The sequence below is a fragment of the Dendropsophus ebraccatus genome, chromosome 7 (assembly GCF_027789765.1).
Source record: "Dendropsophus ebraccatus isolate aDenEbr1 chromosome 7, aDenEbr1.pat, whole genome shotgun sequence".
Taxonomy (NCBI): Eukaryota; Metazoa; Chordata; class Amphibia; order Anura; family Hylidae; genus Dendropsophus; species Dendropsophus ebraccatus.
The window spans coordinates 17868814-17932705 of NC_091460.1; the positions used below are offsets into that span (position 1 = coordinate 17868814).

At 49.2% G+C, this 63892-nt stretch overlaps 2 protein-coding genes across 3 annotated transcripts; one reads left to right on the top strand and one right to left on the bottom strand.

Moving 5' to 3' along the window:
- Window positions 1-33437: 33437 nt before the first annotated feature.
- TEX261 (testis expressed 261) lies at window positions 33438-42362 on the top strand. Its single transcript, XM_069977158.1, has 6 exons — window positions 33438-33759; window positions 35218-35297; window positions 36441-36594; window positions 37558-37625; window positions 38777-38879; window positions 41760-42362. Exons 1-6 carry the CDS (start codon window positions 33690-33692, stop codon window positions 41873-41875), a joined length of 591 nt encoding a protein of 196 aa, XP_069833259.1. The 5' UTR covers window positions 33438-33689; the 3' UTR covers window positions 41876-42362.
- A 6461-nt stretch (window positions 42363-48823) lies between these two features.
- ANKRD53 (ankyrin repeat domain 53) lies at window positions 48824-59775 on the bottom strand. Of its 2 annotated transcripts, none has more exons than XM_069976296.1 (6): window positions 59566-59775; window positions 52437-52593; window positions 50794-50993; window positions 49796-49960; window positions 49580-49676; window positions 48824-49508 (listed from the first exon to the last, which is right to left on the bottom strand). In XM_069976296.1, exons 1-6 carry the CDS (start codon window positions 59619-59621, stop codon window positions 48861-48863), a joined length of 1323 nt encoding a protein of 440 aa, XP_069832397.1. In that variant the 5' UTR covers window positions 59622-59775; the 3' UTR covers window positions 48824-48860. The 2 variants fall into 2 exon arrangements, with proteins under 2 accessions (XP_069832397.1, XP_069832396.1); XM_069976295.1 differs by having other exon boundaries at window positions 48824-49511; window positions 59566-59774.
- Between the last annotated feature and the right edge of the window lie 4117 nt (window positions 59776-63892).

A 63892-nucleotide genomic window follows, 5' to 3' on the forward strand; every position in this document is an offset into this window, starting at 1 on the left:
CTTGGATACATCAGCTGTCTCAAAAGAGAGGGGGAGGAGGGGGAGACAGAGAGAAAAGCTCACACACTGATTTTTGTGTCTTCAGCAGAAAGCAGCAGCTGAGAACTGGGGGAAGGAGACTGAATAGATAATAACAAGAATGGAAGGAATCCTTAGTCTCAACATATCAAACGCTACGTTTGATTGGAAGATAAAACAGTTCCACAAAGGAGCTGCCACTCTGCTCAGTGCTATGAGACATCTATTGGAGCAGCCAGCGAACCTGTGCTTCAAGCAGATGAAACCTTAGGTGACGTGAAGCAGGAAGGCAATACTTGACCTGTTGTTAGAATAGGGTACTTGATACATATGAGTAACTACCTAAGGGATTTTCAGTCCAGTAAGACAAGGCCCTACACAGTTTTGGCTTGACTGCAGGATAAGACAAGACCAATCCATATTCACAGGAAATTCTGCCTATGCTGTCAAATGACATCCATGGGGAGTATGCAGCAACACAGTCTCCAATGTGGAAGCCGGTTGTCACTAAAGCCGGAAAAAGAAGACGGTGGAGCAAGGGGGCACTTTGTCAATTTGCAACTTCTCCAACCCCTGACTTGAGAGAAGATGGACCTGGCAACATAGACTGGCAAAACCTCAGCGGTAGTCGCACCTCAGGTGTTTAGCACAGCATGGCTCTTGAACTCAGGAACACAGGACTAGGATGGGCACTGGCCAGGCTCCTAAAGGAATAAAACACAGTGTAAACAGGATACGCATACACAGAACCCATTTAAACCTTACATAAAGTGTTAGAGTTTGCTACCCTACACAACAATACATTGAACAGCATAGAATATAGGGGTCTGGGACACTGCACTTTATTCTATTAGCTGAATCTGAAACTGGCCATGGATTTGGCCATCAGTATTAAAGGGAACCTGTCACCCCCCGTGCCGGGGTGACAGGCTCCCGACCCCCCGTTAGAGCCCCCTATACTTACCTAATCCCGCCGGGTCCCGCTTCTGGAGGTGGTCGGGTGATGAAGATCTCAGCCGCTGCAGCCCGGTGCGCGCGCTGAGAGATGAGTCCAACGCTCATAGAGCGCGCCGGGCTGCAGCGGCTGAGATCTTCATCCCCCGACCACCTCCAGAAGCGGGACCCGGCGGGATTAGGTAAGTATAGGGGGCTCTAACGGGGGGTCGGGAGCCTGTCACCCCGGCACGGGGGGTGACAGGTTCCCTTTAACTGTATAGGGGCTCCCAAGTCTCCACAGTCAAATGATGGATTTTTACTTCCTGATCCCTTTCAACGTCATTAGGAGACAACTTATGGTGTTATAGCCACTATAGTCATTCTTAAAAAACTGTCCCCAAACCCCTTTCAGTATAAAGTACATAGTGGAGACGCCGCCCTGACAACACAGGGAGAAATATATCCCAGGGAACCGGAGGGATGTAAGGGTGGCACTGCCTCGTCTGTATTCTCTACCTTGTACCTGATTGGTGTTCCCCTCCCTTTGTCTGACTGGGCTATTGTTGCTCTCCCAAGTCTGATCCTGGTGTATGTGTGGTGTCCCAGCTCCGCTGGGAGGCGCAACCGGTCACTTTCCAGATGGTGTTGTGTGACTCCACGAGTGTAGTGGGTGGTTGAGATATAGTCCAGCTATGTGTTATGCTGTCGTGAGGCCAGTGCCGGTTGGGCACACAGGTATGATGGCACACCTGCTTTTATTTTAAGTAGGCTGGCTATACCCTTTGCCCTGTAGTCAGTAACCTGCTGAGCTGTTTGGGGGTCCCTTGGGTACTTATCACGGTGGTCCAGAGTAGAGTTGTGACCCACCAGGACTATTGGTACCGCCACCCACAGAAAGGGGAGATGACCCAAGAAAGATGCAATGGCTGTGTAGGTGCTTGGATAAGAATCACAGAGTCCTGTTAAAATAAATAAACTTTTCTTTACTGCCAAAATACTTGATACAGTGATACACAATGAGTTCAGCTTTATAAATTACTTTAGACTATGGAGACAGGATCTGGGTGGAGAGCTGAGAGAGAATACAGTCGTGCTGACTAAGTTGCGTGCTAAGAGGTAGAAGTAGTTCAGAAGAGTAGAGAGGAGTATGTCGAGAAAGTCCCAACCCAAAGTAGTACTGTGCTCTGCTGGAACTTGAGAAGTAGAGTAAATAGAGTAAGTTGAGAGTAGAGAGAGTGCCCGTATTTTGACTCTTTGGTCTTTGCACCACCTATTGCCACCAGTGTCAAGTCACGCAACCTAGAGGGTGACACACACCCCAGACCTCGTTACCTGGGATGAGTAGAGTGGTCAAAATTTTCTGATGACACCCGGGCTGCGAGATAGAGTACGTAGGCTTCTAGCAACTTTGCTATATCCGAATCAGTTCCTTTTCTTCAGGATATTGTCCTGCACTGTCAGACTGGTTCTTGGCGTGGGCTGGGATGATCCCTGACTTGTCCTCTCTAAGTGTTTGTTCAGCACTGTATAGTGTGTAGAAGTGCTGCTTTCAAGGAAAGAGTGCTCTCTGGTCCCATGTGCATGCGTCCACTACCACACCTCAGACTACACTACACTGGACTGACTGTGGGAGTCCCGTAACAGGGAACCTGGCATAGGCCAGGGCCCAGCTTGACCACTGTAGGGAGCATTCTAGTCTGCGTCCTTCCTCTACAGAATCCACGGTAAGACTCCCTAAGGTGTTGCTACACTTCCTCTCCCCATGTGACAACTTCCTACGGCATCTTGTAACGTGTGCTGTGAGTAGGTGAGAAGAGAGTGCAAGGAAAAGAGAAGGCTAGAGATAAAGAGTTCTCATTGGTGCGCAGATCACAAATAACAAATAACCCGCAGCTGTGCAATACTTAGGCATACAGTATACATACTAGCGACATCTAGTGGCAAAACTTAAGCAATACTTCACCACCACTAACACTTTAAAGTACAGGCTTTTGCAAGAGGTGTAAGACAGGTAACACATGTAGAAGGAATGGTCTCGGCACTAGCAGGGAATACACACCTGCAAATTGGCACCTGTGGATCGCTCCCCGTTACTGGACCAATAAACAGCTAGGTGTTGCTCTACTTCACAGAGAACAGTCCAATAATAACCCCTGATGAAGTCTTAAGGACAGAACGCAAGGGGACCCTGTTTCTTCCACCCCCCTTGAGCTGTTTCTCGTTATGTGATTTATTTACATCACTTTTTCTCTTTATCATCATTTTTTTGCAGTGTTTTTGCCGTATATTGTTTGCATATATTGTATTTATGTGTTAGTGGATATACTTATACTACCTATTCAGTGTACATCTGTTCATATTAGTATATTATTTGCATTATCATTCCTGTTCTTATTTTGACATCTATTATTGCATGAGGGTTGTTTATTTTTCAATTACAGGTTTTGGTTACTCCATTTTTTTTTTTAGGGTGGGGGGGGGCAGCATGGTTGCAAATTCAGCTGCACCTGGCTCTGTGCTTGATTTGTATTAGTATTTTTAGTGTTTTTAAATGTTTGTACTGACTGGTTGTGTTTAATAAAATCTATTGATATTTTGAACATTATGGGGGAGATTTATCAAAGGGTGTAAAATTTAGACTGGTGCAAACTGCCCACAGCAACCAATCACAGCTCAGCTTTAGGCAGTGCTGAAAGGAAAGCTGAGCTGTGATTGGTTGCTGTGGGCAGTTTGCACCAGTCTAAATTTTACACCCTTTGATAAATCTCCCCCTATATATTGAGGTGCAGCCTGCTTTTCTATACTCAGTTCCTTGTTTTTTTGTACCAGTCTAATAATGCCCCACTTTTAAACGCATGGAATAAAGCTTGTTTTTTTATCAGCATATGGTGAGTGCCGCTTCGTTTCTACACTGTGCATTATTGTAAGACAGGTAATACCCGTGGTGGGACACCACATATGTGTCTGGAATGTTCCTTTAAGATGTATACAATAGAATGCAAACAGCCCCAAAGCGCAACCCTAAAAGGGACATAACAAAATAGAGCCCCCTGTGACAAGCTACACAATGCCCCAGTAGTAGTTACATATCCATGCAGTCTTCCTCATTGTGACGTGGGGGCTGCAAGTGGGTAGACACCAGAGGGCGCTCTATGATCTATGCAGAGAAGAGAGAATGGGGCAGCTGTCAGAGGAGGGCGCTCTGTTCTGTTCTCTGCACCAGAAGGATCTGGATATCTGGATGACTTCTCACTGCTGTGTCTACTATTGAGTCATAGCCGAGTGTGTGTGTTCACCCTCATGATGGTTGTCGGCTACACATAACATCACCATAGGTCTCAGCACAGGATGTACATCCCTGCTGTATAATATCGGTATACAAAATAAACAAAATTATTTATATATATGTATATATATATATATATATATATATATATGCAGTGTCCCAGAACGCAAGGACTACTACTCCTATCGTGCTCATTTCTATCACTTAGTCCATGCTGGTTCTGGTAACTGTGCACACTGCAACTGCTGCTAGTTTTCCCTCTGATATTCCCTGGTTATGTGTATTCTCATGTATATCTTGGTATATATATATACTCCTGTGTATTATTATTACCTTGTACAGTGGTAAGAAAAGGCCGGACGCAACGGAGTTAAGGGAGGCCAGCATGACAGGGGAGCTGGCACGGGAAGGGTTAACTGGTGATCTGGCTGGGAAGAGCGGGAGTTGCTAAGGGGAGGGGTATGGGAGTCAGGGGAGGGTATATAGGTTACTGCCTCTTCCTGGATCTGGCCAGCACATGCGGAGCAGCAGTGAAGAGTGCAGTGCTGTGTGCTGGCCAGACCGTGTGTGAGGAGAGCTGTTCCGACGAGCTGACCTGATGGCTCTCCCCCTGAATGAGATCCTGCGGCAACTGCAGGAAGCGGTGGCCGGAGCGGACGACAGGGCCTGGCTGGACAGTCAGCTACAGGCCATTATGGCGACCCCTCCTGCGGCTCCCTGGGCGGTGAGTTCCCCTACGCTTGCCGCCCCCGGTCCCCCCTCGGGGGCCTCCGCTGTTGCGGGACCTTCCTCCAGCCCCTGGGATGCTTCCCCGCTATGCCTGACCGGTCCGGCCGAATCTCCGCCCCCTCCGCGGCAACGGAGCTCCCGGCGGACTCGGCCTCCCGCCCGCCTCAGCCCCGATTCTCCCCCCAGGACCCGGTGCCGACGCAGGAGCCCCTCCGGGGACCCTCCAGGTCGGGGGACTCACCTCACCTCCCGGGGTCGGGCCTCCCGGCCTGCGAGGAATCCGAGAGCGCGGCCGGGCCTTGCGGAGCAGGAGAGGTCGCCACCCCCTCCTCTGGGTGCTCTCTCCTCCTCCTGTCTGCAGCTGTCTCCCGGGGATGCGGCGGGCTCTTCTGGTGAGGTGCGGGCCAGGGAGCCTGCCAGAAATGCCACCAGCGGGGGAACTTCCGGTAGCGGAGCGCGCCGGTCGCAGTCGGCGGCCGGGCGCGGTGAGTGTGACGTCATTGCCGGCGGCCGCCCCCAGGCTCCTTTGCGGTCCTTGGTGGTCCTGCCTCCCAGCGGCCTCCCTGCGGGTGGGGGGCCACCTGCCCCTGCCTCAGTCTCCTCCTCGGTGGCCTTCCCTTTCGGTGCGGGAGAGGACTCCTTGCTGCCCAGTCTGGACCGGCGTGATCCTCAGCGGCAGTTGGATCCGGATATCCCGGCTGGCGGGCCCACAGCACCCGGGCAGCCTGGTGAGTGTTCAGTACTGATGTCTGTTGGGGGGGGAGAGTCTGGGGTGGCTGGCAGGCTGGGAGTGGGGCAGGGGGTGGGGGGTACTGTGGTGAATTTGGGGGCAGAGTTCCAGGAGTTGCTGGCGGGCCTGCGGCGGCTGGTCTCCGGGGGCGGTGGGGGGTCAGGGGTTGCGCATGAATTAAGTGTCAGCAGTTGCGCGCAAGCGCCGGCGGGGGGGGCGGTCCCGGTTGCAGCGTGGGTGGGTGCGCCTCAGGCCCCTGCGGTTGCGCCGGCGTGTGTGGGGGGAGTGATGGCTGGCGCTGCGGGTGTGGCTGTATCTGTGCAGACGGACAAGGAGAAGGAGGTGGATTGGGTGCGGTTGGATGACAGAGCGCGTGGGGAGGTCTATGTGTGTTTTGAGGGGCCTCTGGGAGCTCACTTGAAGTTAGAGGTTAGGGAAAAAATCTGGCGGGACGAATACGTGGAGATTTTCTCCCTTCTCCCGTTGGACAAATTTAATTTAGACAAGACGAAGCGTTTTGAATTGAAGAAGGAGGAGGAGGAAAAACGACGGTGGCGTCTGATCCCTCAGACGTTCTCCAATTGGCTCCAGGCATTTGCCATTCTGGCAAGTGTGATTGGAGAAAAGGCGCCCGATAATTGTTCGGGTCTTTTCTGCTACCTGGATTCAATTGGAGAAGCGTATCGGGTGTACGGGGGGCAGGCCTGGCTCCGTTATGACGAGCAGTTTCGTCAGCGAAAAGCGGTGCGGCCAAGTATACGTTGGGACCAGAAGGATATTGGGCTGTGGTTGCGGGTCATGGGGCCGGCCCGTCAGGGGCCGCCCTTTCCTGGGGGGGGGCGGCTTTGCCGCCCAATCTTCGCAGTTTGGGGGGACCGGGAGTTCGCAGGGGCAGTCGGCCCAGTCCGTGGGAGGGAAGGCCGGTTTGTGCTGGCAGTTTAATGATGGCCAGTGCAAATACGGGTCGGCCTGTAAGTTTAGGCATGTCTGTGGCGCGTGTGGCGGATCTTCCCATGGCTCCGCCCGGTGTTACAGAAAAGGTAAAGGGCGGGGTGCTGGCCATGGGGGCGACTCCGGTGAGGGTGGACGTGATGCGCCCCTTCCTCGACAGATTTCCGGACAGGGCCAAGGCGGCTCTGCTCACTGATGGCTTTACTGACGGCTTTGTCATTCCTTCCCCTTCTCACACGGTCCCCGCTTCACGGCGAAACTTGAAGTCGGCCTATCAGTACGCCTCCGTGGTGTCCCAAAAATTGGCTAAGGAGGTGTCCTTAGGGAGGATGGGTGGCCCCTTTGATTCTCCCCCGTGGGAGGATCTGGTAGTGTCTCCCTTGGGTGTAGTCCCCAAGAAGGAGCCGAACAAGTTTCGGCTAATTCACCATCTCTCTCACCCGCGCGGGCGGTCGGTGAACGCTGGGATTGATCCCGATCTGTGTTCGGTGGTCTACACCTCGTTTGACTCGGCGGTGGCGTGGGTGAGGGAGTATGGTCCAGGGGCTTTGATGGCGAAGACCGACATCGAGTCGGCTTTTCGTCTTCTCCCCGTGCATCCGGTAAGCATGCGACTGCTGGGCTGCTTTTGGGAGGGCGCCTTCTTCGTGGATAGGTGTCTTCCCATGGGTTGCTCCCTTTCGTGCGCTTATTTTGAGGCGTTCAGCTCCTTCCTCGAGTGGGTGGTTCGGGATATGGCTGGTGTGCGGTCGGTCATTCATTATTTGGATGACTTCCTGTTCATCGGTCCCCCCGGGTCTCTCATTTGTGGGAATTTGCTGGGCACCATGGAGTGGGTGGCGGGCCGTTTTGGGGTGCCGCTTGCACGGGACAAGACGGAGGGCCCGTCGTCAGTGCTTAAATTCTTGGGAATCACCATTGATTCCGTGCGGATGGAATGCCGGTTGCCCGCCGACAAGCTGGAGGCTCTGAAGGGGGACATACAACGAGCTCTGGCTTGGCGGAAGGTAACTTTGCGGGACTTGCAGTCTCTGCTTGGCAAGTTGAACTTTGCCTGCCGGATAATGCCCATGGGGAGGGTTTTTTGTCGACGGTTGGCGGGGGCGACGGCGGGGGTGCGGTCTCCTCATCATTTCATCAGGGTGACTAGGGAGTTGCGGGAGGACTTGGTGGTTTGGGCGACGTTCTTGGACAAGTATAATGGTCGGTCACTGTTCATAGCTCCGGTGGTGGACAGTTTCGATTGGGAACTGTTTACGGACGCTGCAGGGGGTGTTGGTTTTGGGGCATACTGTCAGGGCCAGTGGTGCGCGGAGAGGTGGCCCAGCGCTTGGTGCGACGGGGGGTTGGTGCGGAACCTTGCCCTCCTGGAACTTTTCCCCATAGTGGTTGCGGTGGAGATTTGGGGAGAGAAGTTCCGGGACAGGAAGGTCCGTTTCCACTGCGACAATATGGCGGTTGTCTCGGCGGTGAACTCAGGGTCGGCGTCTTCCCCCCCGGTGGTGCGCTTGCTGCGTCATCTGGTCCTTTGTTGTTTGTCTCTTAATGCGTGGGTGGTGGCAGTGCACGTACCGGGTGTCAAGAATTCAGTGGCCGACTCTTTGTCTCGTCAGGAGTGGGAGCGGTTCCGGGAGTTGGTGCCGGAGGCGGCAGAAGATGGCATCCCATGCCCCTTGGATCTGTGGCGGCTTGTCTGAGGACGGCGGGGGAACTCGTGAGGAGTTCGCTGGCTGGTAGCACTTGGAGGGCGTATTCAGTGGCATGGGGGGAGTGGGTGGCATGGGAGCATGAATGGGGCGGTGTGCAGTCTGATGAGGATCGGGTGCTGGCGGTGCTTGGGTGGCTGGGTACTGTGGCAGCGGCGGGCTGGTCTGTGGCTAAAGTTAATCGTTTTGTGGCGGCTCTGGCCTTTGGCCTTAAGGTAAGGGGGCTCAGGGACGTCACAAAGAATTTCTTGGTGGGCCAGGCCCTGAGGGGCTTCCGGAGGGGGAGGTCACAGCCTGATAGGCGGAGGCCAGTGTCTTTTGCTCTGTTGGAACGGCTTGGTGAGTGTTTAGTTTCAGTGTGTAGTTCGGAGTCGGAATTGGTTCTGTTTCGTTTGGCTTTCTCTTGGGCGTTTTTTGGGGCATTAAGGGTGGGGGAGCTGGTGTCCCCGTCAGTTAAGAAAGCTGGTGGTTTGATGAGGGAGGATGTTTGGCTGGAACAGGACAGGGTGGTTTTTCGGATACGGCGGTCAAAGACCGATCAGCGGGGCAAGGGGCGCGACGTGGTGTTGCAGGCAGTGGGAGGGTCGAGGATGTGCCCAGTGCAGTGTGTTAAGGAGTTGTTTGCGTTGGGGGGTGGGGGAAGCGGGCCGGTGCTGCGGCATGTGGATGGGTCGTTCTTATCCCGTTACCAGTTTACGGCCGTCTTTAGGAGGTGCTTGGGCGAGTTGGGGTTGGATGGCAGGTTGTTTGCCCCTCATTCCTTCCGAATAGGGGCGGCAACGGAGGCCGTGAGTTGGGGTCTGAGTGCTGAGGTGGTGCGGCGTATAGGGAGATGGGAGTCCGGTCGGTTTAGATCTTATGTTCGGCCCCAGCTGGCGCATTTTTAGTGGCAGGGGTGGGTGTTGATCTGTGGTGGGAGTCGTTTTTCTTTTGGTGTTTTTTGTTTTGTCCGAGTTTTAGGGCGTGTTTATTTCTCTCTGCTTTGTTTTTTGTGTGTTGCAGGTGGCGGCCCGGCTCTGGTCTGGATCATGGGTCATTCGTATGTCGCGAGGGGTGCGCAGCGGGCGGACATTCGCCCGGAGGGGCGGCAGCTCGGTCTGTCCAGGGCGGCGGCGATTGTGCGGTGGCTGGGAGTTGGGGGTATGGTGTGGAACAAAGTACTGCCGGAGTTTCACCGTTTTGCGAGGCTGGACAGGCCCCCGGATATCTTGGTGTTGCATATTGGAGGTAATGATCTGGGGGTCCGCCCATTCCGTGAATTGATTAGGGATGTCCGGTACGATCTCCTGCGCCTCTGGAGGATTTTTCCGGGGGTTCGGGTGGTCTGGTCGGACATTGTGCCCAGGAGGACTTGGAAGGTCGCCAGGTCGGTAGTGAAGCTCAATAAGGCTCGGGTGAAAGTCAACAGAGCAGTAGGCGCGTTTGTGGCGCGTAATGGGGGAGTGTTGGTTCGGCACAGGGATTTGGAGGATTGTTCTTGCAACTACTGGCTGGGGGACGGGTTCATCTGAACGCGGCGGGGACAGATCTGTGGGCGCTTGGCATTCAGGAAGGTGTGGAAAGAGCCCTCTGTTTGTGGGGGAGCTCGCACGTGTGAGGTTTTCCCAGGTGCTCGCGTGGCGGGTTAGGGGGTCCTTGGGGTTGGAAAAATGGAGTATAAGGGGGGGTACACGAGGTGAGGTGCACCCCCATTCCCCCTCATTTTATTAAGGATTATCGGGGGGCCTTGGAGGAGGCTGGGCTCCTGACTGGGTGGTGTCCCGGGGAGTAATGGTTTGTGGACAATCGGCCAGTGCCTTTGGACTTGTGGTAGGGCTCCTGAGCCTGGGGGAACCGGCTGGGGGTCGGATAGGAGGGCTAATAGCCTGATATTTTGTGGCACAGTTATGGGTGGCCGGTTGTAGTTTTAGCCTCAAGGACCTCCTTCCCGTTCTAGGTCATTGTTGCATAATGTTTTTATGTTTTGTACGTTTATTAATAAAATTTGGCTGCTGTGGCCAAAACTTTCCAAAGAACCAGGTCTCTGTCTTCTTTGTGGGAAGGATGGAAGGGGGGTGGTATGTGGGAAGAGGGGGGGGGGATAAGGGTAATGGAGGGATCAGCTTCCCCATGTCAAGAAAAGGCCGGACGCAACGGAGTTAAGGGAGGCCAGCATGACAGGGGAGCTGGCACGGGAAGGGTTAACTGGTGATCTGGCTGGGAAGAGCGGGAGTTGCTAAGGGGAGGGGTATGGGAGTCAGGGGAGGGTATATAGGTTACTGCCTCTTCCTGGATCTGGCCAGCACATGCGGAGCAGCAGTGAAGAGTCCCGCCCTCCCTCCCTTAGTTGGGGATAGCTGGATTGATCGGGTCGTCGTTGGGTAGTTCGGGGTGGGGGTTGGGTTGTCATTTTGTCATAGCAGCGGCTGGCGGGTTAGGGGGTCCTTGGGGTTGGAAAAATGGAGTATAAGGGGGGGTACACGAGGTGAGGTGCACCCCCATTCCCCCTCATTTTATTAAGGATTATCGGGGGGCCTTGGAGGAGGCTGGGCTCCTGACTGGGTGGTGTCCCGGGGAGTAATGGTTTGTGGACAATCGGCCAGTGCCTTTGGACTTGTGGTAGGGCTCCTGAGCCTGGGGGAACCGGCTGGGGGTCGGATAGGAGGGCTAATAGCCTGATATTTTGTGGCACAGTTATGGGTGGCCGGTTGTAGTTTTAGCCTCAAGGACCTCCTTCCCGTTCTAGGTCATTGTTGCATAATGTTTTTATGTTTTGTACGTTTATTAATAAAATTTGGCTGCTGTGGCCAAAACTTTCCAAAGAACCAGGTCTCTGTCTTCTTTGTGGGAAGGATGGAAGGGGGGTGGTATGTGGGAAGAGGGGGGGGGGGATAAGGGTAATGGAGGGATCAGCTTCCCCATGTCATGCAAGGCTGTGGATCACGTGCCAGTGCCCTGTAACCATGGTTCCTCCAATGGCCGACTAGCTCTGGCCAGGAGCAACCATGTGACTTCCCACTTCCTGCTGACAAGGGAGTTCAGCCCCTGCTTTCAAGCAAGGAGGTTGTGTTGCTGTCAGGAATAGCAGGTGAAGACAAGACACTTGACAGTGGGCCCTGAATCTTACCCCACCCACTGTCACCTGCCTACTTGCCTCGGTCGACCCTAGGCGGTCGCGGACAACCACGAAGACAATCCCTATGCTGTATACGTGCAAAACATAAAACGCAGACAGACAGACAAACACAATGCGGGGAGTAAACTAGCCGAGTCAGAAACCAAACGAGCAACGCAGTACAAAATCGGAACCGAACGGAGAGTCAGGGGTCAGGCAAAAGGTCAAAATCCAGGCAAGACAATAGAGGAAGGATAGGGCAGAATACAAGGAACTGGGGAGCTGGGTTCAGAAACAACTAATAGCCAGCGATTAGAGGCTGGTACTGACAACACTTTATACTGGACCAGGAGTCCGGACCAAAGGCTGATTGGTCCGGCCTCCTGAATCCAGACACATAGCAGCTGGTGCACTGCAGGCTGAGTGGCAGAGAGATCCGTCACTCAGCCTGAGTCCAACAGCACTCAGCTGCTCGGCCGGGCGGCGCTCACTGATGCGAGACCCGCGGCTCCCCTGGTTACTAGGGACGCCGTCGGGTCTCCGTGACGTCACCCGGCCCTGCCGAGGAGGGCGGCGCTGCGCTCCAGCCGGACCAGACGACGCTGGAGCGCGGTCAGGTAAGTTACTGACATTACCCCCCCTTCAGGAGGGGCCTCCGGACCTCTACCTAAGGGACCAGGCTTAGATGGATTATGCAGATGAAATTGTCTAACTAGACGTGACGCATGCATATCCCTACTAGCTACCCAAGTGCGCTCCTCTGGCCCAAATCCTTTCCAATGAACTAAATACTGCAAAGAATTCTGAACCCGACGAGAATCCAGAATTCTCTCTACCTCATATTCTAGTTCACCCTGAATAACCAACGGAGCGGGAGGAGCAGACGGTAACACAGGATTAACATATTTTTTCAACAGAGACTTATGAAAGACATCGTGAATTCTTAGACTCCTAGGCAACAGCAACTTAAATGAAACTGGATTTATGATCTCTACTATAGGATAAGGACCAATGTATTTAGGAGACAGTTTACCAGATGGTGTCTTTAATTTCAAATTTCTAGTAGAGAGCCACACCTTGTCACCTACCCTGTACTCAGGGCCAGATATGCGTCTTTTATTAGATTGTTTTTTACAATTTTCTTGGGCTTTAACCAGGTTCTGCAGAGCCTGGGTCCAAACTGTGCACAGTTTTCTGTAGATTCTTTCGGCGGATGGATTAATGGATTCGGACGCATGTACAGAAGAACAACGAGGATTAAACCCAAAATTACAAAAGAACGGCGACATTTTAAGAGACTGACTTTCATGATTGTTTAGGGCAAATTCAGCCAATGGTAAGTATTCTCTCCATTTCTCCTGTGAACCTGCAACAAAACATCTTAAGAATTGCTCCAGTGACTGATTCACCCTCTCCGTTTGTCCATTGGATTGTGGATGAAAGGCTGAAGAAAATGACAAAGATATACCTAGGCGACCACAAAACTCTCTCCAGAATCTAGATATAAACTGTACTCCCCTGTCAGAAACAATATTCTCTGGTACCCCATGCAAACGTAAGACATGACTGACAAAAAGAGAGGCCAAGGTACGAGCATTGGGAAGCTTGCTGAGAGGAATTAAATGACACATCTTCGAGAACCTGTCAACAACCACCCAAATCACCGTTTTACCCTTAGAGGGTGGTAAATCAGTTATGAAATCCATGGAGATGTGGGTCCAAGGTCTAGCAGGCAGAGGCAGGGGTTGAAGAAGTCCCTCCGGTAACCTGCGAGGAACCTTGGACCTGGCGCAAATCTCACAAGCTTCTACAAACAGCTTAGTATCTGTAGCCCAGGATGGCCACCAATAATGGCGAGACAGTAGATATTTGGTGCCAGCAATACCTGGATGACCTGCCAGTACTGAACAATGTGTTTCTTCCAACACTTTTAACCGAAGATTTGGGGGAACAAATAGTTTGTTTTCCGGGGTGTTTCTAGGCGCCATAGACTGAGACTGAACCACCTGAGCAGCCAGATCGGGCTGCAGTATAGCCACCACCACCCCAGGGGATAAGATAGTTTCGGATTCCTTTACGGGGCCTTCGTTAATATTGAAACTACGAGACAAAGCATCAGCTTTTATATTTTTTGAACCTGGCCTGAAGGTGATTTCAAAATTAAACCGTGTAAAAAATAAAGCCCATCTGGCTTGCCGTGGAGTAAGGCGCTTGGCTTTATCTAAATAAACGAGGTTTTTATGATCGGTTAAAACCTTAATTTTGTGTTTAGCCCCCTCTAAGAAATGTCTCCACTCATCAAATGCCCACTTAATGGCAAGGAGTTCTCTATTGCCTATATCGTAGTTGCATTCGGTTTTGGAGAATTTTCTAGAGAAGTAGGCTATGGGTTTGAGATTAGTGAGTGTTTCTGGACCTTGTGACAGGACAGCCCCTACACCCACCTCTGATGCATCTACCTCGACAATAAAAGGCAGTTCAAAGTCAGGTTGAATCAACACCGGGGCTGTAGAAAAACATGTTTTGAGTTTGTCGAAGGCCAGAATGGCTTCAGGAGTCCAGTTCTCCATATCAGCTCCCCTTCTGGTAAGATCAGTTAAGGGTTTAGCAATCACTGAGAACCCTTTAATAAATTTTCTGTAGTAATTGGCGAAACCCAGGAATCTCTGAAGAGCTTTCAGATTCCTGGGGCGTTCCCACTTTTCAATGGCTGCCACTTTAAGGGGATCCATACCAAAAGAACTAGGGGTGATCTTATATCCCAGAAAAGAGACCTCCTGAACACCAAACTGGCACTTCGACAACTTGGCAAATAACTGATTTTGCCTTAGAAGTTCCATAACCCTGCGGACATGGTTGACATGTGAGGACCAATCTGGGGAGAAAATCAAAATATCGTCCAAGTACACCACTACAAAACGACCCAGGTACTCACGAAACACATCATTGACAAAGCGTTGGAAAACTGCGGGTGCATTACACAACCCGAAGGGCATGACCAGGTATTCAAAGTGTCCCTCGGGGGTATTGAATGCAGTCTTCCACTCGTCACCCTCCTTTATACGAATCAAATTATAGGCCCCCCGGAGGTCGATCTTAGAAAACCACCGGGCTCCTACAATCTGATCAAACAAATTAGGAATCAAAGGAAGCGGGTGTTGATTTTTAATGGTGATTTTATTCAACTCCCGGTAATCAATACAGGGGCGTAATCCACCATCTTTTTTACCTACGAAGAAAAATCCGGCCCCAAGAGGAGAACAGGAGGGACGGATGTGGCCCTTATGCAAGCTTTCCTTAACATAATCCCGCATAGCTTCCCTCTCTGGTCTAGACAAATTAACCCTTTAAGGACATGGCCCATTTTCGTTTTTACGTTTTCGGTTTTTCCTCCTTGTGTTTAAAAGGTCATAGCACTTGCATTTTTCCACCTAGAAACCCACATGACCCCTTATTTTTTGCGTCACTAATTGTACTTTGCAATTACAGGCTGAATTTTTGCATAAAGTACACTGCGAAACCAGAAAAAAATTCAAAGTGTGGTGAAATTGAAAAAAAAAACGCATTTCTTTTATTTGGGGGACTTCTAGTATATACACTTGGATCTCTCATTGAGATCTCTGCAGCATAGATATGCTGCAGAGATCCATGAGATCGGCACTCGTTTGCTTTCGGCTGCTGCAGCCGGAAGTAAACGAGTGCCGAGCCGAGGACGGCGCCATCTTGGACGCGTCCCCGGCCGGCATCAGTAACGGAGATCGCTCCTCCGGGACAAGGTCCCGGAGGAGCGATCTCCCCCACTAGACACCAGGGAAAGGTTGCCTCCGGTAATCGGAGGCAGCTGTCAACTTTGACAGCTGCCTCCGATTAGCTAATTAGCGGGCACGGCGATCAGACCGTGCCCGCTAATAGCGGCGGTCCCGGGCTACACGCGGCACCCGGGATCGCGGCACTTCAAAGCGGGGCCGCCGCGCGGCCCCGCTTTGAAGTGCAAGTGAGGACATAGGACGTACCGGTACGTCCTATGTCCTTAAGAGGTTAAAGATTCGCCCTTTTGGGTATTTAGATTCAGGAACTAAATCAATAGCACAATCGTATGGACGATGAGGGGGTAGCTCGTCCACCGATTTTTCATCAAAAACATCAAGAAAATCAGACAGAAACTCGGGGATCTCCCCTTCTAATGCAGAACAACCTGTTAAATTTAAAGAAAGACAGTGAGCAGCACACTCTGGCCCCCATTGAACGAGTTCTCTGCTTGCCCAATCAAAAACAGGATTATGCTGGGTCAACCAGGGCAAACCTAAAATAACATTAGAAGACAAATTGTCCATAACCAAAAAATCAAGACACTCCGAATGAATCGACCCCACTTTCACTTCCAGAGGAGGAGTGATATATTTCACTCTACCTTGAGCCAATGGGGTAAAGTCCGCCCCAGTAATACTCAGCGGGCACTTAAGCTGAAGTGGGCATACCCCCAGACTGGACCAAAACCCGGAATTAATAAAATTAGCTGATGCCCCTGAATCAACATGGGCAAACCCCGAAATACATTTCTCACCCAAACATAGTGAGATAGGGACCATTAACTTATTCTTATCGAGTGGTACCTGTGCGCCTGAGTGACCCCCTCGATAGTCACTCAGGCGCTGGAGTTTTCCGGCGATGATCCAGGCTTGGAGGTACACTCCCGAACACGGTGTCCAGCTTTGCCACAGTACAGACAGAGGTTATGTTGAATGCGATGGGCTCGTCTAGTTTTCACATCGGTAGCACCGATCTGCATGGGTTCCTCCGGTGGTGGTAACAGGGAAGGAGGAGGTTTAGAAGGAGACAGAAAAGAGGTAGGGGTTTTACAGAGTTCAGCGGTACCTTTCTCCCTACGTCTGTCCCGCATACGACGATCCACCCTGATGGCTAACGTCATGGTCTCCTCTAACGTTTCAGGGGGTGGATAAGCTACCAACAGGTCCTTTAGCTGCTCAGATAGGCCCACCCGAAACTGATAGCGCAGAGCAGAGTCGTTCCAACCGGATGGGATACACCACTGGCGGAACTCTGCGCAGTAGTCCTCAACTGGCCTTTTACCTTGCTTTAAGGACGTCAATTGTCGCTCGGCTACCGCAGTCCTGTCAGGGTAGTCATACAATAATCCTAAAGCTGAAAAGAAATAATCAACAGAGGTTAACTCTATGGCATTGGGAGGGAGAGAAAATGCCCACTCCTGTGGTGGTCCCTGCAATAGTGACATGATAATCCCCACTCTTTGAGACTCGTCCCCTGAGGAGCGGGGACGTAGTCGAAAAAACAATCGGCACCCCTCTCTGAAGGTCCGAAAATTCCTTCTATCCCCCTTAAATTTTTCTGGGAGTTGTACAGGTGGTTCAGGGGGAGAAGGGGTGGTCATGGTAACTTGTCGGGGAGCAGCCTCCTGCTCCTGGACCCGTTCAGCAAGACTCTGCACCACTGTGTTTAGGTTCTGCATTTGTTCCACTAATGCTTTCATCGGATCCATAATAGAGATCCTGGTGCACGTCACGAAACTGTATCGGCTGGCTATTCTGTCAGGAATAGCAGGTGAAGACAAGACACTTGACAGTGGGCCCTGAATCTTACCCCACCCACTGTCACCTGCCTACTTGCCTCGGTCGACCCTAGGCGGTCGCGGACAACCACGAAGACAATCCCTATGCTGTATACGTGCAAAACATAAAACGCAGACAGCCAGACAAACACAATGCGGGGAGTAAACTAGCCGAGTCAGAAACCAAACGAGCAACGCAGTACAAAATCGGAACCGAACGGAGAGTCAGGGGTCAGGCAAAAGGTCAAAATCCAGGCAAGACAATAGAGGAAGGATAGGGCAGAATACAAGGAACTGGGGAGCTGGGTTCAGAAACAACTAATAGCCAGCGATTAGAGGCTGGTACTGACAACACTTTATACTGGACCAGGAGTCCGGACCAAAGGCTGATTGGTCCGGCCTCCTGAATCCAGACACATAGCAGCTGGTGCACTGCAGGCTGAGTGGCAGAGAGATCCGTCACTCAGCCTGAGTCCAACAGCACTCAGCTGCTCGGCCGGGCAGCGCTCACTGATGCGAGACCCGCGGCTCCCCTGGTTACTAGGGACGCCGTCGGGTCTCCGTGACGTCACCCGGCCCTGCCGAGGAGGGCGGCGCTGCGCTCCAGCCGGACCAGACGACGCTGGAGCGCGGTCAGGTAAGTTACTGACAGTTGCTCTGTCCTCTCCCTCAGAAGGGGACAGAAGCGTCTCTGCAGCCTTTTCACCATAAGAACAGTGACTGATTCTGCTGCTGCATTCCAGTAAACGGCTGCCTGCCTATACAAGTGTCCGGAGTCATCTTCTCTCTCATCTGGGTGTCGTGCGGATATCTCTCTCATCTCTACAAGTACCCACAGCAAGTATTACTCCCAAGTTTGTCCACCCAGCAACGCTAGTTTGTTCTCATACTACTACTCCCAACATCCGACACGTATCTCCGCAGCCTATGCAGCATCACTCCTGCACTAACTGTCTAAGGCCCCGTTCCCACTGAGCAAAGCTAGCGGAATTCCGCAACGGAATTGTCCACCGCGGAATGCCGTTAGCCTCCCGCTCATAATGGGAGTCTATGGGAGGTGCGCGCTCCTGCCCTGTCCGCGCTGAAGAATGAACATGTTCATTCCGCTAGCTTTGCTCAGTGGGAACGGGGCCTAAGCCTGCTATATACCCGGTTGCAACCGGAGGAACTCGTTACTACAAGTTACTTCAACTTTAATAAAACCGCTGTTACTGAACCCTGGCATTGGTGTCTACTAACTGGTGCCCTGACTAGGTGCAGCGAAGAATCGCATGCCCATCATCACCCGCAGATTCCACAGACCGGCCCTACAGCTATGCCGCCCTCAGGCCTATACCGTGACAAGTATAATCCCTGCAGCTGACCCGGTCATTGCCCGATCATAACATCAGCACTGCGGAAGTGGCCCCCAGGGGCCAGGGCATCGCATTTTGGCATCACGAACAGGATCTTACACCCGCGGTGTTCATATTTACTACCCCTCATCATCCTCAGAGACTCTGCTATTGCTGCGGCCTGCTAAGGGGTCAAGTCAGCTGGGGAGGCACTGTCTTCGCGCGCGCTCCGCTCAAGCTCCGCCCCGGCCCTGCAGTGCCCAAGCCTCTATTGCAGGAGGGGAAAAGATTGTGCCCGGAACGCCGGAAGTGTTGGTGCTGACTTCCGACCTATCCCTCTCCGGTCCCGGACACCCTGCCTATCGGTGCCTGCTGTTCCCGCGAGCTCTCCTCACCTCTGCTCCCTTCCAGGCGCCTTACACCGGAACCCCTCATCATGTCCACCGGCCATCACAGTAACTGTGACGGGTCCGGCAGTCCGCCCATGGCCCGGGCGTCACCCGCGGCTCCCGTTGCTATGGCTACCGCAGCGGTTCTGTTCTTCATTGGGCCCAACAATCTCCCCAGCTATAAAGGGGAACCCCACACGTTGGCTGCTTTCAAGGAAAAAATTTCCTGCACCCTTGAACTTGTCTCACTCTCTCCCACTCAGCAGGTGCAGTTGCTGCTAGGACAACTTGAGGGTCCCGCTGCAGAGGAGGTGAGATCCTGGCCAGCTACGGAGAAAGCTAATGTACAACAGATCCTGGCCCGGCTGAGTAAAGAATTTTAGGTACAGTCACCCACGGAGGTCCGCCTTAAGTTTTATGACCGACGACAAAGGCCAGGTGAGACCCTCAGACACTATGCACTAGCACTCCAATCTGCCTAGTAAAGACTTTACATTTTACTTGGAGCTGTGGACTTCCACTTTTTACCTACTCCAATCTGCCTACCGGGCCCTGAGACAGGTTGATACCATAGACCCCTCAGCTGTGGAGAGTATGATCACTGACCGCTTCATAGAGGGGGTGGACTCTAGACTCATCCACAGCCAAATGCGTATGCTAGCTGCCCAAAACCCTACAATGCCTTTCCTGGACTTCAAGACTCTGGCTCTAAGGGTGGTTGGCATTGAAAATCCCTGTGCCGGCTGTACTCCGGGTTCAGATTCCCCGAACCCGGTGGGACCTATACCCTCACCTCCAGTGCCCACTATGGTTCCGCCGGTTTCCGCTATGCAAGCTGCCCAACAGTCTATCCCGGCTAGCTCACCAGCGATCCCTGCTCTCCTTACGCAAGTGGTTGACTCCCTCTGCCAAGCCCTAAGGGGGCTACAAGGGGCCTATCCAACACCTCCACCACCACAGGACCCCTGCCCTAAGTATTCAGTTCCTGATCGGTCTCCTCCACAGAGACTTAGATCCCCTGAGCGCCCCTATTGCCGCCACTGTAGGCGACATGGACACTACCGCTCTCAGTGCTATCAGTTAAATGGGCTACCCCTGGGTCCGAGGGCCAACACCCAGGAGTTCGAGATCCAGGCCCGCAGGAAGCACAGTGGTTCTCAAGGTTCCTCTCACAATGCCCGCATGTGACTCTCTGGGTGGACGGAGTCCCCCTGGAGGCTCTGGTAGATACAGGTTCCCAGGTTACCACTATCCCGAGGCATGTGTTTGAAGAACATTGGGATCTGAGAACCCTAGGTCCAGTTGGGAAATACCGTCTGAAACTTATTGCTAGTAATGGTCGCCCTATTGTGCAACTAGGTTATTGGGAGCCCACTGTCTGCATAGGGAAGCGAGAGCTAGCACGTCAGGGTATCATTGTTACTGAGGCTCAGGGAGATAGTGGGACCGTGGTATTAGGCATGAATATTATCCATCATGTATTCACTGAAGTGTTGGATGCCTTAAATGCCTCTATGTCTTGTGCTTCTCCTTAGTACAGGCAAGCCGTCCAGAAGACCATTTAAGTGCTCACCGCTCAGCAGAAGTTTGCCAATCCTCGAGGAGAAATCTGCCGTGTCCGCACTAGAGACGCTCGCCCGATCACCATCCCAGCTAACAGTGAGTTCCTTATCTGGTGCAGGGTTCGTCCGGGGCTCAACAATGCTGACTATGTGGCCCTTCTGGATGCTATCGAGATTGAGGGACAACCTCTTGTCAGAGCCGCTAGAAGTCTGGTGACCATCTCCAATAGTCAGGTCCCTGTCCGTCTAGTGAATCTTGGAGACTCTCCTGCTGATCTACCCAAGTTCACCACCGTGGCCATGCTATATCAACTCGATCCTGAGGACATTGTCTGTGAGGAAACTATTGCCTATCAGAGGTCCATCCGTGGCACTCAAAGAGATTCAAACAGGGCCCCTGCCCCTTGGTGGGATGAACTCCATATTGGTGATGCCAATACTCCACTTGAATATCTCCACGGCATCCTCAAGGTGACTAAAAGGTATCATGAAGCCTTCAGCAAACACTCCCTCGATTTTGGGAAGACCCAGCTGGTCCAGCATCAGATCAACACTGGGGACTACCTGCCTATTAAAGAAAAACATCAGCCTATTCCTCCTGCCAGCAATCAGCAGGTTAAAAAACTGCTCCGGGAGATGAAAGATTCCAACGTTATACAGGAAAGCCAGAGTCCGTGGGCCGCCCCTATTGTCCTCGTGAGAAAAAAAGACGGCAACATCCGGTTCTGCGTGGACTATAGAAAACTGAACGCAATCATGCACAAGGATGCCTATCCCTTGCCCCGGATCGAGGAGTCTATTGCCGCTTTGGGGTCGGCTGCCTACTTCTCCACCTTGGATCTCACAAGTGGGTACTGGCAAGTTCCCATGGCGCCCGAAGATCGGAAGAAAACGGCCTTTACTACCCCCATGGGACTGTTTGAATTCACCAGCATGCCCTTTGGCCTATGTAACGCTCCTGCTACCTTCCAGCGACTAATGGAACGATGTCTCGGCCATCTCAACTTCCAGAGCGTCCTGCTGTATCTAGATGATGTGATTGTCTACTCTCGCACCTATGAGGATCATGTCCGACACCTGGCTGAGGTGTTTCAGGTCCTCATTGATCAAGGCCTAAAGATCAAACCCTCCAAGTGAACTATCTGGGGCATGTTGTTAGCGCCGAGGGGATACAGCCAGATCCAGAAAAGATCGCGGCTGTGGAACAGTGGGATACCCCTAGGACCGTGAAGGAGGTGAGAAGTTTCCTCGGATTTGCTGGCTATTACCGCCGCTTCATTCCCCACTTTGCACAAGTGGCCGAGCCCCTCACTGAACTGCTCCGGGGGTGCCCTCGGGAAAGTTACAATAGGCGACTCCCCGTTGAGTGGACCGATCGACAAGAGACTGACTTCCAAACCTTAAAACATCTGTTGACCACGCCTCCTATCCTAGCCTACCCAGACTATAACCTTCCCTTCCGGCTCTACACCGATGCCAGTTTCCAGGGCCTAGGTGCCGTTTTGTCTCAAGTTCAAGATGGTCAAGAGAGAGTTGTGGCCTATGCCAGCCGGAGTCTGCGGGGTGCTGAGAAGAATGACAATAACTACAGCTCCTTCAAGTTGGAGTTACTCGCCCTAGTGTGGGCTGTCACTGAGAAGTTCAAGGACTACCTTGCTGCCACTCCTGTTACCATCTACACGGACAACAACCCGCTAGCACATCTCAATACTGCTCGGCTAGGTGCCCTGGAACAACGGTGGGCCTCTCGGCTGGCCAATTTCAAGTTTGAGATCAAATACCGCAGTGGAAAGGCTAACGTCAATGCGGACCTCCTCTCCCGGCTACCTAGAGGTGAAGAGCCCCCGGAGGACAGCGATTGGGAAGACGTTGAAATGCCTCCCTTCTATCAAAGGTTCGCCACCCAAGGAGCCATAGAAGCAGCTAGGCCTGAAATGTCCTCTTCTCCACCGAAGGCTCCGCAGGACTTGGCCAGGTGGCAGACTGTTCAAGAGGAGTCCAGAGTCCTGGGAGAAATCTATGATTACCGGTCGGGTTCCCATGCGGATCAAGAGACCCTACCCGGATGTCGAGCTGAGGCGACTCTGGAGGCAGAGAAAGAGGCTCTTCCTACAAAAGGGACTAATCTTGCGAAACTCCCTCGACCCTGTCTCTGAGGAGAGGTGCCACCAGATCCTGATTCCCCGGCGGGATGTTAAGATGGTGCTAGACGCCTACCATGACCAGTCCGGTCATTTCGGGGTCCACAAAACGGAGGCCACCATTCGACGGCGATTCTATTGGATCGGAATGAGAGCCGATATCGAAAACTGGTGTGCTGAGTGCCCTGCTTGTAATATCTCCAAGGCTGGAGGAAGGGAACCCAGAGCCCCCTTACATCCCATCAGCGCCCACAGGCCGAATCAGCTTGTCGCCCTAGACCACGTGAAGTTAGCCCCCACCAGATGTGGATACACTTATCCCCTAACGATGGTCGACCACTATTCCAAGTGGGTAGTCGTGGTGCCTGTCAGAGATCTAACCGCTAAAACTACAGCCCTCACTTTCTACCGGGAGTACGTGAAACATTACGGCTGTCCGGAGTCTCTGCTGACGGACCGGGGTCCGGCCTTCAAATCACAACTGTTCCAGGAGCTGTGTGCCTACCACGAGTGTAAGAAACTCCGCACTACGGCCTATTACCCCCAAGGGAATGGCCTGTGCGAAAAGATTAATCAAGTGTTTATCAACATGTTAAGGACAGCTTCAGTGGCCAAACGAGTGGAATGGCCTCATCTCTTGGACGAGCTGGTGGAAATCTACAATAATACCACCCACTGCTCCACGGGCTACTCTCCGTTCTACTTGATGTTTGGGCGCCCAGGCCAACTTCCTCAGGACCGCACACTCGGGATCCAAGCTCCTGACACTCTCAATCCCCTGCCCGAGACTGACTGGGTCCAAGAGCATCAATGGAGAATTCAGGATGCTCGGGAGATTGTGGACCAAAGGATGGGAGAAGCTCATCAGCGTCAGGAAGAGGCCTATAACCGGAGAGCGACTGCTACATCCCTACGAGTGGGAGACCGAGTCTGGCTGAAAAAGTATCACCGCTCTCACAAACTCGACAGCCTATGGGAGCTTGAGCCTTATGTTATCTCTGCGATTCCCTATCCAGAGACCGATGTCTACGAGATAAAAAAAAACGGGACTAGCTCCACAGACTGTGCATAGGAACCGGATAAAACTGTGTGCCATGGAAGATTTACAAGGCCTTGCAGCACCATGCCCGGCACCTGCACCAACACCCCTTGCCACTCCGGCACCTCCAGCCAAACCTCTCTCTCTGGAAGAGATGTTCCAAACGGAACTGTTTCTCATACCCATCGGCTATGCGGGTATCCCTGTCCACGTCCCCGCTGTTCCTCCTCCTCCAAGTCTACCTCCAGCGGCTCCGCCTCTGCCGTCACCTACCAGAGAAGATCGTCAACCTACACCAGAGACAGTCACTGTTGAAGAGGCCCTTCCGCTGAGACGGTCTGAGCGTTCAACCCGAGGAGTTCTACCTGTACGATACAGAGAGCTAAGCCCTTAGAGGGTTAAACTGTTTTGCTGTTCAGTATTTCTGTTTTTGTTTGGTGTGAAACGTTATGCAACGTTCAAGGTTCGTGCCTGGTCCTCCTGACCAAGTTCCCTGTGCTAACCAGCCATGAGCTGATGGACACTTACCATAAAAAAAAAAAAAAAAAAAAAGAGTTCTCTAGTGCCTGTCCCAGAGCCTTTAGCCATGGACGATAGTCTTTATTGCCTCAAAGAGACTCTCCCTAACAGAGACACTTAACCCATTCCTTCCTAAAGCACTTTTCTGTGAGTGTGTGATACCCAAAGTTATTATGCACTTATTCAAGTATTGCACTTATTTCTGCTATTGTATTTCAGTATTATCAAAGTCTCTTATATTTCCTCCTCTGAGCAGGCAAAAGGATGTTTCAGTAGCCTCAGAGTAGAGTGCCTCTTTTTGTAAGAAACAGTGTATTTTTCTAGTGTCAAAGTCAGATAGCTCCTCCTCTGAGTAAGAGAAGTCAGTTCATATATACCTCAGAGAAAGTCTAGATTATATAGGAGTGTATTTTCTCATCCAGTCTCATATTCTCAGTATTGTCTATATTATCTTTATAGCTGGAAAGATTTAGTTGAGCCAGTTTGTATTCAGATTTCTCTCAGGTTTCCTTAAGATTTACTTGAGCCAGTTCTCATCAAAGACCTCGTTGTATATGTCGTCCTTTGTACTTCCCTTCCTTGTGTCTCTAGTGTTGGTCGCCCTGTTTTGTCTCCACACGTTAGTAACCACACATAGTAATACTCCAACATTTACACTTGTCCATACCCATTGCACCTTGGATGCCTTTTCATGTGTTTGGCCTATAGAGTGCTTGTGTCGCATGATTGCTTGTGTGTATGAGGGGTCCCAAAAGTGTATGGTTGCTTTTATTATTTTTCTCTCTCTCTTACAGGTATCCAAGACATTTCACAAACACGCCAAGGGAATACACAGGTCTTCACAGTTCTCCTCCAGTAGGGTAACACTTTATACAGAAAACCTACTGTCTAACTCGCTGGAACATGGAGGGTCACCCGCCAGCAGTTAAGTTGTCCTGGCTTACACGTCAGATGGTTCATGCACTAGCTACCTGGTCGCCAGAGTACCCTAGGCACCCCTAGGTGAAGACCTGCCACTAGGGTTTCTCATTCTTTCTCCTTTTCCACCTGTGCCTTGGGCGTGGGAGACACACACCTCATCACACTCACTCTCATCTTTCATTCCTGTTGTTTGATTGTCCAGTCTTTTCATGTTTTCTACCTTCTAGATTCGCCAAGGTCAGCTCAAACTTGCTAGGGAGGTATGCAGTGTCCCAGAACGCAAGGACTACTACTCCTATCGTGCTCATTTCTATCACTTAGTCCATGCTGGTTCCGGTAACTGTGCACACTGCAACTGCTGCTAGTTTTCCCCCTAATATTCACTGGTTATGCGTATTCTCATGTATATCTTGGTGTATATATATACTCCTGTGTATTATTATTACCTTGTACAGTGGTATGCAAGGATGTGGATCACGTGCCAGTGCCCTGTAACCATGGTTCCTCCAATGGCCGACTAGCTCTGGCCAGGAGCAACCATGTGACTTCCCACTTCCTGCTGACAAGGGAGTTCAGCCCCTGCTTTCATTTCCCGCTCATAACATCAGCACTGCGGAAGTGGCCCCCAGGGGCCAGGGCATCGCATTTATATATATATATACAGGGGCGTAGCTAATGACTCCTGGGCTCTGGTGCGAGAGGGCAACTTGGGCCCCCCCCCCCCTTCCTCGACCAAGTGATGCTATTGGTATATGTGTATATATTATATATATATATATATATATATATATATATACACCAAGACAGATATTACGAATAACGATCTTAAGATAGGAAGAGAAAATATTATCACCACACATATTACCGCCATATTGTTACTGACCAAATCCTGTATACTAAGACCAATAAAACATAGTACCAAATAGCAAGTAACAAATAATTCCACCACATACTGACTAACACCACCACTGCTACTGACTAACACCACCACATACTGACTAACACCACCACATACTGACTAACGCCTCCGCTGCTACTGACTAACACCACCACATACTGACTAACACCACCACATACTGACTAACACCAACGCTGCTACTAACACCACCGCTGCTACTGAATAACATCCACTGTACACGTATCATCGCATCCAATCATATAGAGGTGGACGCAGCTCCACACAGGCTCTAGACACCATATACATTACAGTGCAGTTACATCAGGTGACTCACAGGGAACGTCTTCTCTGATCGGAGTTCTTCCCTCTTCATCTTCTTCTCCATCTGCTCTCGGCCATTATGAGAACTTCTCCGAGCCACGAATCCACAGAATCTGCCAGACAGACATATTAGACTCCTCACTCTGACACCATCGTAATCTCTCTACAAACTGCACATTTGTATTGGCCTCATTTAGTGGGTAACCCTGACACTATGTGACCTCCTTATAGTGTATGCCCTATATGTAGCCTCCTTATAGATGGTCCCCACTCTGTGTATCCCCCCTTATAGTATATGCCTCCTACTATGTAGCCTCCTTATAGATGCCCCCTCTGTGTATCCCCCCTTATAGTATATGCCTCCTACTATGTAGCCTCCTTATAGATGCCCCCTCTGTATATCCCCTCTTATAAAAAGCCCCCTCTCCCCCTATGTTGCCCCCCTTATAGATGCCCCCCCCTTATAGATGGCCCCTTCCCCCCCTTATATATTGCCCCCTTATAGATAGCCCCCTCTCCCACCCTCCTATAGATGGCCCCCTCTCCTATAGATGGCCCCTTCCCCCCTTATAGATGGCCCCCTCTGCTATAGATGGCCCCTTCCCCCCCTTATAGATGGCCCACTCTCCCCTCTCCTTATATAGATGGTCCCCTCTCCCCCCCCCCCTTATAGATGGTCCTCTCTCTCCCCCCCCCCCTTATAGATGGTCCCCCTCTCCCCCCCCCTTATAGATGGCCCCCCTCTTCCCCCCCTTATAGATGATCCCCCTCTTTCCCCCCTTATATATGATCCCCCTCTTCCCCCCTTATAGATGGTCCCCCTCTCCCCCCCCTTATAGATGGTCCCCTCCCCCCCTTATAGATGGTCCCCCTCTGCCCCCTCCTTATAGATGGTCTCCTCCCCCCCCCCTCCCTATAGATGGTCCCCCTCTTTCCCCCCCTTATAGATGGTCCCCCTCCCCCTCTTATATATGATCCCCCTCCCCCCCCCCCCTATAGATGGTCCCCCTCTTTCCCCCCTTATATATGATCCCCCTCTTTCCCCCCTTATAGATGGTTCCCTCTCCCCCCCTTATAGATAGTCCCACTCTTCCCCCCCTTATAGATGGTCTCCTCCCCCCCCCTCCCTATAGATGGTCCCCCTCTCCCCCCCCTTATAGATGGTCCCCCTCCCCCCCTTATAGATACCCCCCCTCTAGAAGGTCCCCCTCTCTTGCCCCCCTTTATAGATGGCCACCTCTCCCCCCTCCTTTATAAATGGCCCCTTCCCTCCTATAGATAGCCCCCTCTTTCCTTTATTAAAACAAATAAAAATAAATAAAAAAAACACACACACAACTCACCTAACAACGCGCTCCCCCGGCGATCCTCTTCTTCTTCAGCCTCCGTCTGCCCCGGATCATGCGCTGCTGCCGGGGGTGTCGCGTCCTATCCCCGGCAGCGCGCGCATCATAGAGTTCCCTGTGCTGGGACCTCCAGCACAGGGAGCGTCTCTAATGTGCGCTCCCTGTGCCGCAGCAGTGAACTCTATGATGCGCGCGCTGCCGGGGATAGGACGCAAAACCCCTGGCAGCAGCGCATGATCCGGGGCAGACGGAGGCGGCCTCTTGTGACCGCAAGCAACACAATGCTTGCGGTCACAAGAGTGATTGATGAGGGGGGCCCAGCGGCCCCGCGGGCCCCCCCTTGTGGCGGGCCGGGTCGCAGCGGCGACTGCTGCGACCCTGGTAGTTACGCCACTGTATATATATATATATATATATATATATATAGTATATGATATAACATATACTCCTCTATAATGGAAGCATATGATATTATATATATAAGTCAATGCACATTATAATATATACTCCTCTATAATGAAATATGAAGTATAGAGTATATGAAGTATACAGGATATACATATTTATGGTGCAGTGAAATGATAGAATTCAGGGATTTGATCAAATCCCGGGAAATTATGAAATGGCCGAGTCCCTGAAGAAAGTCAGAGATTTTATCAAATCACTGCCCCAGTTGGGAGCAGGATGCGGACAGGGGAGCAGAGTCGGGAGCAGGAGGCATCATCACACAGCACAGGGGACCGAAGGAGGATAGGGAGCAGAGCCGGAAGCAGGAGGCATCATCACACAGCACACAGGACCGGAGGAGGACAGCGTGCAAAGCCGGCAGCAGGAGGCATCATCACACAGCACACAGGACCGGAGGAGGACAGGGAGCAGAGCCGGGAGCAGGAGGCAGCATCACACAGCACACAGGACCGGAGGAGGACAGGGAGCAGAGCCGGGAGCAGGAGGCAGCAGCACACAGCACACAGGACCGGAGGAGGACAGGGGAGCAGAGCCGGGAGCAGGAGGCATCATCACACAGAACACGGGACTGGAGGAGGACAGCGTGCAAAGCCGGCAGCAGGAGGCATCATCACACAGCACACGGGACCAGAGCCGGGAGCAGGAGGCATAATCACACAGCACACGGGACTGGAAGACAGGGGAGTAGAGCCGGGAGCAGGAGGCATCATCACACAGCACACAGGACCGGGGGAGGACAGGGGAGCAGAGCCGGGAGCAGGAGGCATCATTACACAGCACACGGAACCGGAGGCAGACAGGGGAGCAGAAGGCATCATCACACAGCACACGGGACCGGAGGCGGACAGGGGAGTAGAGCCGGTAGCAGGAGGCATCATCACACAGCACACGGGACAAGAGGCGGACAGGGGAGCAGAGCCGGGAGCAGGAGGCATCATCACACAGCACACGGGATTGGAGGAGGACAGGGAGCAAAGCCGGGAGCAGGAGGCATCATCACACAGCACACGAACCAAAAGCCGACAGGGGAGCAGGAGGCAGCATCACACAGCACACGGGACCAGAGGCGGACAGGGGAGCAGGAGGCATCATCACACAGCACACTGGACCGGAGGCGGACAGGGGAGCAGGAGGCATCATCACACAGCACGCGGGACCGGAGGAGGACAGGGAGCAGGAGGCAGCATCACACAGCACACAGGACCAGAGGCGGACAGGGGAGCAGGAGGCAGCATCACACAGCACACGGGACCAGAGGAGGACAGGGAGCAAAGCCGGGAGCAGGAGGCAGCATCACACAGCACACAGGACCGGAGGAGGACAGGGGAGCAGGAGGCATCATCACACAGCACACAGGACCAGAGGCGGACAGGGGAGCAGGAGGCAGCATCACACAGCACACGGGACCAGAGGAGGACAGGGAGCAAAGCCGGGAGCAGGAGGCAGCAGCACACAGCACACAGGACCGGAGGCGGACAGGGGAGCAGGAGGCAGCATCACACAGCACACGGGACAGGAGGAGGACAGGGAGCAAAGCCGGGAGCAGGAGGCAGCATCACACAGCACACAGGACCAGAGGAGGACAGGGGAGCAGGAGGCATCATCACACAGCACACAGGACCAGAGGCGGACAGGGGAGCAGGAGGCAGCATCACACAGCACATGGGACCGGAGGCGGACAGGGGAGCAGAGCTGGAAGCAGGAGGCATTATCACACAGCACACGGGACCGGAGGCAGACAGGGGAGCAGGAGGCATCATCACACAGCACACGGGATCAGAGGCGGACAGGGGAGCAGGAGGCAGCATCACACAGCACACGGGACTGGAGGAGGACAGGGGAGCAGAGCCGGGAGCAGGAGGAGGACAGGGAAGCAGAGCCGGGAGCAGGAGGCATCATCACACAGCACACGGGATCAGAGGCGGACAGGGGAGCAGGAGGCAGCATCACACAGCACACGGGACTGGAGGAGGACAGGGGAGCAGAGTCGGGAGCAGGAGGAGGACAGGGAAGCAGAGCCGGGAGCAGGAGGCATCATCACACAGCACACGAACCAAAAGCCGACAGGGGAGCAGGAGGCATCATCACACAGCACACGGGACCGGAGGCAGACAGGGGAGCAGAGCAGGGAGCAGGAGGCAGCATCACACAGCACACAGGACCAGAGGCGGACAGGGGAGCAGGAGGCAGCATCACACAGCACAGCACACCCCTACAGTGTTAGGCTATGTTCACACAACGTAAGTAAAGTATTAATCACAGCCGTTGTTGCTTATTTGCAACACGGCCGTGATTAATACTTTACTTACATTGTGCTGCAGCTAGAGGGAATCCTGGCTGGCGTGTATACACATAGTATACGCTCCAGATGGGATCGCTAGCGGCCCCGCAAAAAACTGACATGTCAGTTTTCTGCAGCCGCTGTTCATTGAATAGAGCTAATGGCTAATGCTCCATAACAACTTTCAACTGCATACTTACCTTAAAGATGCCCATACAGTTGAAATGGGCACAAGGGGGTAGTTAAAACAATGGAGCTGCCCCTGTGTGCACTTCTGCCCCTAAAGGAGGCTTCCCAACCAATTGATGCGGACTGTTATACATTTCACATCCTGAAGTCTCAACAGAGAGAACAGGGATCTGTGGGTTGTCTGGTAGCACTGTAGGTGGGAAAAGGTTACAAGATGAGATACAGTTGGGTGTGCACCTCTAGCCTGGATACAAGATGAGATACAGTTAGGTGTGTACCTCTAGCCTGGATACAAGATGAGATACAGTTGGGTGTGTACCTCTAGCCTGGATACAAGATGACATATGGTTGGGTACCTCTAGCCTGGATACAAGATGAGATACAGGTGTGTACCTCTAGCCTGGATACAAGATGAGATACAGTTGGGTGTGTACCTCTAGCCTGGATACAAGATGAGATACAGTTGGATGTGCACCCCTAGCCTGGATACAAGATGAGATACAGGTGTGTACCTCTAGCCTTAATACAAGATGAGATACAGTTGGGTGTGTACCTCTAGCCTGGATACAAGATGAGATACAGTTGGGTGTGTACCTCTAGCTTGGATAGATGATGAGATACAATAAGGGTGCGTTTACACAGAGAGATTTATGTGACAGATTTTTGAAGCCAAAGCCAGGAAGGGATTTGAAAAGAGGAGAAATCTCAGTCTTTCCTTTATGACCTGTTCTCTGTTTATAGTCTGTTCCTGAATTTGGCTTAAAAAAATGTGTCAGATAAATCTCTCTGTGTAAACGCACCATTAGGCACTTCTAGTCTGAATACAAGCTGAGATACAATTGGGCACCTCTAGATTGAATACAAGCTGAAATACGGTCGGGTACCTTGGCTCAATACAAGATGAGATATGGTTGGGCACCTCTAGTCTGAATACAAACTGAGATACGGTTGGGTACCTCGTCTCAATACACAATGAGATATGGTTGGGCACCTCTAGCCTGGATACAGGATGAGATACTGTTGGGCACCTCTAGCTTGGATACAAGCTGAGATACGGTTGGGTACCTCGTCTCAATACAAGATGAGATATGGTTGGGCACCTCTAGCCTGGATACAGGATGAGATACGGTTGGGCACCTCTAGCCTGGATACAAGATGAGATACTGTTGGGCACCTCTAGCCTGGATACAAGATAAGATATGGTTGGGCACCTCCAGCCTGGATACAAGATGAAATACAGTTGGGCACCTTGTCTCAATACAAGATGAGATACGGTTGGGCACCTCCAGCCTGGATATCAGATGACATATGGTTGGGCACCTGTAGCCCGGATACAAGATGAGATACGGTTAGGTTTCTCTAGCCTGGATACAAGATGAGATACGGTTGGGCACCTCTAGCCTGGATACAAGATGACATATGGTTGGGTACCTCTAGCTGGGATACAAGATGAGATACGGTTAGGTTTCTCTAGCCTGGATACAAGATAAAACAGTGTGTAGCTCTAGCCTGGATAAAGCATCAGCCACCTTTCACCAACACTACCCATAAGTAGCCTCTGAGAGCCTGTTTTATATAGCAGCAGGGTAAGCACTATTGCGCCCTCTTGTGGTGTAATCATTACTTTTGCAGCCCTGTGACCCGTCCATCTGCCTGCAGGATTATTTTTCTGTGTATGAAGCTGCATCCACTATTTTAGCATATCATTATAATTTCTATCCTTATTATTATTGTTATTATTATTATTACTATTATTATTATTATTATTATTATTAGTATATAGTATTTTCCCGTGTTCCTGGGACACTGGGCACTGAGGAGCTAATGAAAGCTTTGCCTAGTTGGCAAGCTAACGCTGCTATGGTAACAAGTCCACCAATGGCCGCTCCCTTTACAAATCCAGCTTACTGCAGCGCAGCCAATCACCGTTCGCTTTACGAGCCGAGCCTTCATGTCCGGGCACGGACTGCGCTTCACTTAGCTTAATCTGCCCTTTTCAAAGATGGCGTATATTGATGTGTCCTCCGCGACGTTCTACGTCACGTCTCTATGGTTTTCAGCTTCTAGTCGTATACCGGAAGTGCCCTGACCGCTCTTCTCTATGGTTCCTGGAGGAGTCTCCAGTGTCCTGCTCTATTACTGGAGGGAGAGACACCGGGAGGGAAAGTGAAAGAATCCGGGCGGGGCTCTCCGGAGCTGAATGGGGTGTTACTGGTGACGGGGCGCATGGCGAGGTGGAGGCCGGTGAGCAGTGGTGTGCAGGGCGGAGGTCGTCTATAGGGGGCGCTGAGCATTGGGGTGCAGGGGGCAGTGTGGCTGAAATTCTGTAGGTATAGAAGCATATAGGGGGACTGTCACGTGATACATTGTATCCAAGCTGATATAAGGGCAGAGGGTGATACATTGTATCCAAGCTTATGTAAGGGTAGAGCAAGGTTTAGGAAGTGTATTGGGGAGATGTAAAGGGCGTGCAGTGATACATTGTATCCAGGCTGATATAAGGGCAGAGGGTGATACATTGTATCCAAGCTGATATAAGAGGGGTGCGGAGCCCGGATCAGGGCTACAGGAGGGGTGCGGAGCCCGGAGCAGGGGTACAGGAGGGGTGCGGAGCCCGGAGCAGGGGTACAGGAGGGGTGCGGAGCCCGGATCAGGGGTACAGGAGGGGTGCGGAGCCCGGAGCAGGGGTACAGGAGGGGTGCGGAGCCCGGAGCAGGGGTACAGGAGGGGTGCGGAGCCCGGAGCAGGGGTACAGGAGGGGTGCGGAGCCCGGATCAGGGGTACAGGAGGGGTGCGGAGCCCGGAGCAGGGCTACAGGAGGGGTGCGGAGCCCGGAGCAGGGGTACAGGAGGGGTGCGGAGCCCGGAGCAGGGGTACAGGAGGGGTGCGGAGCCCGGAGCAGGGGTACAGGAGGGGTGCGGAGCCCGGAGCAGGGGTACAGGAGGGGTGCGGAGCCCGGAGCAGGGGTACAGGAGGGGTGCGGAGCCCGGATCAGGGGTACAGGAGGGGTGCGGAGCCCGGATCAGGGGTACAGGAGGGGTGCGGAGCCCGGATCAGGGGTACAGGAGGGGTGCGGAGCCCGGATCAGGGGTACAGGAGGGGTGCGGAGCCCGGATCAGGGGTACAGGAGGGGTGCGGAGCCCGGAGCAGGGGTACAGGAGGGGTGCGGAGCCCGCTAGCAGCTGTCAGGCCTCTCTCATAGCCCGGATCAGGGGGCGCCCCCCACATCACACCCCGGCAGAAGATGTGGTTCATCTATGCACTCAGCTGGCTCTCCCTCCTCATACAGGTGGCCTTTGTCACTTTGGCGATAGGTGAGTTCTCGGTAATGTGATATCAGCGCGGTGACTGTATCATCTCCAGCGTCCAATGACCTTCACCCTGACAGATAAGAGGCTGCAGCGGCTGACTATATATAAACAACTTATTATTTTTTTATTATTTTTTTTTTAGTCTCCCACCTCCCGTTCAAACTTTTCACAGTATGGCGGTATTGGTCAGGTCTGGTATGACAGTGTTACCCAGTCACAGTGTGTCGGTATTGGTCAGGTCTGGTATGGTGGTATTATCCAGTCACATTATGGTGGTATTGGTCAGGTCTGGTGTGGCGGTGTTATCCAGTCACAGTATGGTGGTATGACAGTGTTATCCAGTTACAGTATGCCGGTATTGGTCAGGTCTGGTATGGCAGTGTTATCCAGTCACAGTATGGCGGTATTGGTCAGGTCTGGTGTGGCGGTGTTATCCAGTCACAGTATGGCGGTATTGGTCAGGTCTGGTGTGGCGGTGTTATCCAGTCACATTATGGTGGTATTGGTCAGGTCTGGTATGGCGGTGTTATCCAGTTACAGTATGCCGGTATTGGTCAGGTCTGGTGTGGCGGTGGTAAATGTGACGTCTGGAGCTATTACCTACCCAACTACCTATCCTGTGGTGAGACTCCCCTCAGACAATATGCAGACGGCTCTAATCATTGATTCATTGTGGAATTTTGTTTATGGTTTAAGCCGTTATATACCATGAAAAACGCGACTCAGACAATGTTTCTCCATGTATAGAAATGTATGTGGCCGACACCAGGCTCCCATTTCTTCCCCAGTAGTTATGAGCTGTTACCAGGATTATTGGCCATAAGCTTGTTGGTTACCGCATGACGATCTGGTTTGGCATCTGCTGCATGTGGTGTCGTACAGTAAATGTGGGAATCGATATCAGATATCAATTTGATGTCCAAAAACTAGAAAATCCTGATGCTAATTCGTGAGTGAAGATGGGGGGGCGTCTGCAGGTGTAGTGCCGGGGTAATACAGCCCTGCTGAGACCCCCAAGTGTACACCCAACCTTTGGGTAGGTGATAAGTGATTTGGTAGGACAGTCCCTTTAACTATCCGCTGCCAGTAGCCCATGTCATGTATTGTGCAGAATCATCATACATGATGGCATCCAATGAAGCGCTGACACTGTGGATGATGTAAAGCCTGCAGCTGATCCCCATATGTTATCTCCATCTCAGAGAATCATGGCGGTTCTTTGTGTATTATCTGGTATGGTAGTCATAAGTGGAGGAGCGATGTGCTGCAAGTCTGCAATCACACAATGATAATGTAATGTATCCACTCCACAGCCTTATCCAGTCCTGTGCCAGAGAGACGTCAAGTGTCTCCTAAGGGACCATCATATATAAATACTAAGGAACTGTAGAATTATTCACTCGCTCTGTGATTGACTCCTTTTTTTTTTTTTTTTAACCCCTTTCTCCTTTGTCTTTGCAGCCGCCGGCCTGTACTACCTGGCAGAGTTGATAGAAGAATACACGGTGGCCACCAGCAGGATTATAAAGTACATGATCTGGGTGAGTTCATCACATAGGTGTCACCTTCAGCACCTGACGTCAGTCCTGTCAGTCATATACATGAGGAGGGCGGCGACCTAAGATGTCTAGAGGGGGAATATCTAGTAGCATAGGTGACTGGTGTATGGTCACTGCTAGGAGACCCAGTCAGATACAGCAGCACTGAGGCTGGTTGTCCACAGTCATGATGGTGCTGGTTGTCCTCTATTCCCCTGTGTATTAGTTACTGTGGGACATATAGCCTGTTCTGGGCCTAAGAACCTTGTAAGGTTATCCTGTATTTAGCTGACAGGTTTCTTCACATAGAGACGCATATTGACTCTTCTCCTATCCGGCTTTTTTGGGACAGTTATATATTGATCGGCCTAATGTGTAAAGACATGAAGGGTCCATAAGCAAACAGTATCTACTGAGCATGAAAGATAATGTGTCCCTTATATTGTCTTTTACTGATTAGAGTCGGATGCTAGAACTTGTTCTATTCTAATATGTTTCTATTTCCTGACTTCATTTTTATTTCTCTATTTGTACATTGATATGGGGGCGGCCATATTGCCTGAGCTTTTCTTAACAGCATTTAGTGACATGCTTTATGGAAAGACTCATGGAAATAGAAGACAATAGACAGACTTTGTCCCCTTGAGATGAATGTAAAACATTACTGAGCACGCTCGGTGACCTGTAAAGAGGTCATACCACAGGGAGCTGCTATTGTCTCCTCTACCTACTGGTGTCACATGACGCTGCAATGCTGTACAGATCACTTTACAGCAGCCTCCTCTTATCGCCACAGACACAACAGGAAGTCTCAGCTTAGTTTTAGCCCCAGTGATGAGAATGAAAACTGCAACATATCAGGATTATTACATAATATAGAGAGAAAATGGAGACTTAAAAAAAAGTCACTAAAAACTCTTATGTTTAACATAAAAACATTATTTATACAATGTCATTTTCTGATGACACTGTCCCTTAACTTGTATTGATTTAGTTCCAGTATTCTACTCCAGAGCTGCATTCACAATTCTGCAGATGTCTCAGCGTTGGTGTTAGCGGACACTGCCATAGGGATGGGGCGGGCCTTAGAGCACAATATGGCTACCAGTGTTTGTTCTCTGATGGTCTGGCTCTCTTGTTTTGCAGTTCTCCACAGCCGTTCTCATCGGCCTTTACTTATTTGAGAAGTTCCCTATTGTCATGATCGGTGTGGGGCTCTTCACCAATGTCGTCTACTTTGGGCTATTACAGACGTTCCCTTTTATTATGTTGACGTCTCCCAACTTCATTCTTTCATGCGGTAAGTGCTGGGAATTATCCAGAGCGGTAGGCACTGTCTCCTCATGCTGCAAACCTGATGGAGAGGGAGGAATCAAGACCGTCAGCCATAACATTACAACCTCCTGCCTAGTATTGTGCTCCGGCCCATGGAGGCCTGGCTTCCATAGTCCTGTGGTTTACACAATGGTTAGGCAGGTGGTCGATATCACAGGGCACAAGGTCTCCAGCAGAACATTGCCCACTGCCCCCGCCATCTTGTGTTTTTCCCATAGTGCATCCTGGTGCCATCTCTCCCCCAGGTAAGTGACGCACCTAGCCGTCCACATGACGGAGAACCTGACGCATCACACCAGGCACCCTCTTTTATTGTTCCAGTTGCAATGCTCACATGACGCATAGAGGACAGCATGGGCTCTGACTGGTCTACCAGCTGCCCGGTATGATCTGACTCCTTTCTATCACAGACACCAGGGACTTTCTCAGCAGCTTGTTTTTCTGTATGATCACACCGGGCAGGCTGGTCAGTGCATCCCATATAGTGAATTTAATGTAGTTAATATAATAAATTTTTAATCAACTGGTGTCAGACATTTGTAATTTACTTCTATTGAAAAAAAAGAATGGCCAGTCTTTCAGAACTTATCAGCTGCTGTATGTCCTGCAGGAAGTGGTGTATTCCAATCTGATACAGTGCTCTCTGCTGCCACCTCTGTCCATGTCAGCAAATCCTCATAGAAAACCTCTACTGACAGGAAAGAATACAGCAATTCCTGCAGGACATACAGCAGCTGATAAGTAATGGAAGACTGGAGATTTTTTTAACCGAAGTAAGTTACAAATCTCTGACACTTTCTGCCACCAGTTGATTTGAAAGAAAAACATTTTTGGTGAACTAGCCCTTTAATGTTGTGGCTGATGGATCTGTAAGCAGTGGTCATAGAGGCGTCCACATTTTTACAACTTTTTCTTCCTTTCCTCACAGCTCTTGTGGTGCTGAACCATTACTTGGCTTTCCAGCATTTTGCAGAAGAATATTACCCATTCTCAGAGGTACGTGATCTGATGGAAACACAGTTAAAGGGGAACTATACGCAGGTTAGACTAATCTAACCTGCTGATATGTCCCTATTGCACAGGAGATGCTGAGGAGGACGGTATCTCTTACCCTCATCCTCCATGCTGTTACGGTGCAGTTACTAGTTTGCTCCATGGTCCGGTGAGACTCGGCCAGCCTGCCCCTTCTAATGATGATCAATGGAGTGGGCCAGATCAGTGACATGGGGGTGGGGCAGTGCTACTAATGGTCTTACTGGACCGTGGTGCAGAGGAGGAAGGTAAGAGACATACTTTCCTTCCTCGGCATCTTCTGTGCAATAGGGACATATCAGCAGGTTACATTCATCTAACCTGCTGACAGTTCCCCTTTAATACCCGCTTTCTATATTAAATAAGAAGATAAGAGTACAAGCTCCCCTCAGACTATTCATCGTCAGGTCATTTTGACGTTCTCATAGCTGAGCATCAGCATGCAAGCCTGACTGACACTTCATTTCCACAAGAACTTTAGGAGTCTAATTCTCGAGTGGCCTTAGAGGAGAGGTGTTCCTTTGCCATTCCTAGCCTTCAGAAAGCTGGGTATAGCCTCCTCTAGCCGCATGTCCCCGTGTATGAGGAGCGGCTGGCTGGGGATTCAACACAATCCTCTTGCTCCAGACACATAAAGCTCAGCTGCGGATTTATCACTAATCTGTCAAGGACACTGATTGCGGTAATTGGTGTGAACTCCGGGGCCCCGGTCACTGCGGCCTCGTCCCCCCTCCTCTCCTCTCAGTGATGGTAAAGACTAATGGTGGTGACACCTCCGACAACCAGACAGGAGGAAAAAGCATTAAATAACACCTGCACTAGAAAAAAGTCCTATAGGAAGCCTAATCTACATGGCTGAGTGATGGGCGGTGACATAATCCTGTGTTATCCTCCTCATCCTCAGCAATTACACAGATCTCCTGCCTTATAACCATTCATTAGCCTCATATTGTGGCCCCAGGATCTCCAGATAGAAAACTATATCACATCACCCCTATATGTCCGGTTAGGAGCTATAGATGTGACAGAGGACCCTCACCAGGGGATCCCCAGAGGTACATGGATGGACACTCCTGCTTTGTGCACCCATATTGTTGATGTCTTCTTGTCTGCAGGTTCTCGCTTACTTCACCTTCTGCCTATGGCTAGTCCCCTTTGCTTTCTTTGTATCCCTGTCTGCTGGGGAGAACGTGCTGCCATCTACGGTACCACATGGAGGTAAGGGCTTCAAGCGCATTCTGATCCTTTTTTTTTTTTTTTCCATAAATATACTCCTCTGGTGGCGGCTCGCGCCCTTCAGGAATAAGAGGATCAGGTACACTGAAATCTGACACACTGAACGTTCTTCTCTTCTCCAACAACATCTGGCCAGACAAATTTAAACTGTGTGGTGTGAGCTTAAAGGGAATCTGTCACTAGGTTTATTCTACCTTAAATGAGGGAAGCATAAACTAGTGACAGAATTACTTACATCATTTTGTTTAGCTGTTCTCCTAATATGCAGGAGAATAGGAATCTTGTCACACTCATCCCCCCCACCCTCCAGCTGCTGATTCACAGCCAACTGCCTATACATAGCATGGATAGATAACTGCCAATCAACAGTTGGTGGGCGGAGTTTTCTGCTTCTCATGAATATCCGGGACTACTGAGCTCATGCACATTGAAAGGACTCCTTATTCTCCATGTTATTCTGGAGGATGTCTCTGGATCAGCTGCACAGAACAGTGTAAGTGATACATCATTCTGTTCAGCTTCTCTGTGACTAGTTTATGCTAACCTGAAATAGGACAGTCTAAACCTGCTGACAGAGACTCTTTAACATTGGGGTTTCCAGCAGCGCACATGTACCCAATGTGCTGGAAATGCAATTTGTTTATTGGTTTTCTCGCATTTCAGAGAACGGCATGCTATACAAAAATGGAAAAACTTAAGGCTATAAACATATTTTTTTTTTGAAAAAAATCTATATTGAGTGGATGTCATTTGGCTCCTCACTGGTGATACCCAGAGTATGGCACATGGCCACTGACTAGCTGCAGCAATCACATGACATCCGCTCTTAAACAAAGAGCAGGGTGTTAATAGGAGCCTGACCAGGGATCAGAGAGTTATCTGTCATAACCGCCAGGGCCCCATAGTCTCACTGCTCTTACAGTAAAGAATCACCATATATGATGATGATGGGAGTTCCTCTATCTGCTTCTGTGCAGGTGGTGAAATCTCCTTTCTTCTAGACATAGAGGATGCTGGTTTGTTTTTTTTGCATTTAGGGGAAAAGAAAAACCAAAACATGTATTGGTGGTTCAATAGTGCACCTGCAATGAGAAATGTTAGGCATCCCTTATAGCAGTTCTGTAGTTGTGCTGCTCTTACAGTAAAGAGTCACCATCAACAGTGGTAATGGGAGTTCCTTAGTCTCCTTGCTCTTACAGTAAATAATATCCATCTATAATAATGTCGGGTATTTCATAGTCTCGCTGCTCATACAGTAAAGAATCACTATACGTGATGATTGGGAGAGTTCCTTAGTTTTCTGCTTGTACAGTAATAAATCCCTATCTGTGATAATGGTCAGGGCCCCATAGTCTTCCTGCTCTTACAGTAAAGAATCCCAGTCTGTGCTGATGGTGAAACTTTATTTCCTCTAGACCAGGGGTGTCGAACACAGTGGGCCATAATTAAAAAATTGGACAAAGTCGCAGGCCAACCATGATATTTAATGAAGAGTGCATGAGGCGTGTCTGGCACTCTCTATCCTAAAGTAATTGTCTCCACATGGTAGTTACCCAATATATCCCTCAAGCAGTAGGTAATCCCATAAGTGTACCCCATGTAGTAGCCACCCCAAATAGTGCTCCACATAACTAGCCATGCCTACTATTAAAGACCTACATAGTAGCCAGCCCTCCCAATAGTGACCCATATAGTAGCCAACACACCTAATTGTGCCCAATATAGTAGTCAGCCCCCCCCCCCAATGGTGTCTTACATAGTAACCAGCCCCCAAAAGTGTCTTACATAGTAGCCAGCCCTCCCAATAGTGTCTTACATAGTAGCCAGCCCTCCCAATAGTGACCCATATAGTAGCCAACACACCTAATTGTGCCCAATATAGTAGTCAGCCCCCCCCAATAGTGTCCCATATAGTAACCAGCCCCCAATAGTGTCTTGCATAGTAGCCAGCCCTCCCAATAGTGTCTTACATAGTAGCCAGCCCTCCCAATAGTGTCTTACATAGTAGCCAGCCCTCCCCAATAGTCTCTTATATAGTAGCCAGCCCTCCTCATAGTCTCTTATATAGTAGCCAGCCCTCCCCAATAGTCTCTTATATAGTAGCCAGCCCTCCCCAATAGTCTCTTATATAGTAGCCTGTAGCCTACGAGATTATACTATAGTCTGAATGGCCATCCGGACCACCCATATTATAATCTGCTGCAACGTCAGGAGGGACAGATTTAACAGCAATGGAAGAGCGTGGCGGGCCAAAAATAATGGCACCACGGGACAGATTTGTCCTGCGGGCCAGAGTTTGACAGGACTGCTTTAGACGTAGAGGATGCCCCCTTGTCATGGTTACAGACCTATGTGTAAAAAGGTCACTAGAAAGCACTCTAAACTGTCCGTTCATATATCTGCACATAAACCCAGGCGTGATCATGTCTGGTTGGATTACTGGGACTCTTACTTATTACTTATGTTTTACAGAGCGATTAGTGACTCACCCAAATCTACCAATACCTCTGAGACCTGGTTCACATCTCAAGTGGCATATATAAGGGTTTCAGACATATAGGAGCACAGACAGGCATGGTCTTCATTGACTTCTATGGAGCTACTATGTGTGAGTACGTTCAGGTCATTTCCTGAATGTACTTGTTTGTAGCCATTTAAGTCAATGGATCCCCTTCCTATCTGTATGGGTATAGGCCAGCATCCCACATTGACAGGTTGGTGAGGTATATATGCCACAATGGGCACATTGATAATGTGAGCTTGGCATATCTCTGTTATTGTGGCATTAGAAGGTCACTGCTGTCATCTTCCGGTACTTTCTCTCTGTTCACCCCCCCCCTATTTCTTCTTTCTTCTCCACAGATGATGTTGTCTCTAACTATTTCACCAAGGGCAAGAGAGGAAAGCGCTCCGGGATCCTGGTCATCTTCTCCTTCATAAAGGAGGCCATCCTCCCCAGCCGGCAGAAGATGTACTGAGCCCGGCGGCTGTGCCGACAACCGGTGTGGGGCCGCCATGCTGAATCACAGGAGGGAGCGGGCAGGCGGCAGCGGCCGCTGACAGAGGAGGAAGGCGCTGCCTGCAGAGACGGCGGTGCAGACTGAATGGGGGATGGGTGGGGGCCTAGCAGTGGATGGACATCTCCGGACACTTGGCCACCATCTCTCTGCGCTTCTTAGAGCTGATCAGTGGATGAACTTATTAGAGGTTATGTCTATAGGAGAGCAGTCACATGGATCATCAGCTGGTAGCCAATCAGGAGGAGTCCTAGCGATTTTTATATCATTTAGTGCCAATAGATGCCCCTTCCCCCAATGGTTCTAGGTTACCCTTGGGCTCTGCCAATATTGGAGAAGTTTTCTTTTTGTGTTTTCAGCATGGTGTCTGACAGGACTGAACACTAGGGTGAATTTTCTGCACTTGCCTGGTGCTAAATCTGTGAAATAAAGTCACTATTTCTTATTACTGCAATGAGTCTGGATGGGGGGGGGGGGGGTATACACCTTCAATAGCTGTCGGCTCATAACGATCTCCTGCCCATACACATGTATGTTGGGAAAAGCTGACTTTAGTAAAGTGTATGGGAGCCGACTATGAGAAGGTTAAAGTGACTCTGTACCCACAATCTGACCCCCAAACCACTTGTTCCTTCGGATTGCTGCTTTTAATCCAAGATCTGTCCTGGGGTCCGTTTGGCAGGTGATGCAGTTATTGTCCTAAAAGACAACTTTAAATCTAACAGCCCTGTGGCCTAGATTGTGTATGCATTAGGCTGGCACACCCCTCCGTCCCTCCTCCCCGTCCTCCTCCTCATTAGGAATGCTCCAGGCAGATTGCCTCCTATTCCCCACTTGTGTCAGCCCGGCACATGGGCTGGATCGTTAAGGCACCTGTGCAAATGTTCAGCATGTAGAAAATGTTCCAGTGGCATTCCTAATGATGAAGAGGGTGGGGAGGAGGGACGGAGGGGGTGGTGCAAAGTTAGGGCACAGATACTCCCGTTGGGCACGGGCTTCCAGTTTAAAAGTTGTTTTTTAGGACAATAACTGCATCACCTGGCGAACGGACCCCAGGACAGATCTTGGATTAAAAGCAGCTATCCGAAAGTACAAGCAGTTTTGTAGGGGTCAGATTGTGGGTACAGAGTAACTTAAGTTGATATTCCGCTCAAACATAACTTTTGATGTGTTGCTCCCCATGGTGAGACTAACAATTCCTTCCATACTGGTTGTTATCTATTCAGTCTCCTTCTTCCAGGTCTCAGCTGCTGCTTTCTGCTGAAGACATAAAAATCTGTGTGAGAGCTTTTCTCTCCGTCTCCCCCTCCTCCCCCCTCCCTTCTGAGACTGCTGATGTAAACAAGTCCCTGGCAGGCTTTATCTGCAACATTGTAGCTTGTAGTGGGGCGTTGAGATAATCACAGTGAGGTCATCAGCAACTTGACCTTAGAATCCGACAATCTGCTTGTCTGCCTGTCGCTTTTGAAGTCCATGCTGCTCTGTGCTGGGTGCCTGGAAAGGCTAGATCTAGTGATGGGAGTTTCCCAGGACTGAATCCAGCTTTTCCAGGCACCCTGATAAGCAGATTCCTGCACTAACAGTGACTCATTTATTTTGTACTTTATATTTTCTCATCTCTCGCCCTAAAGTTGCAGAAATCTTGCTGGAAAATGACGATGACCTAAAACTGGTTCCAGCTGTGATACATTGTGGCCCTTTTAGTTTCCATCTGAATGTGCATAAGGGAATAATAATGTCCAGGAGCACTCCGCTCCATAGACGACGGCTTTATCTGCAGCAGATTGATATTAACCCCTGAGAGTGCGGATGATGTGATCACCCATAAGTGATCTTCTTAGAGACAAAGCTGCATGCAAACCTTTAACCTTATGGTCACCTAGTCCCGGCCTCCTCTTGTTCATTCAGCCTCCTGGATTTCTGCTTCTTATCACAATATTTGCTTAACAAAGTCAGTTCTCCGCTCTCTGGATCTGTCCCAAATCTGTCCAAATGCGAAGCTCATTCCGGACTTTATACTTAGCGTGCCTGTCGCTTTAAAAAAAAAAAAAAACATTTGACCTGTCAATGGTTATGATTAGTTGGGGTCTTATGGTCCTTTTACACGGCGTGATAATTCGCCCAATCAGATGATTAACGATTTCAAAGTTACAATGTGTTTTTTATAAATATCAACGTTTAGACGGAACGATAAATCGTTATTGCGATCGTTTTAAGATCGCTTACGCCTATCTAACTCATAGGGTGAATCTTTGAAAGACTATTTACACAAAGCGATCTGCAAATTTTCTGAGACCGACCAACGACGATTTGAGAACAATGAACAATTTCTCGCTCATCGCTTTCTGTGTTTCCACGAGCTGATTATTGCTCAAATGCGATCGTTATTGTGAAAATTCTAACGATAATTGCTCTGTGTAAAGGGACCATAAGGGCCCTATTACACGGGACAATTTCTGTGTGAAAAATCGTTATATCATTCGAATTTAAACGATAATTGTTCTGTGTAATTGCAGGCAACGATCGAAAAATCGTTCACGTGTCTCTGATTTAGATCTGAACCGATAATAATCGTTAATCGTTCGCTGTAATTCCACATACGTTCGCTCAAGTTCCGCATTTGTTCACTAATCGATCAGTGTAATTGCACATTGTTCATTGTTTTGGTGGGATCAGATGGAATAAACGATCATAGTAACGATCGTAACTAACAACCATTGTTCTGTGTAATATGGTGAACCATTTCAGGTTAGCAATAAACAATCTCATTTGCGATTATTTATCGTTAGTCGTTAATCGTTAAAAAATCGTTCTGTGTAATAGGACCCTAAGGGGGAAATTAATTAAACTTGCACCCATGGTGTACACGAGGGAGAAGGCGCAGGTACACTCCTTCTACCTGCCCTATGCCAGCGGCATCCTCTGCTATCCTGATGGGCTGCAAGGGGGGGCACAGCAAGGCAGGGAAGAGACGTGGAGTCGGAGCTAGCTTTGGATGGAGTCGGAGTTGGAGTCGGGAAAAAAATGTACCGACTCCAGCTTTAAAAAAATGTAGAATTTAATTTTTATATGAATTTTACAAGTTTTGCGCATGAATATATATTAGGAGCAAGATTGTAATATGACACTGGCCCTATTAGATAAGGGTGGTCGGGGAATATATCAGTAATAGGACACTGGCCCTATTACATAAGGGTGGTCGGGGAATATATCAGTAATAGGACACTGGCCCTATTACATAAGGGTGGTCGGGAAATATATCAGTAATAGGACACTGGCCCTATTACATAAGGGTTGTCAGGGAATATATCAGTAATAGGACACTGGCCCTATTACATAAGGGTGGTCGGGGAATATATCAGTAATAGGACACTGGCCCTATTACATAAGGGTGGTCGGGGAATATATCAGTAATATGACACTGGCCCTATTACATAAGGGTGGTCGGGGAATATATCAGTAATAGGACACTGGCCCTATTACATAAGGGTGGTCGGGGGATATATCAGTAATAGGACACTGGCCCTATTACATAAGGGTGGTCGGGGAATATATCAGTAATAGGACACTGGCCCTATTACATAAGGGGGGTCGGGGAATATATCAGCAATAGGACACTGGCCCTATTACATAAGGGTGGTCGGGGAATATATCAGTAATAGGACACTGGCCCTATTACATAAGGGTGGTCGGGGAATATATCAGTAATAGGACACTGGTCCTATTACATAAGGATGGTCAGGGAATATATCAGTAATAGGACACTGGCCCTATTACATAAGGGTGGTCATGGAAAAGTTGTCAGTCCTGTTTGGCAGTTTGTTTCTGAGCTGGAAGAGTCCATTGTGTGGGGGGAGATCTGTGCTGTTCTCTTCCTGGATGCTGGATGACTGTATAGGAGCAGCAGTGTAATATGACGATATCCTGTGTAATATAGAGGAGGAGGAGACATAAGTAGTGTAGCAGTAACCTCTGTCCTCAGTGTGGGGTTTTCTCTCTGGGAGAAGATTGTGTGTTTTCCTTCTGTGTTTTATGGCTGCAGCTGTGTGTATGTGTGCACGTGCTATGGCTGCAGCAGGCTGTGTGTGCTATGACTGCAGCAGTCTGTGTGTATGTGTGCACGTGCTATGGCTGCAGTAGGCTGTGTGTGCTATGACTGCAGCAGGCTGTGTGTGCTATGACTGCCAGCAGTCTGTGTGTATGTGTGCACGTGCTATGGCTGCAGCAGGCTGTGTGTGTGCTATGACTGCAGCAGGCTGTGTGTGCTATGACTGCAGCAGTCTGTGTGTATGTGTGCACGTGCTATGGCTGCAGCAGGCTGTGTGTGTGCTATGACTGCAGCAGGCTGTGTGTGCTATGACTGCAGCAGTCTGTGTGTATGTGTGCACGTGCTATGGCTGCAGTAGGCTGTGTGTGTGCTATGACTGCAGCAGGCTGTGTGTATGTGTGCTATGACTGCAGCAGTCTGTGTGTATGTGTGCACGTGCTATGGCTGCAGCAGGCTGTGTGTGTGCTATGACTGCAGCAGGCTGTGTGTATGTGCTATGACTGCAGCAGGCTGTGTGTATGTGTGCTATGACTGCAGCAGTCTGTGTGTATGTGTGCACGTGCTATGGCTGCAGCAGGCTGTGTGTGTGCTATGACTGCAGCAGGCTGTGTGTATGTGCTATGACTGCAGCAGGCTGTGTGTATGTGTGCTATGACTGCAGCAGGCTGTGTGTATGTGTGCTATGACTGCAGCAGGCTGTGTGTATGTGTGCTATGACTGCAGCAGGCTGTGTGTATGTGTGCTATGACTGCAGCAGGCTGTGTGTATGTGTGCTATGACTGCAGCAGGCTGTGTGTATGTGTGCTATGACTGCAGCAGGCTGTGTGTATGTGTGCTATGGCTGCAGCAGGCTGTGTGTATGTGTGCTATGGCTGCAGCAGGCTGTGTGTGTGCTATGGCTGCAGCAGGCTGTGTGTGTGCTATGGCTGCAGTAGGCTGTGTGTATGCTATGGCTGCAGCAGGCTGTGTGTGTGTGTGTGCACTATGGCTGCAGCAGGCTGTGTGTATGTGTGCTATGGCCTCAGCAAACCGAGTGTGTGTGTGTGTGTTATGCGCTATGGCTGCAGCAAGCTGTGTAGGTGCGTGCTATTGTGTGCCCCCACAGTGACGTTCTATATCTGTGTGACTGGCTGCATCCACTGCACACACAGGAGAAGCTGCTTAATATACAGTATTCCTTTATTCCCTCAGAAGTCGCCCCAGGATCATGTAGGACATTAGGGAGAAGCTGCTGAGCCAGTGTGATAAATAACTGGTATATGACCGGCCATTTATGAAGGAGCAGGAGTCGGAGTCGGTCTTACCGACTCCACAGCCCTGGTGGCCTCCTCCTGTGCCTGATTTATCCTCATATGTTGCACATTCTGCACCAGGCACAGTGCCTGCCATGTTTAGTGGTGTGCACCTCTTAGTAAATCTGTTGGGAGGGGGGAATGGCTTGCTCATCTGCCAGTCTTCATACATGTGTTCAAACCCTGACCAATCACTAGAATAAAACGAGAGTGAAGCATGTGCCGAGTGCTTCTCTCCCCACTCATAGACACTTACATTAGGAGCCTGCCTTGGTGGAGAGAATGCACCCAACACTGACCAGTCTGGGTTATAGTGACGGGGCCTGTTTAATGATGATTGATAGATCCAGTGAACCAGTAGATTCATGTTCAGAAAAATCTTACTTTAGATTTTGCACATTTTTTTTTTGTTTCCCAGGGCTAATGCCGACACGTACAGCCGTGCGCCCCTTACACATCCATTTATATTCGTCAGGTTTGTCATACAAGATGGCCGCCCCTTAGAAGGTTACAGAAGGTATAGGGGTTGTAATTTACTTCTATTTTTAAAAATCTTAAGTCTTCCAGTACTTATCAGAAGCTGTACGTCCTGCAGGAAGTGGTGTATTCTCTCCAGTCTGACACAGTGCTCTCTGCTGCCACCTCTGTCCATGTCAGGACACCGTGAGAGGTTAGTTGGGGGAAAGATCATAAGCAATGTGAGAAAATATTATTTAACTGAAAGAGTAGTAGATACCTGGAACAAACTTCCAGCAGGGGTGGTTGGTAAATCTACAATAACAGAATTTAAACACGCCTGGGATAAACATATATCTATCCTAAGATAAAAAGAAAGAAAATACTAAAAGGGCAGACTAGATGGACCCAGATTTTTCTGCCGACAATCTTCTATGTTTCTATGCCAGGAACTGTCCAGAGCAGGAGAGGTTTTCTATGGGGATTTGCTGCTGCTCTGGACAGTTCCTGTTATGGACAGAGGTGGCAGCAGAGAGCACTATCACACTGGACAGTATACACCACTTCCTAATAATTATGGGAAGATTTGAGATTTTTAAATAAAAGAAAATTACAAATCTATATAACTTTCTGACACCAGTTGATTTTAAAGGAAAAGATTTTTGCCGGAGTACCCCTTTAATCAGAATTACCCTTGAGCAGGTGCCATTCTCTATTCTTCAACACAATGCTTATCTTGCAGCCTTAAAGTCGGATGATCCCAATGACTTTGGCTGGTTCGGCTGACTGTTTGAAGTGTACAGCAGCCTTGTGACTCTCCACGATAGATGATGATGGTCGAGAGAAGTGCTGGACTTGTACTGTGTGACTCTATTGTTCTAGAAGAGAGAAAATGGCTCCTCCCCATAGAGGAAACCTGCTGAACGTGTGTATGTGTGTGTATATATATATATATATATATATATATATACATATATGGATGTCGAGAGAGACGGTTGTCGGCTGATCGAATCTATGACCACCCTTAGACTCTTTGTTCAGAAGAATTGTGTTCCCCAACAATTATCTAGAGTTAAAGAAAACGACTTGTTCTCTTGGGTACAAGGCTTTAGATTTTTTTTTTTTTTGGGATATTTTACCTTCCTCGGCTCTAGGAAACTGGCTGTGGGGCCACCTCTCTAAGTGACTTCTGGGCCAGCTCTCTATATGACTTCCGGAACTTGGAGTCCAGGTCTCGCCTTAAGTGGAAGGAGATCTCTGAAGCCGGCTTTAGTAGGGGTTGTTGCTTTCTCGCTACATCGAAAACGTGATCGGCCTTGAAGTCTTTGGGAGTCTTGATCCGGTCCTGAGGACCTCTCTTAGGGAACAGGCTCCTCTCGATGACGTCATATGGCAGGTTTGGTGGAGAGAAGACTTGACCTTGTAGAGTCTGGATTTGCAGTTGCCCCCGTTCATCCTTAGTGAGTATTACCCTACAGCTAATGCCCTTCTTAGTGGCATCTTGGTTTATACCCTGCCAGAGCGCCGGTATTCGACTAATGTATAAGCTGGGAGGTCTATGAGGGTTGGTACTGGCATTCCAGGCCTTGGTTGCTGACCTCCTGCCACTCTCGTCGTCTCCTCTCTCGTTGGGTGAGAAGTCTTCTTTGGTACTTTCCTTCGTTATTCTCTTTTTCACCTTCCTTGAAGGAATTCTCCTCTGACTTGAGGACGTACGCTCCTGAGCCGGCACAGACGTTTTTTTCAACTCCAACCTGACCATGTTCAACTTGTCCGTCACGTTCTTGGTTTGTGGAACCTTCTGGAGGAAAGAATGATGTTATTGAGGATTGGAGATGGTGTGTGAGCTCCAGTCTCTGATGATCTCACCTCCAGCTCCTCGATGTCTTGTATGACTTTCTCCATCTTGTTCACCTCCTGGGCATAGTCCTCCTTGTCTCTCTTCCACATAGCGCTGCGGAGGTACCTACAGAGAAGAAGGATGGCCATTGCAGAGGGACTGTGGACAACTACTGTGGCTAATCTTCAGTATGTGGCTGTGTATCTAAGCCCGTCATGTGTGACTCCTATAAGATCAGAACTTACCTTGCAGAAGATCGGCGGCACCACAGATGACACAGGTCAATGGGTTTGTTACCCTGCGAGTCCTCAGCGTGGACGTCAGCTCCGGCCTCCACCAGCACCGCTATGCAATCCTCCAGACCCTCACTGGCGGCCCGGTGCAGGGGGGTGCTCAGGTTCTTGCTTCTTCTAAATAGATGCAAAACATGTATCTACATAGTATAAGCCTCAGCTGCTGCAGAACCTCCTCATATACACCTCAGCTGCTGCAGAACCTCCTCATATACACCTCAGCTGCTGCAGAACCTCCTCATATACACCTCAGCTGCTGCAGAACCTCATCCTACACCTCAGCTGCTGCAGAACCTCCTCCTACACCTCAGCTGCTGCAGAACCTCCTCCTACACCTCAGCTGCTGCCGAAGCTCATCATACACAGCTGCTGCCGAAGCTCATCCTACACCTCAGCTTCTGCAGAACCTCATCATACACCTCAGCTGCTGCAGAACCTCATCCTACACCTCAGCTGCTGCAGAACCTCATCATACACTTCAGCTGCTGCAGAACCTCATCCTACACCTCAGCTTCTGCAGAACCTCATCCTACACCTCAGCTGCTGCAGAACCTCCTCATACACCTCAGATGCTGCAGAACCTCATCCTACACCTCAGCTGCTGCAGAACCTCATCATACTCCTCAGCTTCTGCAGAACCTCCTCATACACCTCAGCTGCTGCAGAACCTCATCATACACTTCAGCTGCTGCAGAACCTCATCCTACACCTCAGCTGCTGCAGAACCTCATCATACACCTCAGCTGCTGCAGAACCTCATCCTACACCTCAGCTGCTGCAGAACCTCCTCATACACCTCAGCTGCTGCAGAACCTCCTCATACACCTCAGCTGCTGCAGAACCTCATCCTACACCTCAGCTGCTGCAGAACCTCATCCTACACCTCAGCTGCTGCAGAACCTCATCATACACCTCAGCCCCCTTACATTCTCCTCTCGGTGGTGACTTACACGTTGACATCTGCTCCTCGCTGCAGCAGGTACCGCAGACATGGCATTACCCGGCGCCCGCTCTTCTGGTTTATCACCAGGTGCAGCGCCCTCCATCCATACACACTGGGCACATTGACATCCATGCGGTAGTCCTCCAGCAGTAGTTTTAGGCACTGGAGGCGGCTGTGTACGGCCGCCATGTGCAGTGCAGTAAATCCCTGTGGAGAGAGTCCATCAGAGGTCAGTCAGACTGTGAGCTCCCGGCACCATCACATTCTGATATCACAGGCCCTGACTATTCGCCACTCTCATGGGTGAGGCCTTAGTGGGTATTACTGCAGCCATTAGGATCCATGGGGGAGATTTATCAAACATGGTGTAAAGTGAAACTGGCCCAGTCGCCCCTAGCAACCAATCAGATTCCACCTTTCATTCCTCACAGGCTCTTTGGAAAATGAAAGGTGGAATCTGATTGGTTGCTAGGGGCGACTGAGCCAGTTTCACTTTACACCATGTTTGATAAATCTCCCCCATTATATCTGTATAGTTACACGTCTATAGAACCTGGCTTCCTCCTGCTCTGCCTGTGTATCGGTCTTCACTGTGATTCCAGTATTGTATTCATGAACCAGGGAGCTCAGGATGTGTAGCAAATAGAACAACAAGGATGATAAGGAAAGTAAATACAATACTTAAAGGTATATGTGCATTTCCCAGTTAAAGGGGTTGTTCCCCCATTTATTTTTTCTTTCAAATCAACTGGTGTCAGAAAGATATGTAGATTTCTAATTTACTTCCATTAAAAAATCTCCAGTCTTCCAGTTCTTATCAGCTTCTGTATGTCCTGCAGGAAGTGGTGTATTATTTCCAGACTGGAGAGCAAAACAGGTTTTCTATGGGGATTTGCTGCTACTCTGTACAGTTCCTGACATGGAGAGAGGTGGCAGCAGAGAGCACTGTGTCAGACTGGAGAGAATACACTGCTTCCTGCAGGACATACAGCAGCTGATAAGTACTGAAAGACTGGGGATTTTTAAATAGAAGTAAATTACAAATCTCTGGCACTTTCTGGCACCAGCTGATTTGAAAGATTTTTTTTTGTGAACAACCCCTTTAAAAGCTACATGGCCATTGTAATGAAATTGTCACGTCACAGGAGTGACATCACCCCCTACCATGATGTCACAGGTGCCATGATGACATCATAGTGGAACAGTACAATGATACTGATACAAGTCAGGTACCTTAGTGTCCCATGGCATCACTAGTAGATGTACGGGTAGTGAGGCCATTGATCTGAGGTAATACATATTTCCATCTCATGATGCAAAGCCTGCTGGGACTTGTAGTGCGACAATTCCGTTCCATGGACTCAGTATCTCTCTAAGCGGCTCCATATTGTGAATATTAAATCAATGATCCCTAATTGAATTAATTCCATCAGCTTCCTGTGAAGTGGCCGTGGCTTCGTGTAGGTGTGAGGCCTTGTCCCCAATCATATAATGTAACAGGGACAGATGGCTGCGGATTAGCGGGGCGGAGCGGATTATACCAGATTTACTGCCTGCAATCCGCAGCATTTAATATTGTCTGGAGGTGGGAGGACGGAGCCCCCCGTGTTATGTAATGGTCCTAGTGTAGGCTGAAGAGCTGACACTTACGTATCGATCGGCCTGCTGACAGCCTGACGTCCTCATACACAGCTGTAACCAGTCCGCGTTCCCGATGGAGGCTGCCATTAACTGGTCCCTGGCTACGGTCATGGTCTCTCTGAGGGTCTCCTGGGGTTCAGGGAGTCGGGGGGTCTCTGTGGTTTTTCTACAATACATGAGGAAGATTGATGTGTATATGTGATGCTGCACTGCCGGCTGTGGCCACTAGATGGCTCTGCTGCAGCAAGAATATAAGAACTGCTGGCAGGAAGTAAAGTCAGTGTGTGGTGAGGACCACATGGAGGGCGAGGAGAACCCCCTGAAATCACACTCTATGTCATGGGTCTCCAAACTGCGGCCCTCCAGCTGTTGGAAAACTACATTTCCCATCATGCCTGGACAGCCAAATCCAAAGCTTTAGCTGTCCAGGCATGATGGGAGTTGTGGTTTTGCAACAGCTGAAGGGCCGCAGTTTGGACACCCATTCTTTATGTGGTAGGCCCAGGCAGGCTCCCAGGTGACCAGGAAGTACTGTAGTATCTGGGGACCAGTGGAATGGCCTATTGGAATATGGCGGCCATATTTGTGAAGACTGCTCTCAGTAGTGAGCAATGTAAAGGGGACGGCGGCCATGTTTCTATAGACTGAGGAGGGGGCAATGCCAGATATGTACCGTGAGGGTGCCCATACATCCTGGAAACATTGTTGTATCCTGAGGAGCTTACAATCTATCCCGGCACTGCGATGTAGAGCTGAGCCGCTGAGCAGGAGTCATCGCGTGGGCCCACTAATGTTCTATAGATAGTTTCATTAAATAATTCCCCTGTAATCCCTCCGCAGAGCCTAGTACAGCCGGAGATTACCGGGGTCGGCAGGGGGTCAGCTCTGTTTACACTCAGCTTCATGGATCCCATCACACAGATCACTGGTATATGTGAGGAGGCCGAGGGGCTGATGTCTGAGGGGTGACTAACTACACCATGTGATGGCAGCAATTATTAAATACACACCTTCCTATAATCCGGCACTGGTTACAGTAACCTTCCTATAATCCGGCACCGGTTACAGTAACATTCCTATATTCCGGCACTTCTTACAGTAACATTCCTATAATCCGGCACCGGTTACAGTAACATTCCTATAATCCGGCACCGGATACAGTAACATTCCTATAATCCGGCACCGGATACAGTAACATTCCTATAATCCGGCACCGGTTACAGTAACATCCCTATAATCCGGCACTGGTTACAGTAACATTATTATAATCCGGAATTGGTTACAGTAACATTCGTATAATCCGGCACTGGTTACAGTAACATCCCTATAATCCGGCACCGGTTACAGTAACATCCCTATAATCCGGCACTTCTTACAGTAACATTCCTATAATCCGGCACTGGTTACAGTAACATTCCTATAATCCGACACCGGTTAGAGTAACATTCCTATAATCCGGCACTGGTTACAGTAACATTCCTATAATCCGGTACCAGTTACAGTAACATTCCTATATTCCGGCACTTCTTACAGTAACATTCCTATAATCCGGCACCAGTTACAGTAATATTCCTATAATCCGGCACTGGTTACAGTAACATTCCTATAATCCGACACCGGTTAGAGTAACATTCCTATATTCCGGCACTTCTTACAGTAACATTCCTATAATCCGACACTGGTTACAGTAACATTCCTATAATCCGGCACCGGTTACAGTAACATTCCTATAATCCGGCACCGGTTACAGTAACATTCCTATAATCCGGCACCAGTTACAGTAACATTCCTATAATCCGGCACCAGTTACAGTAACATTCCTATAATCCGGCACCGGATACAGTAACATTCCTATAATCCGGCACCGGTTACAGTAACATCCCTATAATCCGACACTGGTTACAGTAACATTTCTATAATCCGGCACCGGTTACAGTAACATTCCTATAATCCGGCACTGGTTACAGTAACATTCCTATAATCCAGCACTGGTTACAGTAACATCCCTATAATCCGGCACCGGTTACAGTAACATTCCTATAATCCGACACCGGTTACAGTAACATTCCTATAATCCGGCACTGGTTACAGTAACATTCCTATAATCCGGCACTGGTTACAGTAACATTATTATAATCCGGCACTGGTTACAGTAACATTCCTATAATCCGGCACCGGTTACAGTAACATTCCTATAATCCAGCACTGGTTACAGTGACATTCGTATAATCCGACACTGGTTACAGTAACATCCCTATAATCCGCCAATGGTTACAGTAACATTCCTATAATCCGACACTGGTTACAGTAACATTCCTATAATCCGGCACCGGTTACAGTAACATCCCTATAATCCGGCACCAGTTACAGTAACATTATTATAATCCGACAACGGTTACAGTAACATCCCTATAATCCGGCAATGGTTACAGTAGCATTCCTATAATCCGGCACCAGTTAGAGTAACATTCCTATAATCCGGCAACGGTTACAGTAACATTCCTATAATCCGGCACCGGTTACAGTAACATTCCTATAATCCAACACTGGTTACAGTAACATTCCTATAATCCGACACCAGTTACAGTAACATTCCTATAATCCGGCACTGGTTACAGTAACATTCCTATAATCCGGTACCAGTTACAGTAACATTATTATAATCCGACACTGGTTACAGTAACATTCCTATAATCCGGCACCGGTTACAGTAACATCCCTATAATCCGGCACTGGTTACAGTAACATCCCTATAATCCGGCACCGGTTACAGTAACATCCCTATAATCCGGCACTTCTTACAGTAACATTCCTATAATCCGGCACTGGTTACAGTAACATTCCTATAATCCGACACCGGTTAGAGTAACATTCCTATAATCCGGCACTGGTTACAGTAACATTCCTATAATCCGACACCAGTTACAGTAACATCCCTATAATCCGGCACTGGTTACAGTAACATCCCTATAATCCGGCACCGGTTACAGTAACATCCCTATAATCCGGCACTTCTTACAGTAACATTCCTATAATCCGACACCGGTTAGAGTAACATTCCTATAATCCGGCACTGGTTACAGTAACATTCCTATAATCCGGTACCGGTTACAGTAACATTCCTATAATCCGGCACCGGTTACAGTAACATTCCTATAATCCGACACCGGTTACAGTAACATTCCTATAATCCGACACTGGTTACAGTAACATTCCTATAATCCGACACTGGTTACAGTAACATTCCTATAATCCGACACTGGTTACAGTAACATTCCTATAATCCGGCACCGGTTACAGTAACATTCCTATAATCCGGCACTGGTTACAGTAACATTCCTATAATCCGGCACCAGTTACAGTAACATTCCTATAATCCGGCATCGGTTACAGTAACATTCCTATAATCCGGCACCAGTTACAGTAACATTCCTATAATCCGGCACCAGTTACAGTAACATTCCTATAATCCGGCACCGGATACAGTAACATTCCTATAATCCGGCACCGGTTACAGTAACATCCCTATAATCCGACACTGGTTACAGTAACATTTCTATAATCCGGCACCGGTTACAGTAACATTCCTATAATCCGACACCGGTTACAGTAACATTCCTATAATCCGGCACCGGTTACAGTAACATTCCTATAATCCGGCACTGGTTACAGTAACATTCCTATAATCCAGCACTGGTTACAGTAACATTCCTATAATCCGACACCGGTTACAGTAACATTCCTATAATCCGGCACTGGTTACAGTAACATTCCTATAATCCAGCACTGGTTACAGTGACATTCGTATAATCCGACACTGGTTACAGTAACATCCCTATAATCCGCCAATGGTTACAGTAACATTCCTATAATCCGACACTGGTTACAGTAACATTCCTATAATCCGGCACCGGTTACAGTAACATCCCTATAATCCGGCACCAGTTACAGTAACATTATTATAATCCGACACCGGTTACAGTAACATCCCTATAATCCGGCAATGGTTACAGTAGCATTCCTATAATCCGGCACCAGTTAGAGTAACATTCCTAAAATCCGGCAACGGTTACAGTAACATTCCTATAATCCGGCACCGGTTACAGTAACATTCCTATAATCCAACACTGGTTACAGTAACATTCCTATAATCCGGCAATGGTTACAGTAACATTCCTATAATCCGACACTGGTTACAGTAACATTCCTATAATCCGACACCAGTTACAGTAACATTCCTATAATCCGGCACTGGTTACAGTAACATTCCTATAATCCAACACTGGTTACAGTAACATTCCTATAATCCGGCAATGGTTACAGTAACATTCCTATAATCCGACACTGGTTACAGTAACATTCCTATAATCCGACACCAGTTACAGTAACATTCCTATAATCCGGCACTGGTTACAGTAACATTCCTATAATCCGGTACCAGTTACAGTAACATTCCTATAATCCGGCACCGGTTACAGTAACATTATTATAATCCGACACTGGTTACAGTAACATTCCTATAATCCGGCACCGGTTACAGTAACATCCCTATAATCCGGCACCGGTTACAGTAACATCCCTATAAACCGACACTGGTTACAGTAACATCCCTATAATCCGGCACCGGTTACAGTAACATCCCTATAATCCGGCAATGGTTACAGTAACATTCCTATAATCTGGCACTGGTTACAGTAACATTCCTATAATCCGGCACTGGTTACAGTAACATTCCTATAATCCGGCACCGGTTACAGTAACATTCCTATAATCCGGCACTGGTTACAGTAACATTCCTATAATCTGGCACCAGTTACAGTAACATTCCTATAATCCGGCACCGGTTACAGTAATATTCCTATAATCCGGCACTGGTTACAGTAACATTCCTATAATCCGGCACTGGTTACAGTAACATTCCTATAATCCGACACTAGTTACAGTAACATTCCTATAATCCGGCACCGGTTACAGTAACATTCCTATAATCCGACACTGGTTACAGTAACATTCCTATAATCCGGCACCGGTTACAGTAACATTCCTATAATCCGGCACTGGTTACAGTAACATTCCTATAATCTGGCACCAGTTACAGTAATATTCCTATAATCCGGCACCGGTTACAGTAATATTCCTATAATCCGGCACTGGTTACAGTAACATTCCTATAATCCGGCACTGGTTACAGTAACATTCCTATAATCCGGCACTGGTTACAGTAACATTCCTATAATCTGGCACCAGTTACAGTAATATTCCTATAATCCGGCACTGGTTACAGTAACATTCCTATAATCCGGCACTGGTTACAGTAACATTCCTATAATCCGGCACCAGTTACAGTAACATTCCTATAATCCGGCACTGGTTACAGTAACATTCCTATAATCCGGCACTGGTTACAGTAATATTCCTATAATCCGGCACTGGTTAGTGATTGTTGATGAGTTCAGTCCACTATAGTGTGATAAATCTGGTGCCCTGCACACGCACTGTACACACACACACACACACACACACTGTACACACACACACTGTACACACACACACACACACTGTACACACACACACACTGTACACACACACTGTCACACACACACACACACACTGTACACACACTGTACATACACACACATACTGTACACACACACACACACTGTACACACACACACACACACTGTACACACACACACACACACACTGTACACACACACACACACACACTGTACACACACACACACACACACACTGTACACACACACTGTACACACACACACACACTGTACACACACACTGTACACACACACTGTACACACACACACACACTGTACACACACACACACTGTACACACACACTGTACACACACACACACACTGTACACATACTGCACAAACACACAGTACACGCACACTGTACACACACACTGTACACACGCACGCGCACACACACTGCACACACACACACACACACATACTGTACGTACACACACACACACACACACACTGCACAACACACACTGTACACACACACATTGTACACACACACTGTACACACACACTGTACACACACACTGCACACACACACACTGTACACACACACACTGTACACACACACACTGTACACACACACTGTACACACACGCACACACACACTCTGTACACACACACTGTACACACACACACACACACACACACTGTACACACACACACTACACACACACACACACTGTACACACACACACACTGTACACACACACACACTGTACACACACACTGTACACAAACACACACTGTACACACACACTGTACACACACACACACTGTACACACACACACACACACACTGTACACACACACACACACTGCACAAACACACAGTACACGCACACACTGCACAAACACACAGTACACACACACTGTACACACACACACACACTGTACACACGCACGCGCACACACACTGCACACACACACACACACACATACTGTACGTACACACACACACTGCACAACACACACTGTACACACACACATTGTACACACACACTGTACACACACGCACACACTGTACACACACACTGTACACACACACTGTACACACACACTGCACACACTCTGTACACACACACACACTGTACACACACACACACACACTGTACACACACACACTGTACACACACACTGTACACACACACACACACTCTGTACACACACACACTGTACACACACACACACGCACTGTACACACACACACTGTACACACACACACTGTACACACACTGTACACACACACACACGCACGGTACACACACACACTGTACACACACACACACACACTGTACGTACACACACACTGTACACACACAAACACTGCACAACACACACTGTACACACACTGTACACACACGCCCACTGGACACACACACACTGCACAACACACACTGTACACACACACACTGTACACACACTGTACACACACGCCCACTGGACACACACACACTGTACACACACACACACACTCTGTACACACACACACTGTACACACACACGCACTGTACACACACACACTGTACACACAAACACTGTACAAACACACACACACACACACTGTACACACGTACACACACACACTTACCCCTCAGACATGGCGTCAGTGCGCTGTTCCCTTAGGGTTAGTATATTTTTTATCATCCATATCCAGCAGTGACAGATCGGGACCTGAGTGACGGCCGAGCCCCGGGGTGTGACAGCAACACAGTCACCAGGCAACAGGTAGAATAACTCCAGAGGAGGGAGCGAGGGATGATGGGTAACTGCTGGTGCACACAGGTGTGTCAGGTAATCACAGTCTACAATCACAAATCTCCACACCTGTATAATACAGCCAGTATATACCATGTATGGAGCAGGCTCAGCTGTATAATACAGCCAGTATATACCATGTATGGAGCAGGCTCTGCTGTATAATACAGCCAGTATATACCATGTATGAAGCAGGCTCAGCTGTATAATACAGCCAGTATATACCATGTATGGAGCAGGCTGAGCTGTATAATACAGCCAGTATATACCATGTATGGAGCAGGCTCTGCTGTATAATACAGCCAGTATATACCAGGTATGGAGCAGGCTCAGATGTATAACACGGCCAGTATATACCATGTATGGAGCAGGCTCTGCTGTATAATACAGCCAGTATATACCATGTATGGAGCAGGCTCTGCTGTATAATACAGCCAGTATATACCATGTATGGAGCAGGCTCAGCTGTATAATACAGCCAGTATATACCATGTATGGAGCAGGCTGAGCTGTATAATACAGCTAGTATATACCATGTATGGAGCAGGCTCTGCTGTATAATACAGCCAGTATATACCATGTATGGAGCAGGCTCTGCTGTATAATACAGCCAGTATATACCATGTATGGAGCAGGCTCAGCTGTATAACACGGCCAGTATATACCAGGTATGGAGCAGGCTCAGCTGTATAACACGGCCAGTATATACCATGTATGGAGCAGGCTCTGTTGTATAATACAGCCAGTATATACCATGTATGGAGCAGGCTCAGCTGTATAATACAGCCAGTATATACCATGTATGGAGCAGGCTGAGCTGTATAATACAGCCAGTATATACCATGTATGGAGCAGGCTCAGCTGTATAATACAGCCAGTATATACCATGTATGGAGCAGGCTGAGCTGTATAATACAGTCAGTATACACCATGTATAAATCAGGCTCAGCTGTATAATATGGCCAGTATATACCATGTATGGAGCAGCTGTATAATACAGCCAGTATATACCATGTATGGAGCAGCTGTATAATACAGCCAGTATATACCATGTATGGAGCAGCTGTATAATACAGCCAGTATATACCATGTATGGAGCAGCTGTATAATACAGCCAGTATACACCATGTATGGAGCAGGCTCAGCTGTATAATATATCCAGTATATACCAGGTATGGAGCAGGCTAAGCTGTATAATATATCGAGTATATACTGTGTATGGAGCAGGCTCGGCTATATAATATATCCAGTATATACCATGTATGGAGCAGGCTTAGCTGTATAATATATCCAGTATACACCATGTATGGAGCAGGCTCAGCTGTATAATACAGCCAGTATACACCATGTATGGAGAAGGCTCAGCTTTATAACACGGCCAGTATATACCATGTATGGAGCAGGCTCAGCTGTATAATACAGCCAGTATACACCATGTATGGAGCAGGCTCAGCTGTATAATACGGCCAGTATATACCATGTATGGAGCAGGCTCAGCTGTATAATACAGCCAGAATATACCATGTATGGAGCAGGCTTTGCTGTATAATACAGCCAGTATACACCATGTATGGAGCAGGCTCAGCTGTATAATACAGCCAGTATATACCATGTATGGAGCAGGCTCAGCTGTATAATACAGTCAGTATATACCATTTATCGAGCAGGCTCAGATGTATAATACAAACAGTATACACCATGTATGGAGCAGGCTAAGCTGTATATTACAGCCAGTATATGCCATGTATGGAGCAGGCTGAGCTGTATAATACAGCCAGTATACACCTTGTATAAAGCAGGCTCAGCTGCATAACACGGCCAGTATATACCAGGTATGGAGCAGGCTCAGCTGTATAACACGGCCAGTATATACCATGTATGGAGCAGGCTCAGCTGTATAATACAGCCAGTATATACTGTGTATGGAGCAGGCTAAGCTATATAATACAGCCAGTATATGCCATGTATGGAGCAGACTGAGCTGTATAATACAGTCAGTATACCCCATGTATGGAGCAGGCTCAGCTGTATAATACAGCCAGTATATACCATGTATGGAGCAGCTGTATAATACAGCCAGTACACACCATGTATGGAGCAGGCTCAGCTGTATAATACAGCCAGTATATACCATGTATGGAGCAGCTGTATAATACAGCCAGTATACACCATGTATGGAGCAGGCTCAGCTGTATAATACAGCCAGTATACACCATGTATGGAGCAGGCTCAGCTGTATAATACAGCCAGTATATACCATGTATGGAGCAGGCTCAGCTGTATAATACGGTCAGTATATACCATGTATGGAGCAGCTGTATAATACAGCCAGTATACACCTTGTATAAAGCAGGCTCAGCTGTATAATATGGCCAGTATACACCATGTATGGAGCAGGCTCAGCTGTATAATACAGCCAGTATACACCATGTATGGAGCAGGCTCAGCTGTATAATACAGCCAGTATACACCATGTATGGAGCAGGCTCAGCTGTATAATATATCCAGTATATACCATGTATGGAGCAGGCTTAGCTGTATAATAAAGCCAGTATACACCATGTATGGAGCAGGCTCAGCTGTATAATATATCCAGTATATACCATGTATGGAGCAGGCTCAGCTGTATAATACAGTCAGTATACACCATGTATGGAGCAGGCTAAGCTGTATATTACAGCCAGTATATGCCATGTATGGAGCAGGCTCAGCTGTATAACACGGCCAGTATATACCATGTATGGAGCAGGCTCAGCTGTATAATACAGCCAGTATATACTGTGTATGGAGCAGGCTAAGCTTTATAATACAGCCAGTATATGCCATGTATGGAGCAGGCTCAGCTGTACAATACAGCCAGTATACACCATGTATGGAGAAGGCTCAGCTTTATAACACGGCCAGTATATACCAGGTATGGAGCAGGCTCAGCTGTATAATACAGCCAGTATATACTGTGTATGGAGCAGGCTCAGCTGTATAATACAGCCAGTATACACCATGTATGGAGCAGGCTCAGCTGTATAATACAGCCAGTATACACCATGTATGGAGCAGCTGTATAATACAGCCAGTATACACCATGTATGGAGCAGGCTCAGCTCTATAATACAGCCAGTATATACCATGTATGGAGCAGGCTCAGCTGTATAATACAGCCAGTATACACCATGTATGGAGCAGGCTCAGCTGTATAATACAGACAGTATATACCATGTATGGAGCAGGCTCAGCTGTATAATACGGTCAGTATATACCATGTATGGAGCAGCTGTATAATACAGCCAGTATATACCATGTATGGAGCAGGCTCAGCTGTATAATTTAGCCAGTATATGCTGTGTATGGAGCAGGCTAAGCTGTATAATACAGCCAGTATATACCATGTATGGAGCAGGCTCAACTGTATAATACGGCCAGTATATACCATGTATGGAGCAGGCTTAGCTGTATAATACGGCCAGTATATACCATGTATGGAGCAGGCTCAGCTGTATAATACGGCCAGTATATACCATGTATGGAGCAGGCTAAGCTGTATGATACAGTCAGTATATACTGTGTATATAGCAGGCTAAGCTGTATAATACAGTCAGTATATCCCATGTATGGAGCAGGCTCAACTGTATAATACGGCCAGTATATACCATGTATGGAGCAGGCTAAGCTGTGTGATACAGTCAGTATATACCATGTATGGAGCAGGCTGAGCTGTATAATACAGCCAGTATATACCATGTATGGAGCAGGCTCAGCTGTATAATACAGCCAGTATATACCATGTATGGAGCCGGCTCACTGTATAATACAGCCAGTATATACTGAGTATGGAGCAGGCTAAGCTGTATAATACAGCCAGTATATACCATGTATGGAGCAGGCTCAGCTGTATAATACAGACAGTATATACCATGTATGGAGCAGGCTCAGCTGTATAATACGGTCAGTATATACCATGTATGGAGCAGCTGTATAATACAGCCAGTATATACCATGTATGGAGCAGGCTCAGCTGTATAATTTAGCCAGTATATGCTGTGTATGGAGCAGGCTAAGCTGTATAATACAGCCAGTATATACCATGTATGGAGCAGGCTCAACTGTATAATACGGCCAGTATATACCATGTATGGAGCAGGCTTAGCTGTATAATACGGCCA

Coding starts and splice junctions, on each gene's coding strand:
- TEX261 (XM_069977158.1), top strand. CDS start 33,690: ATGTGGTTCATCTATGCACTCAGCTGGCTCTCCCTCCTCATACAGGTG. Junction 33,760..35,217: donor CTTTGTCACTTTGGCGATAG/GTGAGTTCTCGG, acceptor TTGTCTTTGCAG/CCGCCGGCCTGTACTACCTG. Junction 38,880..41,759: donor ATCTACGGTACCACATGGAG/GTAAGGGCTTCA, acceptor TCTTCTCCACAG/ATGATGTTGTCTCTAACTAT.
- ANKRD53 (XM_069976295.1), bottom strand. CDS start 59,621: ATGATAAAAAATATACTAACCCTAAGGGAACAGCGCACTGACGCCATG. Junction 50,994..52,436: donor GTCAGCAGGCCGATCGATAC/GTAAGTGTCAGC, acceptor CTCTCTCCACAG/GGATTTACTGCACTGCACAT. Junction 49,677..49,795: donor TGCCGCCGATCTTCTGCAAG/GTAAGTTCTGAT, acceptor TCTTCTCTGTAG/GTACCTCCGCAGCGCTATGT.